The sequence below is a fragment of the Salvelinus namaycush genome, chromosome 14 (genome assembly GCF_016432855.1).
Source record: "Salvelinus namaycush isolate Seneca chromosome 14, SaNama_1.0, whole genome shotgun sequence".
NCBI lineage: Eukaryota > Metazoa > Chordata > Actinopteri > Salmoniformes > Salmonidae > Salvelinus > Salvelinus namaycush.
In genome coordinates, this window is record NC_052320.1 from 35,553,348 (window position 1) to 35,624,223 (window position 70,876).

At 44.2% G+C, this 70,876-nt stretch overlaps 4 protein-coding genes across 7 annotated transcripts in view; all 4 read left to right on the forward strand.

Moving 5' to 3' along the window:
• The first annotated feature begins 13,389 nt into the window (after positions 1 to 13,389).
• xpc (xeroderma pigmentosum, complementation group C) lies at positions 13,390 to 24,930 on the forward strand. The gene is made up of 14 exons (XM_039008495.1): positions 13,390 to 13,657; positions 19,226 to 19,495; positions 19,643 to 19,733; positions 19,905 to 19,989; positions 20,169 to 20,326; positions 20,522 to 20,642; positions 20,909 to 20,998; positions 21,087 to 21,887; positions 21,966 to 22,126; positions 22,399 to 22,480; positions 22,634 to 22,765; positions 22,963 to 23,132; positions 23,248 to 23,341; positions 23,595 to 24,930. Exons 1-14 carry the CDS (start codon positions 13,555 to 13,557, stop codon positions 23,925 to 23,927), a joined length of 2,691 nt encoding a protein of 896 aa, XP_038864423.1. The 5' UTR covers positions 13,390 to 13,554; the 3' UTR covers positions 23,928 to 24,930.
• A 4,473-nt stretch (positions 24,931 to 29,403) lies between these two features.
• arih2 (ariadne homolog 2 (Drosophila)) lies at positions 29,404 to 39,188 on the forward strand. 2 transcript variants are annotated; one of them, XM_039008497.1, is made up of 15 exons: positions 29,404 to 29,509; positions 30,678 to 31,113; positions 31,488 to 31,555; positions 31,662 to 31,734; positions 31,924 to 32,065; positions 32,345 to 32,466; positions 33,298 to 33,407; positions 33,554 to 33,671; positions 33,782 to 33,832; positions 33,946 to 34,006; positions 34,174 to 34,325; positions 36,443 to 36,586; positions 36,833 to 36,901; positions 38,355 to 38,471; positions 38,689 to 39,188. In XM_039008497.1, exons 2-15 carry the CDS (start codon positions 30,859 to 30,861, stop codon positions 38,758 to 38,760), a joined length of 1,554 nt encoding a protein of 517 aa, XP_038864425.1. In that variant the 5' UTR covers positions 29,404 to 29,509; positions 30,678 to 30,858; the 3' UTR covers positions 38,761 to 39,188. The 2 variants fall into 2 exon arrangements, with proteins under 2 accessions (XP_038864425.1, XP_038864426.1); XM_039008498.1 differs by having other exon boundaries at positions 33,985 to 34,006.
• Positions 39,189 to 40,865: 1,677 nt separating this feature from the next.
• impdh2 (IMP (inosine 5'-monophosphate) dehydrogenase 2) lies at positions 40,866 to 52,501 on the forward strand. 3 transcript variants are annotated; one of them, XM_039008501.1, is made up of 15 exons: positions 40,866 to 40,971; positions 42,732 to 42,780; positions 42,928 to 43,010; positions 43,082 to 43,183; positions 43,801 to 43,875; positions 44,367 to 44,573; positions 44,728 to 44,815; positions 44,941 to 45,140; positions 45,608 to 45,698; positions 46,000 to 46,095; positions 50,405 to 50,548; positions 51,085 to 51,229; positions 51,531 to 51,674; positions 51,787 to 51,870; positions 52,182 to 52,500. In XM_039008501.1, the coding sequence occupies exons 4-15, from the start codon at positions 43,115 to 43,117 to the stop codon at positions 52,201 to 52,203; spliced, it is 1,365 nt and encodes a 454-aa protein (XP_038864429.1). In that variant the 5' UTR covers positions 40,866 to 40,971; positions 42,732 to 42,780; positions 42,928 to 43,010; positions 43,082 to 43,114; the 3' UTR covers positions 52,204 to 52,500. The 3 variants fall into 3 exon arrangements, with proteins under 3 accessions (XP_038864429.1, XP_038864427.1, XP_038864428.1); XM_039008499.1 differs by lacking the exon at positions 42,928 to 43,010 and having other exon boundaries at positions 40,866 to 41,307; positions 52,182 to 52,501; XM_039008500.1 differs by lacking the exon at positions 42,928 to 43,010.
• A 12,526-nt stretch (positions 52,502 to 65,027) lies between these two features.
• Positions 65,028 to 70,876, forward strand: part of dalrd3 (DALR anticodon binding domain containing 3) — a 17,271-nt gene continuing 11,422 nt past the window's right edge. Inside the window, exons 1-5 of the mRNA XM_039008502.1 lie at positions 65,028 to 65,407; positions 66,532 to 66,836; positions 67,029 to 67,336; positions 67,966 to 68,024; positions 68,291 to 68,392. Coding sequence (XP_038864430.1) covers positions 65,177 to 65,407; positions 66,532 to 66,836; positions 67,029 to 67,336; positions 67,966 to 68,024; positions 68,291 to 68,392 — 1,005 coding nt within the window. The 5' untranslated portion in view covers positions 65,028 to 65,176. The remainder of the gene's footprint in view (positions 65,408 to 66,531; positions 66,837 to 67,028; positions 67,337 to 67,965; positions 68,025 to 68,290; positions 68,393 to 70,876) is intronic.

A 70,876-nucleotide genomic window follows, 5' to 3' on the forward strand; every position in this document is an offset into this window, starting at 1 on the left:
CACTCACCTGCTCTGTCTACCCTACCTGCACTCACTTGCTCTGTTTACCCTACCTGCACTCACCTGCTCTGTTACCCTACCTGCACTCACCTGCTCTGTTACCCTACCTGCACTCACTTGCTCTGTTACCCTACCTGCACTCACTTGCTCTGTTTACCCTACCTGCACTCACTTTCTCTGTTTACCCTACCTGCACTCACTTGCTCTGTTACCCTACCTGCACTCACTTGCTCTGTTTACCCTACCTGCACTCACTTTCTCTGTTTACCCTACCTGCACTCACTTGCTCTGTTACCCTACCTGCACTCACCTGCTCTGTTTACCCTACTTGCACTCACCTGCTCTGTTACCCTACCTGCACTCACCTGCTCTGTTTACCCTACCTGCACTCACCTGCTCTTTTACCCTACTTGCACTCACCTGCTCTGTCTACCCTACCTGCACTCACCTGCTCTGTTTACCCTACCTGCACTCACCTGCTCTTTTACCCTACCTGCACTCACCTGCTCTGTTTATCCTACCTGCACTCACCTGCTCTGTTACCCTACCTACACTCACTTGCTCTGTTTACCCTACCTGCACTCACCTGCTCTGTCTACCCTACCTGCACTCACCTGCTCTGTCTACCCTACCTTCACTCACCTGCTCTGTCTACCATACCTGCACTCACCTGCTCTGTCTACCCTATCTGCACTCACCTGCTTTGTCTACCCTACCTGCACTCACCTGCTCTGTTACCCTACCTGCACTCACCTGCTCTGTTTTACCCTACCTGCACTCACCTGCTCTGTCTACCCTACCTGCACTCACCTGCTCTGTCTACCATACCTGCACTCACCTGCTCTGTCTACCCTACCTGCACTCACCTGCTTTGTCTACCCTACCTGCACTCACCTGCTCTGTTTTACCCTACCTGCACTCACCTGCTCTGTTACCCTACCTGCACTCACTTGCTCTGTTTACCCTACCTGCACTCACCTGCTCTGTCTACTCTACCTGCACTCACCTGCTCTGTTTACCCTACTTGCACTCACCTGCTCTGTTACCCTACCTGCACTCACCTGCTCTGTTTACCCTACCTGCACTCACCTGCTCTGTTTACCCTACCTGCACTCACTTGCTCTGTTACCCTACCTGCACTCACTTGCTCTGTTTACCCTGCCTGCACTCACCTGCTCTGTTACCCTACCTGCACTCACTTGCTCTGTTACCCTACCTGCACTCACTTGCTCTGTTTACCCTACCTGCACTCACCTGCTCTGTCTACCCTACCTGCACTCACTTGCTCTGTTTACCCTACCTGCACTCACTTGCTCTGTTTACTCTACCTGCACTCACTTGCTCTGTTTACCCTACCTGCACTCACCTGCTCTGTCTACCCTACCTGCACTCACTTGCTCTGTTTACCCTACCTGCACTCACTTGCTCTGTTACCCTACCTACACTCACTTGCTCTGTTTACCCTACCTGCACTCACCTGCTCTGTCTACCCTACCTGCACTCACCTGCTCTGTCTACCCTACCTTCACTCACCTGCTCTGTCTACCATACCTGCACTCACCTGCTCTGTCTACCCTATCTGCACTCACCTGCTCTGTCTACCCTATCTGCACTCACCTGCTTTGTCTACCCTACCTGCACTCACCTGCTCTGTTACCCTACCTGCACTCACCTGCTCTGTTTTACCCTACCTGCACTCACCTGCTCTGTCTACCCTACCTGCACTCACCTGCTCTGTCTACCATACCTGCACTCACCTGCTCTGTCTACCCTACCTGCACTCACCTGCTTTGTCTACCCTACCTGCACTCACCTGCTCTGTTTTACCCTACCTGCACTCACCTGCTCTGTTACCCTACCTGCACTCACTTGCTCTGTTTACCCTACCTGCACTCACCTGCTCTGTCTACTCTACCTGCACTCACCTGCTCTGTTTACCCTACTTGCACTCACCTGCTCTGTTACCCTACCTGCACTCACCTGCTCTGTTTACCCTACCTGCACTCACCTGCTCTGTTTACCCTACCTGCACTCACTTGCTCTGTTACCCTACCTGCACTCACTTGCTCTGTTTACCCTGCCTGCACTCACCTGCTCTGTTACCCTACCTGCACTCACTTGCTCTGTTACCCTACCTGCACTCACTTGCTCTGTTTACCCTACCTGCACTCACCTGCTCTGTCTACCCTACCTGCACTCACTTGCTCTGTTTACCCTACCTGCACTCACTTGCTCTGTTTACTCTACCTGCACTCACTTGCTCTGTTTACCCTACCTGCACTCACCTGCTCTGTCTACCCTACCTGCACTCACTTGCTCTGTTTACCCTACCTGCACTCACTTGCTCTGTTACCCTACCTGCACTCACTTGCTCTGTTTACCCTACCTGCACTCACCTGCTCTGTCTACCATACCTGCACTCACCTGCTCTGTTTGCCCTACTTGCACTCACCTGTGCTGTCTAGACTACCTCATTAACTACTGTTGTTGTCACGATCTCTTGCATAATTCAGCAAGTGTGACAACAGCATGATGCCCTCGGATTAGAAATCAACACGCTTGGCTCTAGATTATGCCTATCTAAACATACTTTACATTGTTTGCAAGATCAGACACAATATCATGATTATCACAGTGTTCATTCTCGGAAGTTGCTTTCATTTCTGCGCGTCTAATTTGTAAACATTTCCACTGTATTCAATTGTTGCTTTTTTTAATTCCACAAAAAAAACACCCACCAAAATAAAGTTATTTCTTCTCTTTCGTTGTGATGTAAGTGTCGATGGAGTGGTAAGGCAAAAGTAGCCGACTGTAGATTTAAGTTGACGAGTAAAGTCAGGGGTGGTACATGTGCACAGACAGCAAATCGGACATCTTCTGCTCTTTCTAGGAAACGCAACAGCGGCAGGCATGGAATGAAGTGTATGCTATCGAAATTCCACTTCTCCCACGCGAAGCTGAACATGTCCAAATAATGAATATCCTGATGATAATGAAATTAGATACCAGCACAAGCTCTTTGTAACATTTACAGTGCCTTCAGACAATATTCATACCCCTTGACTTATTTCACATTTTGTTGTGTTGCAGCCTGAATTCAACATAGATTAAATATACTGTATGCTTTGTCTCACCCATCTACACACAATACCCCATAATGACAAAGTGAGGACATGTTTTTAGACATGTTTGCAAATTTCTTGAAAATGAAATACAGAAATATCTCATTTACATAAGTATTTACACCCCCGAGTCACTACTTTGGAGAAGCACCTTTGGCAGAGATAACAGCTGTGAGTCTTTCTGGGTAAATCTCTAAGAGCTTTCCTCACCTGGATTGTGCAACATTTGCCCATTATTCTTTTACAAAATTCTTCAAGCTCTGTCATATTGGTTGTTGATCATTGCTAGACAGCCATTTTCAGGTCTTTCCAAAGATGTTCAAGTAAATGTAGGTCAAAACTGTAACTAGGCCACTCAGGAACATTCACTGTCTTCTTGGTAAGCAACTCCAGTGTAGATTTGGCCTTGTGTTATAGGTTATTTTCCTGTGGAAAGGTGAATTCATCTCCCAGTTTCTGGTGGAAAGCAAACTGAACCAGGTTTTCCACTAGGATTTTGCCTGTGCTTAGCTCCATTCCATTTCTTTTTTATCCTGAATAACTCCTCAGTCCTTAACGATTACAAGCATACCCATAACATGATGCAACCACCACTATGCTTGAAAATATGGAGAGTGGTACTCAGTGATGTGTTGTGTTGGATTTGCACCAAACATAACATACCATAACACTTTTGTATTCAGGACAAAAACAGTGAATTGCTTTGCCACATCTTTTGCAGTATTACTTTAGTGCCTTGTTGCATACAGGATGCATGTTTTGGAATATTTTGAATCTGTACAGGCTTTCTTCTTTTCCCTCTGTCGATTAGGTTAATATTGTGGAGTAACTACAATGTTGTTGATCCATCCTCAGTTTTCTCCTACCAACACTGTAACTGTTTAAAAGTCACCATTTGCCTCATGTTGAAATCCCTGAACTGTTTCCTTCCTCTCTAGCAACTGAGTTAGGCAGTACGCCTGTATCTTTGTCGTGACTGTGTGTATTAATACACCATCCAATGTGTAATTAATAACTGCACCATGCTGAAAGAGATATTCAATGTCTGCAAAAAAATGTTTGCCATCTACCAGTAGGTGCCCTTCTTTGCGAGGGACTGAAAAACCTACCAGGTCTTTGCGGTTGAATCTGTGTTTGAAATTTACTGCTCGACTGAATACTTATGTAAATAAGGTATGTCTGTATTTTATTTCTGTAAACCTTGTTTTCGCTTTGTCATTATGGGGGTTTGTGTGTAGATTGATGAGATTTTTATCCATTTGAGAAAAAGGCTGTAATGTAACAAAATGTGGAAAAAGTCAAAGGGTCTGAATACTTTCCGAATGCACTGTATATTAGTGTTTTATTTTTTTCATTAATTAAAAAAATATATATTTAAAAACATTCTTCCACTTTGACATTACAGGGTAGTGTGTGTGGATCGTTGACAAAGAAGGACAATTAAATCAATTTTAATCACACTTTGTAACACAGCAAAAAGTCAAGGGGTGTGAATACCTTCTGAAGGCACTGTAATTGTATGTCTGGGGTTCAGCGATTCAAAAATCTGGTTAAACACTATTATTGCACACAGAGTGAAGCCATGCAACTTATTATGTGACTTGTTAGGCACATTTTTACTCCTGAACTCATTTAGGCTTGCCATAACAAAGGGTTTCATACTTATTGACTCAAGACATTTCAGCTTTTTATTCTTTAATTAATTTATTTTAAAAAACAACATAATTCCACTTTGACATTATGGAATATTGTGTGTAGGCCAGTGACAAACAAATCTAAATTGTATCCATTATAAATTCAGGCTGTAACTTTAAAAAAGGTGGAAAAAGTCAAGGGGTGTGAATTCTTTCTGAAGGCACTGTAAAATACTTGTTTTTTATTTTCTTGATGTTTTTCTCAAAATATAACCAGGTAGTGAGTGCATAGGCTACTGCAATGAGAACATATAGGTGTTTTTGCAGCCTAATGGATATGCTCTGTTTGCCGTTACTTCATGCCCTTGTACTCATGATCATTTGTGATTGTGCAACATGGAATTGTAACAGATGTGATTAAATGGAGTCCACAAAGATTCTTACTGTACGGTCATTAATTGCATGTAAGTATCTCTATAGCCTGCATTGTATTTCTTTCATTCTTAACCTTCATGTTGCTTTTGTCAGTAACCATGTAAAGAACAGAATTTGATTCAATTACATGAAGGACGAACACTAACTGTACAGAAAAGTATTAGACTATACATGTACAGTACCAGTCAAAAGTTTGGACACACCTACTCATTCAAGGATTTTTCTTTATTTGTACTATTTTCTACATTGTAGAATAATAGTGAAGACATCAAAACTACAAAATAACACATATGGAATCATGCAGTAACCAGAAAAGTGTTAAACAATTCAAAATAGATTTTAGATTTTAGATTCTTCAAAGTAGCCACCCTTTGCCTTGATGACAGCTTTGCACACTCTTGGCATTCTCTCAACCAACTTCACCTGGAATGCTTTTCCAAACATCTTGAAGGAGTTCCCGCATATGCTGAGCACTTGTTGGCTGCTTTTCCTTCACTCTACTGTCCAACTCATCCCAAACCATCTCAATTGGGTTGAGGTCGGGTGATTGTGGAGACCAGGTCATCTGATGCAGCACACCATCACTCTCCTTCTTGGTCAAATAGCCCTTACACAGCCTGGAGGTGTTTTGGGTCATTGTCCTGTTGAAAAACAAATGATAGTCCCACAAAGCACAAACCAGATGGGATGGCATATCGCTGCAGAATGCTGTGGTAGCCATACTGGTTAAGTGTGCCTTGGAGCAAGAGTATGAAAGAGTTGTCGCAGGAGTAAAATGAAAGCATCAATCCAGCGAGATTTAAGTGACAAGTGGATTTTGCACCCCTCAAACACAGGAAATATTTGGCTGAAAAAGACAGATCCTCAGGTGGGCAGGGCATGGCGTTGCTACCTAGAGAGCCAGGAGTTCAGGTGTGAGACTGGGGGAGCAGGTGGCAACTTCCAGTACAGGATGAATGGGCTATTGCCCTCTTCAGGAAAGAACATCACATTCCTTCTCTCGCTGACTCAGGCAAGCAATTCTGCAAACTGCTATAGATGGGCACACTACCAATGCTTTACAGAGCCTTTGATTCCCATGCCATGTCTATGAGGGCAGAATTATAATACAGCCTTTTGATGGAGTCTGATCAGCTCCCATGAATAACAATTACTGACAGACTGTTTGGAATACCCACGTTGGTCTTGTTTTATCACAACCACTTCAGACGAAATGCTCGTGGCTCTTCCTAGAGTCATGTATCGATTTAGGAGTATCGATGTATTTTTTTTTTACATTATCGCAGGATGTCTATACTGTCTCAGACCTCAACATGTGCAAAGGCACAACATGAAGCCTCGGCAGTAGGTGACATCATTTGACATTTGCCCAAAATGGCCACGGTGAGCCAATGCACGGAGAAGAAGCCTGTGGCTGCATGGCTGCTGTGTTTCGGGCTTGCTTCCTGAGAGTGTCCCCCCTTCCTCTGCCCTGCGTGATGTGGGCACAGATGAAGGAGAAGTGTTGCTCCGAGAAACAGGGGAGCAGGGAGACACACAGGAATGCAGCTCCAGTGGAGCCTCAAGGAGAGGAGGAGGGGGGGCAATTAATTTTGGGCTTCTTTTTTTCCCCACTTTCTCCTTCAGTCTCAGGCTACAGTTCTGTTGTTAAGACAACCAGAAGGAATGGCTGGCAACTGGTTGGTTTGTAACGCCTGTCTGTCCTCAAAAAGGGCTAGAGTAACAGGACACCACCACACATTCAAACACACAAACAAACAGGGGTACATTACACACACACACACACACCCCTCATCATGGACACGCCGGTGCTCTGCAGCCTCTGACATTCAAAAGCTAACTGTTTCTGTCAATCTCACTACTTTATCATGCCTAGAATGAAAGTGCTTTTTGGGGGTATTTGAATGAGTGAAAATAGCTATTCAGCTGCTATGACCCTTTATTAACACGCGTAGGGCTTCACAAAGCCCCTCGAATGGAGGCGGTCTTGTGCTCAGGTATGATGTCCCCTTTCATTCTCCGTGCTCGCCACCCATTGGCTCCCCGGCGCTGGTGGGCTTTTGTTCTCCCCCTCCCAACTCTCCCTCTCTCTGTCTGAGCGAGTGAATGGAAATACGCACAGATGTGTGGCGCTGTTCAAACTTCGCCTGCGTCGTCGCGCAACTGCCCAGTTAGACTGTATGTGTTGTCCTCTAACTGGGACGGTGGTTGAAAGATGCGATAGCCTATCCACCTGCTGATGCAACTCTAGCCGGGGTCTATTGCAGTGGTTCACCGGTGACCAGTCCAAGGGTAGTAGGCGTTCTCCAGGCGCAGACTGCGGCGGGGAAAGCAGCGGTTCTTTTCAGGATGGGAAACTCGGATCTCCAGCGTACTGGCATGGATGATGCAGCTCAGTGAGCCCATATTCCCTTCACTGCCGTATCTAATCTCAAATGCGGTCTAACAATTCCAGTGGCTGAAGGACTTTTTTTAGATGAAGGTTAGGGTATGAGGTCTGCCGTTTATCACTATATTTCACCTGTTTTCAACTGCTCGTCATGGCTATGGAAATCTCTGCCGGTAGGCTATGACTAATTTGTTCAGGATTAATTTTATAATTCTATTTAGCCTACCATTTAGGCATATTTACACACACGTTGAGTTATAAAAGCTGAACTGATGTGTGATGTTGCTGATCTTGAAAATAAATACATTTTGTCGTTTGTTTCGTAAATAATTCTGAGCATGTGTATGGGATTCAATGACCATAGTCGATATTTGTTTTATTTAAAGACCAATATCATGATGATTCCACTTTGATTTCATAATCCTCATAAGACCCTAATTGTTGATCTGATTCAATGGTGAATGAATGCCATTGCATTTTCTCTTGAGAAAGTGAGCTGGGGGTAACGGGGACACAAGAGGCACTCACAGACAGCGAGTTTAAACATTTCACTTGCAAACGGCAAGACATCTCCGAGAACGCGACGACGGAGGACAGGACAACAGGTGCCTCTGCTCACCTCGGCGGACACAGAACTGGCATTACGCAGCGGGGTCACAGTGAGAGTAGACGCCGTTTCCTCTTACCTGCTGTGAAAATGGGAAGGGTTAGTCATGTTTGTGCTGTTGATGAAAATATTGAAAATGGTGGTAAAGCAAGGAGTGGGGGAAAACTCTGAGCCCGCTCTGAGGTGGATCCATCCACACCTGTACCTTTCCTTACCCCTAGGGGCAACGCTGCACCATACTTGCTATAGTAGTGTAGTTATGACACCACTCCAGTATGAGTGTAAATAGTTCATGTAGTCTATGTGTAAGTTATGAGTATGGGTAGCTTATAGTCTGCTCGGAGTGCCCACTGCACTGTATGGCTTTTTATTCCTATCTGACTGCGTTGAGGGTTCATATAGGGATGGAAGCCATGCAGTGCGCTGGGCTCATATCACGCTGGACCACAGAAGAGGACCACGGAGACAATCCCCCACTGTTCATCCCCCCTCTCCCCATGATCCTAGTGATCTGTCTCCTACTGCAGCGAGACTGTCTGGAGCTTGTGGCTCTCTTATCAGTTCACAGACAGCTCCCTGAAGCGTTATAATACATCGAGGCTCCAGCACCACCCAGATGTATGTCCACAACAAGATACCTACCTACCTGTTACCTTTCCCCATGCCGTCAATGTTTCTATATCCCCCCTACGCAGCTTGTTCTGGTCTAATCTCGCATGTTGATTTTGAAAGATCATTTGGGTTTGGGCATGGTACAACCACAACAATTTGAGTCACTGATACTTTTTGTAAATAAATTACATTTTTTTAAAGACTAGACTAAAACATGTCATAGTGTGAGATAGAGAGAGAGGGTGAAATGGGGAGAGGGTGGTGCATATAGTTGTATATAACAAGTGTCAAGAGTGATACCCCTTCATATGCCCTCACACACACACACACACACACACACATATATATATATATATACGTTCTGTACCATCACTCATTCATATATCTTTATGTACATATTCTTCATCCCTTTACACTTGTGTGTATAAGGTAGCTGTTGTGAAATTGTTAGGTTAGATTACTCGTAGGTTATTACTGCACGGTCGGAACTAGAAGCACAAGCATTTCGCTACACTCGCATTAACATCTGCTAACCATGTGTATGTGACAAATAAAATTTGATTTGATATATGCTGGGAGTCAACCAGTTTATCTGGCCTTTGGATGTTCCTGTTGCAGACCATAGAACAAAAAAAACCTTCCTGCCACATTGTACAATACTGCCACCCTGAGTAAAGCACAGTGCACTGCATTTTACACTCAGTTTTTCTCATCAGCGTTCCTTAAATAACCACTACATATAACAATGGAGTGCACTAGGGGGCCGATTCAGATTTAGGAAATGTACACCTTTCCTACGCATTTTAGGAAATATACGCCTTTTTTACACACTCCTTTCCTATCCAATTCTCAGTAGTTGGTATTCAGACTTAACTTATGGAGGCACATACAGTTGAAGTCGGAAGTTTACATACACCTTAGCCAAATACATTTAAACTCAGTTTTTCAAAATTCTTGACATTCAATCCTAGTAAAAACTCCCTGTTTTAGGTCAGTTAAGATCACCACTTTATTTTAAGAATGTGAAATGTCAGAATAATAGTAGAGAGAATAAGTTATTTCAGCTTTAATTTCTTTCATCACATTCCCAGTGAGTCAGAAGTTTACATACACTCAATTAGTATTTGGTAGCATTGCCTTTAAATTGTTTAACTTGTGTCAAACGTTTCGGGTAGCCTTCCACAAGCTTCCCACAATAAGTTGGGTGAATGCTGGCCCATTCCTCCTGAAAGAGCTGGTGTAACTGAGTCAGGTTTGTAGGGCTCCTTGCTCGCACGTGCTTTTTCAGTTCTGCCCACAAATTTTCTATGGGATTGAAGTCAGGGCTTTGTGATGGCCACTCCAATACCTTGACTTTGTTATCCTTAAGCCATTTTGCCACAACTTTGGAAGTATGCGTGGGGTCATTGTCCATTTGGAAGACCCATTTGCGACCAATCTTTAAATTCCTGATGTCTTGAGATGTTGCTTCAATATATCCACATAATTTCCCTCCCACATGATGCCATCTATTTTGTGAAGTGCACCAGTCCCTCTTGCAGCAAAGCACCCCCACACCATGATGCTGCCACCCCCTTGCTTCACGGTTGGGATGGTGTTCTTCGGCTTGCAAGCCCCCCTTTTTCCTCCAAACATAACGATGGTCATTATGGCAAAAAAGTTATATCTTTGTTTCATCAGACCAGAGGACATTTCTCCAAAAAGTATGATCTTTGTCCCCATGTGCAGTTGCAAACCGTAGTCTGGCTTTTTTATGGCGGTTTTGGAGCAGTGGCTTCTTCCTTGCTGAGCGGCCTTTCAGGTTATGTCCATATAGGACTCGTTTTACTGTGGATAAAGATACTTTTGTACCTGTTTCCTCCAGCATCTTCACAAGGTCCTTTGCTGTTGTTCTGGGATTGATTTGCACTTTTCACACCAAAGTACGTTCATCTCTAGGAGACAGAACGCGTCTCCTTCCTGAGAGGTATGACGGCTGCGTGGTCCCATGGTGTTTGACTTGCGTACTATTGTTCGTACAGATGAACGTGCTACCTTCAGGATGAACCAGACTTGTGGAGGTCTACAATTTTTTTCTGAGGTCATGGCTGATATCTTTTGATTTTCCCATGATGTCAACCAAAGAGGCACTGAGTTTGAAGGTAGCCCTTGAAATACATCCACAGGTACACCTCCAATTGACCCAAACTATGTCAATTAGACTATCAGAAGCTTCTAAAGCCATGACATAATTTTCTGGAATTTTCCAAGCTGTTTGAAGGCACAGTCAACTTGACGTATGTAAACTTCTGACCCTCTGGAAATATGATACAGTGAATTATAGGTGAAATAATCTGTCTGTAAACAATTGTTGGAAAAAGTAGATGTCCTAACCGAATTTCCAAAACTATAGTTTGTTAACAAGAAATTTGTGGAGTGGTTGAAAAACGAGTTTTAATGACTCCAACCTAAGTGTATGTAAACTTCCGACTTCAACTGTAACACGATTTGCGTGCGTGGCTCAGTTGCGTGCACTAAATAAATGTAATCAGAGAGGAAGAGGCAAAGCGAGAAGGATAACTGGGCCCAAAATCTGTCTTCTCCAGCAGGTGGCGTTTTATAAATATATTTTTTTACTCACCACGTCTTTTTTTCAATAATCATGTTTCCATCCACAGTTTTCATGAAAGTAAAGTCGTACCATATAAACAAAAATCACGACAGGAAGTTTCTGTACACCTTGTTGTCAGGAACAAGTTAGTTTGGTGGGAACACCACTAGAGGGAAAATGCCATATTTTCTTTATGTAGATTTAAGGATATTTGCATGAATTGGATGGAAACCTAGCTAGTGTAGAGAATTTGGTCAACAAGAAACGCAATGGCTTTTTTGCTACTCGAGGCTTATTTGATCGAATATAAGTTTTATAATGCTTAGGTTGTTAACTGATTATAAGTAGGACACGTGACATCTCGCCATCTTTGAGGGGAAAAAAACACTTTATATCGGAGAATGGTCCCACCTGATCTTGCCTCCTCCTAGCTGCCTTATTCTCATTGTTAAAGCGTCCACTTGAATATATGGTCTATATAATGGATAATCTGTGATTTAATTCAACCCCAGAAAACACACTCCCTGGATGGCCTACCAATTTGATCAGGGCGTTTTTGTTCAATTTGTTTTAATGTTCATTTATCTAAAGCAATCCCTTTAAATACGGTGTACCTTTAATTTGAGTTTGATCGGCGCAAGACTTGAATGTAGACTATGGAGAACGCGTTCAGAGTCTAGAAAGACACCCATGAAAATACAGTATGCATATTTGTCTCTGTTTCAGTACCCATGGGTTCTGGGGTAGATTTAAAAACACTGACTTTACACATTTATGTTTAGGGAATAATCATGAATCCTACTTCAAGGAAAAATATGGCCTTTAAGCACAAACTAAAAAAAGGTGGTTTAATTGATTCTCAAAGTTGACACGTCCAGTTCATCAATGGTAACATTGGAAGTAGTAGTGAAGCCTACAATACAACTTTAATATGGAGAATAGTATACAATAGTATGATATAATAAATATACCCTAATTGCAGTTATTCAATTTGGCTTGCTTCTCCAAATTGAATCCCTATAAGTTATAAGGCCATACAGGCACAGCATTTCATACTTCACTGTGGGAAAGGGCAGGCCCGTGCACAAACCTTTCAGGGGACAGCTGCGCAAAATGATCAAATATCTTGAAATTCACAATACTTTTGTCATTTAGCAGACACTCTTATCCAGAGCAACTTACAGTAGTGAGTGCATACATTATCATACTGGTCCCCCATATGAATTGAACCCACAACCCTGGCATTGCAAGCGCCATGCTTGACCAATTGAGCTACACGGACCTTCTGTAACCATACCAAATGTAATATATACTAATTTGAGTGTCCTGGATTTACATTTACTATGTTACGTCTGGTCTATGAGACCCGGCTGCCACTCGCTTGACCTTATTCATGGTTTCCTCAGTTTAAAGGTGGTGGAAATATTAAGGAATTAGTTCAAGGTCAGAATACATTATACCTGTAGCCACAACTCAATTTCTTTAATCACCATCTCAAACGTATACCTTGCTGGCATACTTAAGTTTTTTAATTTAACTTTTATTTAGTCAGTTAAGATCAAATTGTTATTTATAATTACGGCCTACCCCAGCCCAATTGTCGACGCTGGGCCAATTGTGCACCGCCCTATGGGACTCCCAATCACGGCCGGATGTGCTACAGCCTGGATTCGAACCAGGGACTGTAGTGACTCCTCTTGCACTGAGATGCAGTACCGTTGCCCCACTCGGGAGCTCAAATTAAAGGTCGGAATAAGCAGAAAGGTGCATAAAAAAGGGAAAAAGTTCCAGGGAATAAAGCGCCTTACTCAGGACTGAATTTCCCCCTCGGTGAACGGGAAAATAATAGGTCTACCTACACACATCTGGAACTTTTGTAGCCTGCAGGCCATCCCTGTTGCTCTCTCGAGAGCGCCAACGATTGGGGAGTACTGATGGCGGGTACAGCGCGGAAGTGGATGCGGATGTGACGTTTTCGGACACCACTTCATAACACTCTATCACCGCAGGATGTATTATGAAAGGCTCCGTAAAGTTGTGTTGAATAACCACGGTTTCTCCGCCAAATTACACAACACCACGTGTGCATGGTAAACTCAGTCATTCACGATTCTGTCTGTAACACTATTTAAAAAGTACACAATTACATTTGGAACGAAGCGAGCATGGCCAAGCGTAAAGAGTCTGCAGACACAGCAGTGAAGACGGACACAAAGAAACTGAAGAAGGTTGCAAAAGGCAAAGCTGGAGGACTAAGAGCCAAAAAAGGTAATCTAGCCAACTAGTTACAACACCCAACTAACACCCAGCACTGAGCAAATACTTATAGGAAACACCCGTTGAAGATGTTCTACCTTGCCATTTATCTAATTTAGGCTACATTGTGACAACATTACATTATCAACGTTTATATACAGGATTTTTTATTTTTTTAATGAATTTTTTATACGCTATATACACTGCTCAAAAAAATAAAGGGAACACTTAAACAACACAATGTAACTCCAAGTCAATCACACTTCTGTGAAATCAAACTGTCCACTTAGGAAGCAACACTGATTGACAATAAATTTCACATGCTGTTGTGCAAATGGAATAGACAAAAGGTGGAAATTATAGGCAATTAGCAAGACACCCCCAAAAAAGGAGTGATTCTGCAGGTGGTGACCACAGACCACTTCTCAGTTCCTATGCTTCCTGGCTGATGTTTTGGTCACTTTTGAATGCTGGCGGTGCTCTCACTCTAGTGGTAGCATGAGACGGAGTCTACAACCCACACAAGTGGCTCAGGTAGTGCAGTTCATCCAGGATGGCACATCAATGCGAGCTGTGGCAAAAAGGTTTGCTGTGTCTGTCAGCGTAGTGTCCAGAGCATGGAGGCGCTACCAGGAGACAGGCCAGTACATCAGGAGACGTGGAGGCGGCCGTAGGAGGGCAACAACCCAGCAGCAGGACCGCTACCTCCGCCTTTGTGCAAGGAGGTGCACTGCCAGAGCCCTGCAAAATGACCTCCAGCAGGCCACAAATGTGCATGTCTGCTCAAACGGTCAGAAACAGACTCCATGAGGGTGGTATGAGGGCCCGACGTCCACAGGTGGGGGTTGTGCTTACAGCCCAACACCGTGCAGGACGTTTGGCATTTGCCAAAGAACACCAAGATTGGCAAATTCGCCACTGGCGCCCTGTGCTCTTCACAGATGAAAGCAGGTTCACACTGAGCACGTGACAGACGTGACAGAGTCTGGAGACGCCGTGGAGAACGTTCTGCTGCCTGCAACATCCTCCAGCATGACCGGTTTGGCGATGGGTCAGTCATGGTGTGGGGTGGCATTTCTTTGTGGGGCCGCACAGCCCTCCATGTGCTCGCCAGAGGTAGCCTGACTGCCATTAGGTACCGAGATGAGATCCTCAGACCCCTTGTGAGACCATATGCTGACACATGCACATTTGTGGCCTGCTGGAGGTCATTTTGCAGGGCTCTGGCAGTGCACCTCCTTGCACAAAGGCGGAGGTAGCGGTCCTGCTGCTGGGTTGTTGCCCTCCTACGGCCGCCTCCACGTCTCCTGATGTACTGGCCTGTCTCCTGGTAGCGCCTCCATGCTCTGGACACTACGCTGACAGACACAGCAAACCTTTTTGCCACAGCTCGCATTGATGTGCCATCCTGGATGAGCTGCACTACCTGAGCCACTTGTGTGGGTTGTAGACTCCGTCTCATGCTACCACTAGAGTGAGAGCACCGCCAGCATTCAAAAGTGACCAAAACATCAGCCAGGAAGCATAGGAACTGAGAAGTGGTCTGTGGTCACCACCTGCAGAATCACTCCTTTTTTGGGGGTGTCTTGCTAATTGCCTATAATTTCCACCTTTTGTCTATTCCATTTGCACAACAGCATGTGAAATTTATTGTCAATCAGTGTTGCTTCCTAAGTGGACAGTTTGATTTCACAGAAGTGTGATTGACTTGGAGTTACATTGTGTTGTTTAAGTGTTCCCTTTATTTTTTTGAGCAGTGTATAATAGGGGGTACAACAATACCGATTATACAAAGTTAAGACATACACGTCACTGTTTTAAAACGCTTTCTTATTCGAAGAATGTACTATAGAATGATCATGTACTTCTCGATATCCTTCTAAATAAACAAGAGCGTTTTTTTATTAGTACATTTACATTTCTGAATATTAAATTTTGCCATTAGCACAATTAACTGTTACATTTTAAGAGGTAAAATTGTTTTTATTGATCCTTAATAATACATGGATAATTCTGAAGGAGACCTCTGGCCTTATTAACAATTAGGAATTTGTGCGCTGATAACCCAAACTTTTTGCAACAGATATTATTGACAAATGTTTTAAGTAAGTTGTGATATAAGGAATATATACAACATCCCTTTGAAAAAAATCACACAGACCTATTATTGTTCTGAGCGAGCAAAGGTTACAGTTGGCACAACTCTTTGCCTTGTCATCCAATTAGTCTTGCCTCCAAATGTTAACCCTGCAAGTTATAAGACCATACAGGCACAGCATTTCATAATTCATATCTCTAAATTCATAACATTTGGAATGCCTCTGTAGTGAAAATTTGCTATTTTTCCAAGGAAGGGTATCTCAAGAAGGTGAGGTCTGGTTACACCTCTAAACAGCATGAGAGTCCCAGATGAATAGCGTGAGACTATGGCGAACTGTAGGTGTAACGAGGGATATGGTAAAGAGAGAACAATTATTCATAATTGAATAACAACCGTTCTGCGTTACGATGTTGCAGCTCATATCATAACTTCTGCTTCAAATTTGTCACTGATGCGTTTCAATGGGCCAGCATCTGTCAGATTCGTGTTTATTACAGATTGTGTGCAGGTGCATCGTCTTGCATGGTTACCATTGTGGATCAACTGTCTTGTCTGCATATAAAAACGTGTTTACAACTGATCTGAGTTGATTGTGTGTTTTGATTTTCTGCCAAATTAAACTCTGCAATGGTTATTTCTTTAAGACTACATAATGTTTCATCTGTAGAAGCTACAAAGCACCTACAGATGTCAAATGAGGCTATAAAGCTTGCTCTGTAATATGAGTAGTATTTTATTTATATATATATATATGTTTTATCAGCAAAAAAGAAACGTCCCTTTTTCAGGACCCTGTCTTTCAAAGATAATTTGTAAAAATCCAAATAACTTCACAGATCTTCATTGTAAAAGGGTTTAAACACCGTTTCCCATGCTTGTTCAATGAACCATAAACTATTAATGAACATGCACCTGTGGAACGGTCATTAAGACACTAACAGCTTACAGACGGTAGGCAGTTAAGGTCACAGTTATGAAAACTTAGGACACTAAAGAGGCCTTTGCTCATCTGCGTGAACGTGTCTTAGGCATGCTGCAAGGAAGCATGAGGACTGCAGATGTGGCCAGGGCAATAAATTGCAATGTCCGTACTGTGAGACGCCTAAGACAGCGCTACAGGGAGACAGGACGGACAGCTGATTGTCCTCGCAGTGGCAGACCACATGTAACACCTGCACAGGATCGGTACATCCGAACATCACACCTGCGGGACAGGTACAGGATGGCAACAACTGCCCGAGTTACACCAGGAACGCACAATCCCTCCATCAGTGCTCAGACTTTCCGCAATAGGCTGAGAGAGGCTGGACTGAGGACTTGTAGGCCTGTTGAAAAGGCAGGTCCTCAACAGACATCACCGGCAACAACATCGCCTATGGGCACAAACCCACCGTCACTGGACCAGACAGGACTGGCAAAAAGTGCTCTTCACTGACGAGTCGCGGTTTTGTCTCACCAGGGGTGATGGTCGGATTCGTGTTATCGTCGAAGGAATGAGCGTTACACCAAGGCCTGTACTCTGGAGCGGGATCGTTTTGGAGGTGGAGGGTCTGTCATGATCTGAGGCGGTGTGTCACAGCATTATCGGACTGAGCTTGTTGTCATTGCAGGCAATCTCAACGCTGTGCGTTACAGGGAAGACCTTCTCCTCCCTCATGTGGTACCCTTCATGCATGCTCATCCTGACATTACCCTCCATCATGACAATGCCACCAGCTATACTGCTCATTCTGTGAGTGATTTCCTGCAAGACAGGAATGTCAGTGTTCTGCCATGGCCAGCGAAAAGCCTGGATCTCAATCCCATTGAGCACGTCTGGGACATGTTGGATCGGAGGGTGAGGGCTAGGGCCATTCCCCCCCAGAAATGTCCGGGAACTTGCAAGTGCCTTGGTGGAAGAGTGGGGTAACATCTCACAGCAAGAACTGGCAAATCTGGTGCAGTCCATGAGGAGGAGATGCACTGCAGTACTTAATGCAGCTGGTGGCCACACCAGATACTGACTGTTACTTTTGATTTTGAGTTTGACCCCCCCCCTTTGTTCAGGGACACATTATTACATTTCTGTAAGTCACATGTCTGTGGAACTTGTTCAGTTTATGTCTCAGTTGTTGAATCTTGTTATGTTCATACAAATATTTACACATGTTAAGTTTGCTGAAAATATATGCAGTTGACAGTGAGAGGACGTTTCTTTTTTTGCTGAGTTTATTTATAAACATGAATATAAAAATAATTGATTTGGCAAATTTTTCTCTAATGTAACCAATCACAGCCCTCCTTTTACTTGTATCATTGCACATCCTGCAAATCTCCAGCAGAAGGCAACCATTTTGAATCCATTTTCACATTCACTCTGGTAATGCTTACAAATTGGATCATAACCCTAAAAGTAGCAGAGATCAAGTGGTGGAAAAAGTACACAATTGTCATACTTGAGGGAAACTATAGATACATTTTTAATAGAAAATGACTCAAGTAAAAGTGAAAGTCACCCTTTAAAATACTACTTGAGTAAAAGTATTTAGGTTTTAAATATACTTAAGAATAAAAAGTCAAAGTATAAATCATTTAAAATTCCTTATATTAAGCAAACCAAAAGGCGCTATTTTCTTGTTTTTTTAAAGACATACTTTACAAACGAAGCATTTGTGTTTAGTGAGTCTGCCAGGTCAGAGGCAGTAGGGAGGACCAGGGATGTTCTCTTGATAAGTGCGTGAATTGGACCAGTTTCCTGTCCTTCTAAGCATTCAAAATGTAACGAGTACATTTGGGTGTCAGGGAAAATGTATGGAGTAAAAAGTACATTATTTTCTTTAGAAATTTAGTGGGGTAAAAGTTGTCAAACTTAGTAAAAGTGTAAAGTACAGATACCAAGAAAAACACTTAAGTAGTACTTTAAAGTATTTTCACTTAAATAATTTACACCACTGCAGAGATCCCACCCAACTTTGATATGCCCATAGAGTATATAATGTTCAACAATATATAGAAAAATTTGCCAAAATAGATTTTATACATTTCCAATATTCATGTTTATATTTTTCTATATTAGAAAAATTTGGCAAATTTGTTTTTTTATATTTCCAATATTCATGCTTATATTTTTCTATATTCATAAATTAATTTAAAAAAAATGTGTTTTTGAAATCAAAATACTTATATTACAGAGCAAGCAGTAAAGCTTCATATGACACCAATGTTTGCTACGTAGTACCTAAAGATGAAACACTATGGAGTCTTAAGGCCAAAATGTCATAAATATGCTCAATTATGCTTTTAGATACAAATGTCAAATATATGTCAACAGTCCTTCCTCCGAAGCACTATTTTATGGATTACATTTCGTGAAAATCCCCCAAATCGTGGTCTTTTTTTGGTCTGGGTTTCGTGAGGAGTCACTCATCAGTGTATTATTCAAAGTCTTTCTCTCACTTTCATAATCTTATCATGACCCATCTTTCTTTCTACCCTATCAGAGAATGGAGAGGAAACGGAGAAGGTTCCGAGAAAAGCCAAGCACAAATCCCATCTCTCTAAACCTATAGTAGGGGACACAACCGAAAACCACACCAGCAAATACTTCCAGGACAAGACTCCAGTGAAGGAGGAGCCTGCTGATATGAGTCCTGAGAGTGATATCATCCCTCCTTTTATCAGAGCCAGAAAAGACACAGTAAAGCCTGTGAAAAAAGAAGAAGAAGAAGATGAGGACAGCGAGGAGGATGAAGACTGGGAGGAAGTGGAAGGTGATAAAGGAATGAACGCTAGTTTTGATTGTATTGTACAATGTTTGTAGACTATATCTGTGTAGATGTTCTGTTTTGTATGCCTATGATGGCTCTGGTCCTTGCTCTGTGTGTGTCACTATGTGATATTGCTTTCTGAGCCCTTAGGTCCAGTGGAACCAGAAGAGCCAGCCCTGCCCTCACAGCCCGTGGAGATAGAGATTGAGACCCCAGACATCACCCACAAAAGGCAGAAAAGGTGAGAGATAGTGGCAAGATGGCATGTGGTCTGTGTCTTTGTGTGTACTCCTTTGGAAAAGCAAGTGCTGCATCCTAGATGACACAGTCAGACTGTAGGAGAATTAGCTCGTTTTAGTCCAAGATGGAAATATGAACCATCCATCAATTTACCATGACAACCTGACTCCAGGGAGAAGAGGAAGGCGGAGTTTGAGACCTATTTGCGACGCATGATGAACCGCTTCAACAAAGATGTGGTGGAGGACACACACAAGGTGAGCACACACACACACGTGTACCATAAGGACCTCCACATGGCTTAGCTCACAGACTGTCATGATACTGCTGATGGGGGAATCACAGAATGGCTGTGGTCCATTTTTTTCGCCCTAACACGTTCTCTTCTCATTCGAACCCTTCTTACGATACCGATGTATAAACATCTCTCCCATAGGTCCACCTCATGTGTCTTTTAGCCAACGGGATGTTCCGGAACCGGTTGTGTAGTACACCGGACCTGCTGGCCATCAGCCTGTCTCTGCTGCCCACCCACTTTGCCATGGTGGCCAAGGAACGCATTGACACCAACTACGTCTCTGGCCTGCTCAAGTGGTGAGGAGGGCCTTCGATTTGTATTTGTGTGCGTGTGACTTTAACTGTGTGAATCTTTTCTTCTTCTGCTTATTCCTTGTAGCATGCTGAACTATGTTTACCCTTCTTGACACCTGACTATTTCAATCATCCCTGGCTATGTTGTTAAGTTTACGTCGTGTTCTTTGTAATTGATCCGGGTTGATTTTTGTCCAGGTTTGGGGCGACGTTCACGCTTAACCCGGAGCTTCCCTGTGAGGAGAGGCCCGACCCACAGGGCCTGCTGGAGAGGAGGCTGGGCAGCCTCACCGCTAGAGACCACCAGGAAATGACACATGTTTGTTCATGTTCCTCTGTTGCACAAAAAAAATAATTTGCAAATGGATTATGTTTTTGAGAGACGGCCACATTTTCCATAAAGTTTTAAATTAACGGTTAAAAAGTTCGGGCTCTTATGGTATGACATGTTCTCTCTAGAGAGAAATTGGGCCTAACTCAGTTTGCCTTGATGGTACTTAACCGAAGCCTGTTTTAAATCAAGTGTTTCCGTTGTCTTACCTGCATGACGTAACCTTGACCTCTGTCCCCTGTGTTTTCCTCCAGCTGTTCCTATTGATGCTGAGGTCGTTACAGCTCTTCTGTCGACTGGTGCTCTCTCTGCAGCCCCTGTCACTGAAGCCCCCGTCAGCCAAGGTCCAGCATTGGCTTTGCGTGTACACACTTTAAGGTGAAGTTCACAGGCTCTGTGTGTGTCCTTACCTGGTCCAACTCTCTTTTTCAGAGCAAGGCCAAGAACTCAGGCAGTCCGCCTAGGAAGAGTCCATCGCAGAAGAAACCTCCAAAAGAGAGCCCCTCAGAGCCCAAGGTATCCCCAGGGTCCAAGAGACCGGCAGGGGGGAAGGCCGAGAGAGGAGGGAAGAAGGCAAAAAAGAAAGAGGCAGGGGAGACGGGAAAGGCTGTGTCGGTGGGACAGAAACCCAAGAACTCCAAGCGCCGCAGCATAGCCTCGAAGGTGAGCTACAAAGAGGAGAGCAGTGAAGGGGAGGGGCCAAGTGATGGGGAGGAGTTCCAGCTGACCAATGAGGAAGACAGTGAGGACTCTGAGGGAGGAGTCAGAGCCAAGAAAGTAAAAGGAGGTAAGAGCAAGGGCAAGAGTACAGCTCCACAGAAAACAAGTAGTGGAGGCAAGAAGAAAGTGAAGAGTGAAGAGGAGGATGACGATTGGGAGGGAAACGAAGAGGAGGGGGAGGAAGAGCAGGGGATGAAGCGGGGCAAGAGGAAGGAGGGGAAGGGTGCAGACGAGTGGCTGGAGGTGTACCTGGAGAAGACTGGGTGCTGGGTCTGTGTGGAAGTGCTGCAGGGCGTGGGGCAGCCTCAACTGTGCTCCAAGCAGGCCACCCATCCCATGACCTACGTGGTAGCCGTGGACGGGGACGGTCACCTGAAGGATCTGGGCAGCAAGTACGACCCCACCTGGATGACCTCCACCAGAAAGCGCCGGGTGGACGAGGAGTGGTGGGAGGTGACGCTAGAGCCATTCCTCGGCCCTGAATCCGAGAGGGACGTCCAGGAGGATAAAGAGGTGAGAATGAGATGCAAATTCGCACGCCTTCATTTGTACAGCTTCTCATTTACACACTCCCCTCTCTCTGTGCTCTAGCTCCAGTTGAAGTTGCTGGACAAGCCATTGCCCACGTCGATAGCAGAGTTCAAAAACCACCCGCTGTACGCCCTGAAGAGACATCTACTGAAATATGAAGCTCTCTACCCCTCCACAGCGGCCATCCTCGGGTACTGCAGGGGAGAGCCTGTCTATTCCAGGTAAGCAGCACACATAACCGGGATATTACACATTTGAGATTTTTCATAACTGATTTTGAATGCAAAGAAGCAGAATGATACTGTTTAATAGTATCATTTTGTTTCGAAGTAGAGTTCATGGAAATGTTGCTCTTTTTTGGGGGCGGGTCATGGAAATGCGTTACTATGGTATGCACACTCATTGTTTGGTGTCCAAAACAAATGTATCTTCTTTGATTGTGAAAAGCCATGGGAAATACAGTAATACTTATTTGCATCTGGGGTCTCCACAGGGACTGTATTCACACGCTACACTCCCGAGACACCTGGCTGAAGGAGGCGCGCACCGTCCGTCTAGGAGAGGAGCCCTGCAAGGTGAGCAGGGTCGTGTTCTTTAGGGCACACCGTAGCAAAACTCACTTAGACACACTTTCTCTCACACTCACTCTCTCTCTCTCACAGACAAGCTCTCTCTCTCTCACACACACTCTCTCCCATACACCTTCTCTCAACTTCTCTCTCTCTCAGATGGTGAGAGGGTTTTCCAATCGCTCTCGGAAAGTCAGGATGGCGTCAGAGCAGAAGGACAAAGATGACCTGGCTCTGTTTGGTGAATGGCAGACAGAGGAGTACCAGCCCCCAGTAGCTGTGGATGGCAGGGTATGATTACTTTCTAATGTGTGTGTGTGTGTGTGTGTGTGTGTGTGTGTGTGTGTGTGTGTGTGTGTGTGTGTGTGTGTGTGTGTGTGTGTGTGTGTGTGTGTGTGTGTGTGTGTGTGTGTGTGCGCGCACGCGCATGCACATGTATGTTGCATTTTTATAAACAATTGAGTTAAGTATATGTTTGTTTTCTCCAGGTGCCTCGTAACGACTTCGGCAACGTTTACCTGTTCAAGCCCTGCATGCAGCCAGTTGGCTGTGTCCACCTGCGTCTGCCTAACCTCCAGAGAGTGGCTAAGAAGCTGGACATGGACTGTGCCGCTGCTGTCACTGGCTTTGACTTTCACGGTGGCTACTCTCATGCTGTGTAGGTTTTCCGTTGTTTGCGCGTGTGTGTGTGTGCGCCGATGTATGGTTGTGTAATTGTTTGTGATATGTGTGCTGGTTGTTACGTAGTTTGTTTCTGTGTGTTTCTTTTCTAGAACGGACGGCTACATTGTGTGTGAGGAGCATGAGGAGATCCTGAGAGCAGCCTGGGTGGAAGACCAAGAGATCCAGAGACAAAAGGAGAAAGAGGGGAGTTGTGGTGTGTCTGAATGTGTTTGTGAAAAGCCTCTGTTTTGCCACTTCGCTCAAAGCACATCTTTTTTCAACTGCCACTGTGTATTGTACAGTTGTATTGAATTTAATAAATACGTATTTCCTGCAATTAATCATGTCTTTATGGAGAAGGTTTGTTTTTAACTACGGTGTATTACAGGCATTATCTTGTTTGTTAGGTTAGTGCTTCTCATATTTTGTTCACATATGTCTTGTGTGTGTTTTCCAGAAGCGGGAAAAGAGGGCAGTGGCTAACTGGACTCTGCTGGTGAAGAGCCTGCTGATCAGGGAGAGACTACAGCGTCGCTATGGGAAGAAAGGCCCAACCCCCGGAGGAGGCCTGGACCAACTGAAGAGCCAGGATAGGGAAGGGGTAGAGGGTCTATCGTCTGAAGAGGAAGGGGAAGGTGGGCCGAACACGGCTTCTGCCGCACTGGCACAGGCCTGGCCCCAGAACAGACAGGGGGAGCAGGACAGTGGCACGGGGGGATCCTCCAAAACTACATCCAAACGGCAGAAAAGGGGCCAGGAAAAGCACCTTTTCCCCTTTGAGAAAGTATGAGATCATCCAATCCAACTTTCTCTGGCGCCCATCCAGTCGTGTTCTTCATGTCACCAGAACAGATCAGAAGTAGGTCAGGCCGACAGGCATCTGTTCCTGGTTCCTGCTGTGCTACAGTAGATGTAGGTCATTGTAATCCATGTGGACCAAAACAACAAAGCAGCCTGGTGTTGGTGTGGCACACGGGCATGCCTGAAGTGTCCCCACTCGCGCCAGCGAATAGCCCGCTTTTCGCGTGGCGCCCGACTGGTAAGACGCTTGAGAATTGCTGTTACGTGTGCTAGCAAGGCAGAGGTCCTGGGTTTGAGCCTCTGTGTAAACCCTGACTCGGGAGGAAGTGGTACTCTCTAAGCTAGCAGCGTGACCACCTTTACACTGGCACAGACTCTAACCTGCACCGCTGCAGTTGTTTCACACTCTCATATCTCTTATCGCTCCTGTCTCTCTAAACACACTCATATCTCTGCGTGTGTGCGTGTGTGTGTCTGCGTGTACGTGCATGCATGCGTGCGTGCATGCTTGGGAGCTCAGTTGTCTGTCTCTACTGTGTATTAATAGACTGTTTTTAAATCCAAAGTATTTTTCTAAGAATTGTTATAAAAATGTATCCGAATTGTTGTTATATTACAGCGTTGATGTGATGTTAAAAGAATGGAAATAAATAGCAGATATTTTGGGACTCATTAGTTTGATCCAAATACTAGTGTTGACTGAGGCATTTGTATCATCCTCAAGCTGCCCAAACTACAAACTCAGACATTCACAACAAGATCAGTTTTATCATCACAATGTCTCATAGTATGTTTTATCCTTGAGGCAATGGAGCCCATCACTGATTGTCAGAGACAAGGAGGGAGTTATTTTACGCTGGCTTGGGTTGAACCGGGCAATGGGAGGGAGGAGAGCTCTTCTCAAATCGCACGGTAATCTGCACCGCTCGGTCATGTTGTCAGCATGGTGCATTGTCTAGAAACATCTCTTTTTCCATCAAATAAATGTTTGAAATGTCAAACTCGTTTTCATTTTCATTTGTTCTATGAGATAATATCACAACGAACCTTTATTGTGCGTTATTACATAAATGCTTCAAAATTCACAAAATGTGACAGCTGAAGAAGACTACCACAGACCTTATTTTCGGCGTTTATTCTAAACAAAAACTCCATTCGTTTCCCATAGACTTTGTTCAACGAACCATGGCGGAGTTGGCACCTACAAAAGATGTCATTGCTATTGCTTTCTATTACTACATCTGCTTAATTACTTCACTTTTGTTTTGAGCCGACTTTGCCGTCGGACAGAGTGGGGCTATTGGCTCACGCCCGGTTCCAAATCGAATGCAGTCAACTTTCACCCGGTGCAAATCACGCCTACACGGGAGCCCGGGCGAGATTAATTGAACCCCCTCAAGGATTACTGCAGGTCAGGGATTCCCAACACGAGCCAAGTTCCAGTGTCTGTGACGCCCGCCGTTTGCTGCAACGCACACCCAGAGGAGAGCGTGGTGAAACGAGCCACAATGTCCTGATGAGTTTTGATGCGGTCTTTACCCAACAAAGTCAAGTTAGGATATGTCAGTTATCTGTGCGATCTTTTGTCCTGAACCCATTAGGGTGCTTTAGGTGCCAAGCTTATGGTCATGTTGCAGCAGTATGTAGGAGGGAGATTCCTAGATGTGAGAAGTGTGCAGGAGGACATGAGATAAAGGAATGTGTAGTGTAGGTGGAAAAAGTGGTGCTTGAGATCAGAACTGTCCGGTGAGAGAAAGGCAGGTTGCCAGCATCAGAGTAGGACAGAGGGTGTAGTATGCTGAGGCAGGGAAGAGAGTAGTAGAGGAAGATGGGTCCAGGGGGAGGGATCCTAAGAAGAACCCTGTGAGTGGGATGAGGCCAATAAAGAGTGATAAGAATAACGTGCTTCAATAAGGTTGGCTTCTTAGCCTACTGCAGAAAGTGAACGTAAATCACTGAAAATAGATGTGGTGGCAGCTGCAGAGAAATACTTGGGTGTACAAAATTTTACTGCAGAAGAGTTAGGTGTGTTTGAATGATAGTGTCCCGTCCTCCCAGGCTGTCGGTCTTGTGTAAGAACAGATAGGTGGGGTGCGTCACCTGAGTGGGTTGAATTTCCTGTCCGGGTTGGCGCCCCCCTCGGGTATGTGTCGTGGGGGAGAACTCCGTGGGCTATACTCGGTCTCAGGGTAGTAAGTTGGTGGTTGAAGATATCTCTAGTGGTGTGGGGGCTGTGCTTTGGCAAAATGGGTGGGGTTATATCCTGCCTGGTTGGGCCTGTCTGGGGGTATAGTTGGACGGGGCCACAGTGTCTCCCGACCCCTCCTGTCTCAGCCTCTAGTAATTATGCTGCAATAGTATATGTGTCGGGGGGCTAGGGTCAGTCTGTTGTATCTGGAGTATTTCTCCTGTCTTATCCGGTGTCCTGTGTGAATTTTAAGTATGCTCCCTCTAATTCTCTTTCTCTCTTTGTCTTCTCTTGGAGGACCTGAACCCTAGGACCATGCCTCATGCCCCTGGCCTGATGACTCCTTGCTGTCCCCAGTCCACCTGGTCGTGCTGCTGCTCCAGTTTGAACTGTTCTGCCTGTGGCTATGGAACCCTGACCTGTTCACCGGACGTGCTACCTTGTCCCAGACCTGCTGTTTTCGACTCTCTCTCTATACCGCACCTGCTGTCTCTAACTCTGAATGGTTGGCTATGAAAAGCCAACTGATATTTACTCCTGAGGTGCTGACCTGTTGTACCCTCTACAACCACTGTAATTATTATTATCTGACCCTGCTGGTCATCTATGAAAGTTTGAACATCTTGGCCATGTTCTCTTATTATCTCCACCCGGCACAGCCAGAAGAGGACTGTCCACCCCTCAGGTTCCTCTAGGTTTTTTCCTAGGTTCCTGCCTTTCTAGGGAGTTTTTCCTAGCCACCGTGCTTCTACATCTGCATTGCTTGCTGTTTGGGGTTTTAGGCTGGGTTTCTGTATAGCACTGTGTGACATCGGCTGATGTAAAAAGGGCTTTATAAATACATTTGATTGATAGGGCCAAGTAGTCGAATAGTGGTGAGGTTTTAATGGGTGTGGGGTTAGATGGTAGGGCAATTTTTTTCTTCCCCATTCCCGCGTCCTTTTCCCTTCCCTTTTGTGTCACAAAGTGTAATGAATTCATCCTCCACAACAGTAGGCGGTAAACACAGGGTGATCAGCTTCCATCTCCAGGCAATCAGACGGTTAAATAGCCATAACCTTAGAGGCTGCTGCCCTATATACATAGTCATGGAATCACTGGTCACTTTAATAATGGAACACTAGTCATTTTAATAATGTTTACATACTGTACTGCTTTACTCATTTCATATGTATATACTGTATTTTAGTCATTGCCACTTTGACTTTGCTCATCCTAATATTTATATACAGTACCAGTCAAAAGTTTGGACACCTACTTATTCCAGGGTTTTTGTTTATTTTGACTATTTTCTACATTGTAGAATAATAGTGAAGACATCAAAACTATGAAATAACACATGGAATCATGTAGTAGCCAAAAAAGTGTTACAAAAACCTAATTATATTTTATATTTGAGATTCTTCAAAGTAGCCACCCTTTGCCTTCATAACAGCTTTGCACACGCGTGGCATTCTCTCAACCAGCTTCACCTGGAATGCTTTTCCAACAGTCTTGAAGGAGTTCCCATATGCTGAGCACTTGTTGGCTGCTTTTCCTTCACTCTGCGGTCCAACTCATCCCAAACCATCTCAATTGAGTTGAGGTCGGGTAATTGTGGAGGCCAGGTCATGTGACGCAGCTCTCCTTCTTGTTCAAATAGCCCTTACACAGCCTGGAGGTGTGTTGGGAAATTGTTTTGTTGAAAAACAAATGATAGTTCCACAAAGCGCAAACCAGATGGAATGGCAAATCATATTTCTCTTTGCTTATTTGAGCTGTTCTTGCCATAATATGGACTTGGTCTTTTATGAAATAGGGCTATCTTCTGTATACCAACCATACATTGTCACAACACAACTGATTGGCTCAAATGCATTCAGAAGGAAAGAAATTCCACTAATTAATTTTAACAAGGCACACCTGTTAATTGAAATGCATTCCAGGTGACTACCTCATGAAGCTGGTTGAGAGAATGCCAAGAGTGTGCAAAGCTGTCATCAAGGCAAAGGGTGGCTACTTTGAAGAATCTGAAATATAAAACATATTTTGATTTGTTTAACACTTTTTTTGGTTCCTACATGATTCCATGTGTGTTATTTCATAATTTTGATGTCTTCACTCTTATTCTACAATGTAGAAAATAGTAAAAATAAAGAAAAATCCTTGAATGAGTAGGTGTTTCACAACTTTTGACTGGTACTGTATTTCTTAATTCCATTTTACTTTAGATGTGTCTGTATTGTTGTGAATTGTTAGATACTACTGCACTTTGGAGCTAGGAACACAAGCATTTCACTACACCCGCAATAACATTGCTAAATATGTGTATGTGACCAAAAGAAGAGAAATAGGCAGAATATGGAGGCCGTAACCGGCCTCACACTCCAGTACAGTAGGTGGCGGTGTATGCAACTTTCAGTTGGTTGCAATCCGGCAATACAAATTGTAAGAAGAAGAACACGATCCAAGGACAGACAGTCACTGAGCCATAGCCAAGAATGCACCCTCGGGATTACACATGCATCAGAGCTATAAATATATTCCCAGCCACTCAGAGAAAATAGTCACGGGAGAGTGTTGTTGATTTCTTCCATAAATTCTTTAAACCCGACTGATCTTATGTCATTGTTTAACACTTGTAGGCTATGTATTTTTCCATTTCATTACTTTTGTTAATGTACTGTTGATGCAGTGTCTGGCCAGAGCCAGTTCTTAAAACCTCGATTCATTGTGTCTCTGGATTCCTACTAATTGTTAGAAGAATTTCTTGGTATTAGAGATGGGCAAATAATTAAAATGTAGATTATTTGTAAATTCCCTAGACACTTCTATTACACTGGGCAGATTCGATTATGCTAAAACGCGGGGCACCGGTCTATGGCCCGTGATGTGAACGGGCAAAAGTGGTGAGGGAGGAGCGCCTATCTCAAATGAACAGTAATCTGCGGCGCTCGGTCATGTTGTCAACCAGGCAGCATGGTGTATTGTCCAGAAACGTATATTTTCCATAAAAGATATGCTTGAATTTTCATTGGGAAGGTAGATAAAGCGTTTTTTGCATGTGAAAATACAGAATCCTACTCATTACACAGTAGGTTATGAACGGGGCACATGGCTCATGCGCCCGGTTCCAAAACGAATGCGATCAACTTTCACCCGGTGTAAAACATGTCTAACCCGGTGCCCGAGCCTGATTAATCGACTCCCCTTGGTTTGGGTCCCCGCCTTGAATAATATAACTGTCCAATGGGTGTCATCAATGGAGACACGGAAGTGACGCAATTTTTAAATATTAATTTACTTTCTGTCTTCCACTTAACTGGCGAGTTTTTCAGAATTGGTCCTGGTACTTAAAACCACTTTTGGCTTCATTTGCAAGGCGACACAACTCGGCCTGGAAGGTAAGTAAAGACTTCAGTACTTGGTGGGAAGGGTTATTCCAACGATACGGTAAGTTAGTTTGTTAACGATCCACAGACGGCCTTGTTTACATGCCAATCCCCGTTTTAGCGTGTGTGAGATGCGGCGGCTAGGGGGCTCAGTGACTCGTTATCAGTTGTGGTGAATTCCGGGGTGGAACAATGGCACCGCTGTTTTTCTACGTTGCCAATGTCTAGGATAGCTTATTTTATTGATTATTAAAATAATTATTTGGATGACTGCTATTGTGTGTTAACCTCTACTTTATTGCTAGCTATGTTGTTAACTAACGTTAGCTCGCCGAACGTTAGCGCTGGGAAATTGGCTTGGGAAACCCAGCTACCCAGCTGCCTATTTATAGCATGGAGGGAATGCAAACAAGCGTCTAGCACTGGGAGCCAGGTCGATATTGCAAGTCACATATCAAACCCCTGGCTGCCTACTGCGGTGATCCATGGCTTTATGTTCAATATTCATGCCACAAAGTCCATCACAAACCGTAGAACAGGAGCAGACATCCGAACTAGACCGACAATCGCCACACCGCCCACTATGTGGAGATATTTTTTTGGGGGGAATGCAAGAAGTCACTATAGGTGGCTGAATATTCACGTTTTTCTTATTAGGACTAGATAGTATGTCACGCGGCTGCTCCTATGCCTACTGTCCTACCGCCTTGTCAGTAGGGGAAAACATCGTCATGTAATCCTTTAAACCGCTGCATTAAGCCGCTTCCCGTGCTTTGTATCCCACACGTGTTATCATATTGTTTATCATATGTACAACTAGAAGAAAGGAAAGTCCCAGGGGTAATAGGAGATATTTGTGCTTTCCCGGTCTTTCTGAACGCTTGGTTGGACAAGTTTTGTTGTGATCTCTGATCAGTGAATCGCACAAGTGGCTGGGTATTGGAGACTCTTCTGTCTTGTGCAGAGAGAGACCTTGACTTTATGGAGCACTGTAGTTCCATTGACCTGAGTTCAGACGAATGAACATCACACCATGTCCCTGACCCGTTCTTCTTTATCATACAACTTGTCCATATAAATATCCTCAGACGCACCATTGTCAAGTTTGTTTTCCTTGCGCTGAACCATTTTATTTTCCCCCCCCTCCCGCTTATCCTCAAGTTCTTTTGTCTCCTTTCAGAGCATCCACCTCGACGGTTCCTCATGAAAGACGGGGAGTGTAACTTCTTCTGCTTCTTCCGCTGCTGCTGAGAGGTGTTGGGCTAGTTTGTGGAGCAGTTTTCTCTGGGAGCTGTAGTTCCCCAGGTGGTTCCGACAGCCAGAGAGCCAGTCCCAGAGAGTGAGGGCGTCTCTGCCGGTGAATGTCTGTGGACATGAACAGCCAGGCCTACGACAGCAATGAGGATGACCTCGGGGTCAACTCTGAGGATGATGACGGGGGTGACGACGACGACCAGGGGGACATAGCCGACTACTATGACGGCGTGGCAGGAGACATGGAGCAGCAGGGGGCCGACTCGTTCGACCCAGAGGAGTACCAGTTCACCTGCCTCACCTACAGGGAGAGCCAGAAGGTGCTCTGCGACGAGGTCAACAGTATCGCCGCCATCCTGAAGGTGTGTGTTGGGCTAGTCTTAGGGGTAATTGAGGTGGTTAATGGTAAAATCTACATCTAGGGTCAATTACCATACCCTAAATCTTAACCGTAACTAGTAGGGGTGTGAAAATATCTGCGTTGGGTTAGGGGCCACGCATTCATTCTCATGGGAGGCTGTGTTAACCTAAATTGAATGGGGAACCGTAATATCAGACCATATCTGTGGCACGGTCATATAGTTATGAGGTGCCTATCGTTCCAGTCTCAGTAGTTATCAGTTTAAAGAAGTAATCAATGAAAGTACTTAAGGAGAAGGGTCTGCTGCTTCCTCCTGAGAACAGCTGTATTCATAAGCTTGATCCTCCTCATGCGCTCTGTCCTCTCTTTGGACAGGTTTTACCTGCTGTAGCCAAACTGGTCCTTGTGCACTTTCACTGGCAAGTGTCACAAATACTGGACAGGTAAACTCTAGTTCACTCGTATTTTCATACACTATGCAAATATTCTGATAAATAGGTTCGAATATGATTTCTGGTGCCCTGGTTTTGCCTTTTTTTTTTTTTTTAGATACAAGTCAAGCTCATCTCAGTTGCTGTCTGATGCCCAGGTCCAGCCCAGCAGCACCTGCAGATCAGTTCCTGTAAGTACTAAGAGTACTCTCTTTCTATGGAGTGTTTGTAATGTATTTGGGTGAAGTTCAAAGTGGTGTCTGGAAAGGTACATGGACTCTATGTTCTAGTTGTGTAGGTGGACTGAATGGTCACTGACCAGATTTTGCCCTTGGGCCACCATTTGACTATCATGTGTGTTGATTTCTTTCGGTCCCCAGGCGCCTCAGTCCCTCCAGTGTGGGGTGTGTCTGCAGCTGGTTCGGAGGGACACCTTGCTCGCGCTGCCGTGTCAGCACTCCTTCTGCAAAGGATGCTGGGAGCAGCATTGCACTGTACTCGTCAAAGATGGGGTGGGAGTGGGTAAGCAGTGCTGCTAGGGCTGATGCGACCTGTCAGTGTGTTCAGAAGTCAGCAGCTTGTTTCTTTGTAGATAGTGACATGATAGGCTTTGAAGATGAACCCCGGTGAGAGAATTGATAGCCTTGCAATCATATTCCGATGTCTGTGTACCTTGGATATTTTCATATTAAATTTGTCTCGTATTTGAAATCCATGTGTTTCTCCAGGATTTTTTTTTTTGTGCTCAGGATGTATGCATGAGATTAAAATATTTTAAATGGCCTGTCTTTCTGTGTGCAGGTATCTCCTGTATGGCTCAGGACTGTTCCCTCCAAATGCCAGAAGACTTTGTCCTCCCACTGCTGCCTGGTGAGGAGCTGAAGGACAAATATAGACGCTACCTCTTCAGGGACTATGTGGAGGTACGAGTCTCAGCCTGTCCTTCTGGTGGTCTGTCTGGCTGCTTGTCGGCGCTCTTTCTATTGGTCTGTCCCTCTTTGCCTTTCTGTTTCTCCCTGCTGCTTTTGTTCTTGAACAGCAAATGGTGAAAAATTGCACTGCCAGCATACTGTTAATAAAAGGAAACTATCGTCCTCTTAATTTCGGTCTTTCAGCCAGTGTGTGCTTATTTGTCAGGACCTGTCTAGCTATTGAAGGTCTCTGTAGCTGTCGGTAAGGCCCGGTCTCTTGGCTGGTTTACAGTGGGTCTAACTACATATCTGTAGACAGTGACGTCATGAAAAAATATAAACGCAAAGTTTGCATGATATCAGCAGCCTGGATGGTCCAAATGGCATACCTGCTCTATTTTAATATCAATCAACCCATCTGTTAAAATATTGTTTTTAGGAGATGTCAGTCCAGCAAGCCAGGCAACCAAAATGAGCTACCGAGCGGTATTTTGGTTTGCTAGCTTGTTAACATTTTGACTGTAGCTGACTTTTGCTCATTAAAGTGAACGCGTTACAAAATCATTATGTACAAGGCAATGGGGTGATAAAAATAGCCTGTTTACATTTGTGAATGTGACAATTAAAGCAGTGCATTCTTTGAGAGAAATGTAGAACTCCTAGAAGCTGTCGAAGGTGAGCCTTTTTCAAGTCTCTGCGACAAGGAAACCGACAGGCGCATCAGCGGTCTTCTGAGTCCGACTGAGCATAAATTAAGTTTAGTTCTGACCCAGGACACTTGACGCATTTGAATGGTCCACAGACATGTCGATAGACGGGACTAAACAATCCTCCTCTCTTCAGAGCCACTTCCAGTTGCAGCTGTGTCCAGGGGCAGACTGCCCCATCGTCATCCAAGTGCAGGAGCCACGGGCCCGCAGAGTACAGTGCAGCCGCTGCAATGAGGTCTTCTGGTAAAGACAGGCGCCAGCATATACAACTCTTACACACAGATCAGTACACAAGTTGTTAGATTCATGTGTATCATGTCAGATAAACATACGGTCATATCACTTGACTCCCTGCGGATGCCCTTAACTATTTCTCTCTACTGTCTCAGTTTCAAATGCCGGGCCATGTACCACGCCCCAACAGACTGCCCGACTGTCCGAAGGTGGCTGACCAAATGTGCAGACGATTCCGAGACGGCCAACTACATCAGTGCGCACACTAAAGATGTGAGACGTGCCACACACTATGAAATTAGGTGTGGTTTTCCAATATTCTCCTTTACTTTTGTCTGTAATGTCAAATGGCTTTTTAATATATTTTTCTTTTTTCCCCCCAGTGTCCCAAGTGCAATATCTGCATTGAGAAGAATGGAGGCTGCAATCACATGGTAAGTGTTAATGGAATCGGCGTCATCTGAGTTGTGCCGACGATCAGCACATTGTTGTTTGTTAGTTTTCTTTAAATCTCTGGAGCTTTTCTGTGTGTCTACTTTCACTACAGGTTCTTTTTAAGTCTGACATTGCGTTCCCTCTGTTTCAGCTATGCTCCAAGTGCAAACACGGTGTGTAGCTCAGTTATGTTTTCTTACAGCTTAACACCAAATGCGCCTTTTTACCCATCAATTTCCCCCCCAATGTTCTGCTGATTTAACGGGCTCAAGCCGTATGCAACCCATTTGACATTGAGCTCGCCTTGTTTTTCCCGTTAATGTCATCTGTATGTGTGTAGACTTCTGCTGGATGTGTCTGGGGGACTGGAAGACCCATGGCAGTGAGTACTATGAGTGCAGTCGCTATAAGGAGAACCCAGACATCGTCAACCAGAGCCAGCAGGCACAGGCCAGAGAGGCCCTCAAGAAATACCTCTTCTACTTTGAGAGGGTGAGATGAATATGAAACACTAACACGCTTCCATCACTGACGGGTACATGAAACTTCTGCTCGCACTTTGAGTATTGTATGGAAATCAGTGAACCTTTCTGAAGTAAGCTGTGCGTCACGTGACTAGGTGACATGAAAAACATCCATCAAACACCTACAGTGGGGAGAACAAGTATTTGATACACTGCTGATTTTGCAGGTTTTCCTACTTACAAAGCATGTAGAGGTCTGTAATTTTTATCATAGGTACACTTCAACTGTGAGACGGAATCTAAAACAAATCCAGAAAATCACATTGTATGATTTTTAAGTATTTGATACATCAGAAAAGCAGAACTTAATATTTGGTACAGAAACCTTTGTTTGCAATTACAGAGATCATACGTTTCCTGTAGTTCTTGACCAGGTTTGCACACACTGCAGCAGGGCTTTTGGCCCACTCCTCCATACAGACCTTCTCCAGATCCTTCAGGTTTCGGGGCTGTCGCTGGGCAATATGGACTTTCAGCTCCCTCCAAAGATTTTCTATTGGGTTCAGGTCTGGAGACTGGCTAGGCCACTCCAGGACCTTGAGATGCTTCTTACGGAGCCACTCCTTAGTTGCCCTGGCTGTGTGTTTCGGGTCGTTGTAATGCTGGAAGACCCAGCCACGACCCATCTTCAATGCTCTTACTGAAGGAAGGAGGTTGTTGGCCAAGATCTCGCGATACATGGCCCCATCCATCCTCCTCTCAATACGGTGCAGGTGTCCCCTTTGCAGAAAAGCATCCCCAAAGAATGATGTTTCCACCTCCATGCTTCACTTTTGGGATGGTGTTCTTGGGGTTGTACTCATCCTTCATCCAAACACGGCAAGTGGAGTTTAGACCAAAAAGCTCTATTTTTGTCTCATCAGACCACATGACCTTCTCCCATTCCTCCTTTGGATCATCCAGATAGTCATTGGCAAACTTCAGACGGGCCTGGACATGCACTGGCTTGAGCAGGGGTACCTTGCGTGCGCTGCAGGATTTTAATCCATGACGGCGTAGTGTTACTAATGGTTTTCTTTGAGAGTGTGGTTCCAGCTCTCTATAGGTCATTGACCAGGTCCTGCCGTGTAGTTCTGGGCTGATCCCTCACCTTCCTCATGATCATTGATACCCCACGAGGTGAGATCTTGCATGGAGCCCCAGACCGAGGGTGATTGACCGTCATCTTGAACTTCTTCAATTTTCTAATAATTGCGCCAACAGTTGTTGCCTTCTCACCAAGCTGCTTGCCTATTGTCCTGTAGCCCATCCCAGCCTTGTGCAGGTCTACAATTTTATCCCTGATGTCCTTACACAGCTCTCTGGCCTTGGCCATTGTGGAGAGGTTGGAGTCTGTTTTGAGTGTGTGGACAGGTGTCTTTAATACAGTTAACGAGTTCAAACAGGTGCAGTTAATACAGGTAATGAGTGGAGAACAGGAGGGCTTAAAGAAAAACTAACAGGTCTGTGAGAGCTGGAATTCTTACTGGTTGGTAGGTGATCAAATACTTATGTCATGCAATAAAATGCAAATTAATTACTTAAAAATCATACAATGTGATTTTCTGGATTTGTTTTAGATTCCGTCTCACAGTTGAAGTGTACCTGATAAAAATTACAGACCTCTACATGCTTTGTAAGTAGGAAACACTGCCGATTTTGCAGGTTATCATACTTGTTCTCCCCACTGTATGCGTTGCCAGAGTAACGGTGTCAATCAGGTGGTTTGTCTACCTCTGAGCATTACACAGCTTTCAGCACACGTGATGTCAACCAGCGCCATACATTAAAAAATAAATGGACAATCATTATATTAATACATGCGGTGTACTTTCAAGGATAGTACACATGTTCCTCAGTCACGCATACTTCCACAGAAGTAGGCTGCATGTTATCTCTGGTACTTCTAGGTACTTTTAGATTATGGCAACTGTCTCACATGGGTGTCAAATACCGCTCATGTTCAACAACTCTTGAGTGTTCGAAGCCAAGACACCATGTCAAATGAACACTGAGATCTTTGTCAGAATCACCCAGAAGTGTGTTTCTTGAATGTGTCTGTTCTGACTCTTTCTCCAGTCGTGACTGTGTTTGTGTGTTCTTCAGTGGGAGAACCACAATAAGAGTCTCCAGCTGGAGGCTCAGACGTACCAGCGGATCCAGGAGAAGATCCAAGAGCGGGTGATGAACAACCTTGGCACCTGGATAGACTGGCAGTACATGCAGAACGCTGCTAAGCTCTTGGCCAAGGTACTATGGTCACACGCAAAAGGAGCAAACGCACACATTAACACAAGCATCTATAGGGCTTTTCACACAACTCTATTGTTACTGAGAGGTGCCAAACCAAGTGTGTAAATCTAATCCGGCACAGTTTGGTTCCGCTCGGCATAATGGTGTGAAAGGGTCATCTGTGTAGTTATTCGACCCACTGCACTACACTGCTCCTTGAACCAATAGCAAGTCGTGCTGATCTCTAATCTGCCTGTCCCACAGTGTCGCTACACTCTGCAGTATACTTACCCCTACGCCTACTACATGGAGTCTGGTCCGCGTAAAAAACTGGTGAGTGTCTCTGTCTAGTATAAGCTACCACGTTCTGTCAGTGGTGGGGGGGGAAAAAGGACCCAACTGTCTTGGGTAAAAGTAAAGATGCCTGAATAAATGACTCGTGTGAAAGCCACCCAGGACAAAATACTACTTTGGTAAAGTTAACACTATTTTGGTTTTAAATATACTTAAGGATTGAAAGTAAATGTAATTGCTACGATATATACTTCAGTATCAAAAGTAAACATCTTTTCAAATTCCTTGTATTAAGCAAACCAGATGGCACCATTGTCGTCTTTATGGAAAGCCAGGGGTACACCAACACTCAGACATTAACAAATGAAGCATGTGTGTTTAGTGAGTCTGCCAGATCGGAGGCAGTAGGGATGACCAGGGATGTTCTCTTGATAAGCGTGTCAATTGGACTGTTTTCCTGTCCTGCTAAGCATTCAAAATGTAATTAGTGCTTTTGGGTGTCGGGGGAAAATGTATTGAGTAAAAAGTACAAGTATTTTTAATCACTAAACAAAATAATAAGTATTTTTATTTAAGTACTTTACACTACTGCATTCCATTAATATACACTGAACAAAAATATAAACGCAACATGTAAAGTGTTTTATGAGCTGAAATAAAAGATCCCAGATTGTCCATACGCACAAAGCTTATTTCTCATTTTGTGCACAAATTAGTTTGAATCCTTGTAAGTGAGCATTTCTCCTTTACCAACATACTCATCCACCTGACCGGTGTGGCATATCAAGAAGTTGATTCAATGGCATGATCATTACACAGGTCTTGTGCTGGGGACAAAAGGCCACTCTAAAACATGCAGATGTTTTGAGGAGTGTACAATTTGCATGCTGACTGCAGGAATGCCCACCAGAGCTGTTGCCAGAATTGAATGGTAATTTCTCTACCATAAGCTGCCCCAATGTCATTTATGAGAATTTGACAGTACGTCCAACCGGCCTCGCAACCGCAGACAACGTGTATGGTGTTGTGGGTGAGCGGTTTGCTTATGTCGACGTTGTGATGAGTGCCCCATGATGGCAGTGGGGTTATGGCATGGGCAGGCATAAGCTACTGAGAACAAACAGATGCATATCTGTATTCCCAGTCATGTGAAATCCATAGATTGGGGCCTAATGAATGTATTATAGTTGACAGATTTTCTCAGCCATGGCTCTGCACACCCAGTTAAATTTGTAACAAATAAGTTTTCAGTCTTTTATACAGGGTGACATTTTCCATGAGCAACGCGTGAAGTTGCAAAGCACATTTATGCTGCTAATAAGATATTTGCAAGGGGGTTATTGAGTGAACGATTCTGTGATGCTTGCAGTCCGCAAAGATGCCATTGAATCAAATTGATGAGAACCATTCATTTGCGGGGAGGGTGTTGCTAATTTAAACAAGCTGTCTATAATGAACAAGTAGCCTAATAAATGCATTTTGTCCTATTCAGTTTGAATACCAGCAGGCCCAGCTGGAAGCGGAGATTGAGAACCTGTCCTGGAAGGTGGAGCGAGCAGACAGCTACGAGAGCGTGAGCGAGGGGGAGCTGAATGCTAATGACAGAGGGGTAAGGAACAGGGGGAAGATGTGAATGAAAAGGGGAGTGTATATGGATATTTTAAAGTTTCCAGATTAAGACTTCCATTGGCTAAGAACACAGGGGAGTTGCCGGTTAATGGCACGCCTTGGGAAATCAGAAGGACCCCCGAAATATGTACGTCCCTAGGCACTGTATTAGTTTTAGACTCTGAAGAATTGAACTTCTTCCACTCGCTCTCTTTCAGGATCTGGAGAATCAGATGCACATTGCTGAGCAGAGGAGACGCACGCTGCTGAAGGATTTCCACGACACCTGAAGTCTCCAGACGACTGCAAAGCACCAGCAGCTCCCTAACTCATTCGCCCCCTCCCTCCTTCACTTTCCATCCCTTTGTCTACGGCTCCTCACACTCATCCCTCCCTCGTTAAGCGCTCTCTTTGTCTGCTACAGGGTCCCAGAATGGCGTGACTGTATCCCCCCCTCATTTAGATGTCAAGAACGCCACATTCAAACACACTACACATGAAATGAGAGAGCAAACACACAACGTGAACACAAACATGCTTTAACACTCCGCCCAAAAAAAGAACCCTTAATTCTCCCACATGATCCCACCATCCCTCTACCTGTTTTTTTCTTTTTCTTCTCACATTGTTCACCTTTTTTCTGCAAATTGATAGTTCGTAAAAAAAAAAAAACATTAAAAAGAAATAAATGCTGTAATTTTCAACAGTTGTACATTAATACAGATAGTTACTGAGTTTGTAAACCAGATGTCATTTTCTTTTGTGTTCATTATCACACATGAACGACAATGCCCGTGAGAGCAGAAAGGAACTGGCACCCATGCTAGGTTCACCGGCTATGTGGTTGTCAATGGGTTGACCCAGATCTTCCAGTCAGACCTTTTATCAGTTCACCTTCATGCTCAATCAGTATACACACTAAACTTTAGGACTTTCATGCTGCTCAGATACAGGTCAGACTTCGTTAGCCAGGCAGCCCAATTCTGGTATCCCCCCCCCACACTAATTGGTCTTTTGACCACATCCGAGCTTATCTTATTGGCCAAAGATCATTTAGTTTAAAAAAATAAATAAAATGGGGCTGCCTGTCTAAATGCAGCCATACTGAACACTTCAGGCATGTTACTGTTGTGACAACCTCTGGCCTTTCAACACACAGTAAGGCCTTCACAATGCATTATTTTGACACCGCCTCTAAACAAGAGCTGCAGTGTAGTCGTTGCTTATTCAGGTCAGTCTGCTAGGCCCAAATATAGGCAGCATGGTGTGCCAAGCTATATTAATAACAGCTGTAATGCTGTCGCTCCTTTTATGTGTGCCACTTTACTAGTGGGCGGTCCAAAGACTTAAATAGGGGATGACAGAAATCAACACCTGCAAGATTTTTCCAGCATAGGGAAGAGTTAGTACCTGTCCCGGAAATGACGCGTGACTTTATGGCAGCAGCATATCACCTTGCATCCCACTGCTGGTTTACCTTGGAAGCAGAGTTGGTCCCTGGATGGGAGACCAGAAGCTGCTGGAAGTGGTGTTGGAGATCCAGTAGGAGGCACTCTCCTCTGGTTAAGTAAAAAATCCCAAGGCAGTGATTGGGGACATTGCCTTGTGTTGGGTGCTGTCTTTCTGATGAAATGTTAAATGGGTGTCCTGACTGGTCACTAAAGATCCCATGCCACTTATCCTAAGAGTATGGGTGTTAACTCTGGTGTCCTGGCTAAATTCCCATTCTGGCCTTCAAACCGTCATGGCCTCAATCATCCCAAACTTCCAACTGGGTCATTAATCTCCCCTGTCATTTTTCTCCCCGGTCATTGCTGAAAATGAGTGTTCTCAGTCAACTTACCTGTTAAAATAAAGGTTGTCACTCCACCCACCTGCTGGTTTGAATCAGCAATAGCCACAAAGGACTTTCAAGACGATCAGAAACGAATAGGCCACAACAGCCTCAACCACTCTCATAAGATAGGATAACAACACAGGTTCATCTAACTGGCCAGCAGCATAAACCACAGATCACGTTCTTCACTGTAAAACCTACAAACATCAAAACTGGTCGGACCTGACCAACTTACGGGCCCAAAAGGGTAGCGCTAACCTTACTCAAATATGAACATGGAATGAGCCATGGCAAAATGTGTAGAATAGCAGGAATTTTGCTTATAAACTGCAAGTTGCATGCAGCTCTCAGGAACTTGATTTGCTCACGAAAATAAATACACATTATAGGGGGTCCTAACCCAAGGGCTCATAATATTTTGGGGTCCCTGACATTAAAAAGTTTGAAAATCCTTGAACCAGAGCGCAGAATCTAGAACATCTCCATAGTATCCATCCCACTCCAGCGCGGTAGATGGCGGTAATGCACCTAATATTGGTTTCACACCGCCATAAAACCCCGAAGAAGAAAAAGGTTGTCAGACGAAAACGTGTGGGACCAGAGGTATCTCCAGACAGGACAGGAGCTTGATAACGTTGAAGGCCGAAGATTAGAGGGCAGTTCGGTAAATGTTCTACAGTCGTGAATGCATTACATGTCATTTTTATAACCAGGAAAGGGTCTTCTTGACAAGAGACAGAGCGCACGGTCGCACCACGCCACAGCTGACTGACAGATCGCCGATCGTAACTGACGTTCGGAGTGGAGCGAAGAAACGAAGAAAGTTATCGGTCTCTTGGGCGGTTGTCTGTTTAACACCAACGTGACTAATAAAACACTAACGTTGATACATAAATTGTATAATGGCGGACTACCTGATCAGTGGACAGACTGGTTACGTGCCCGATGATGGACTCAGCGGGCAGCAACTCTTCAACTGCGGGGACGGCCTTACCTACAAGTAATTATTGACGTTTGGCAGTCACATGGCTGCTTGTTGAAATCCATCGCAATTCGCTTGAGTTAACTTGGATAACCTTTGTAGCTAGCTACTAACCAGAGCCGTATATTTCGTCGTTGACACATTAGCTACACTAATATTTGTGCAAGCAGGGGCACTGGGTGCTTTGAGTCATTGCATTAAATGCAATTATTTCTACATGGCCATGAGTCTACCGACTCAGGTTTCCCGGCTCAACTCAGGCTTTCAAATGACAGCGAGTTAAGTAACAATTTTATTTTGGGGATTGACTCAAATCGACCAAAAATAATATCTGAAAGAAGTATATGAATATGAGGTTCTGGATAGGCCTGGCTATCTTCAGCTATGCAAGCCTGTGATTTGAACGTTCCTCTATCACCCAGAGGGTGTATTCATGAATAATAAGCCTACTTTCAGTGTCTGTTATGAAACATACACACACGACAATAACTCGTGTTTGCAGTCGGTAGACTAGTTTTCCAGCAGTTGAATTAGGAATACCAGGCATGACATTCCTTGTGACGATGTAGCTAATTATGACATCCCGAAGGCACCTCCATGTCAAGATATTATAGAATATTACTGTATTGGCATGACCAATAAGTAGTTGTTAGGCAGAAGTATAGTCTATTTGCCACAGTACCTCATCCAAGGAGAGTTTATACACGTCTTTGGCCTCATCTCTTGTCTACTCTTCAGTGAAGTTACCATCACATCTCATTCTGCGCATTCCATGCTTAATATAGGCCAAGTAGTCTCCTCCTAGAAACATGGGCCTACTTAATACTGGTATACTTCAAAGTGAAGGCGCTTGTGCAACCGGCTGTTTCAAAATCTCAACCAGTTAGTACCAGACAGACGGTGTGCTTGGAAACATATGATTGTAATAATATGCCATTTAGCAGACTATTTTATCCAAAGTGACTTAGTCATACTTGCATCACTTCTCGGGACCTCCAGGAACGTGTTGACAGTCAGCGCTAACGTGTAACAACACAGGACACGGTTTGCCAGCTCGTCAAATGCATCAGATATCAGTTAGTCCCACGTCAAGTTCCGGATAGCTCAATTTGCTCAGATGATCAAACGCTGAACTTTTGCAGTCCCACTCAAGTGCTGTCGAAAGATATTGTAGAATTTGATATGCCCACTGTCAGTGAATTTTTTTAATAATAATAATAATAATAAAATAAAAAAATAACAATTGGAAAGAAAATTACTTTATTAACCAGCTGAAGAAGGAAATTCACATTTGGCCGCCCCACGTGTGATATTGTAACACCTTACTGTACATTCTGAGACACAAATGTGTGAAATTGCATATGTGTGTGAGAATCATTGTTAGATTGTATGCAGCATGTGAAGCCTGTCCCTTCTCTCTCTCTCTCTTTTCTCTCTCACAGTGACTTCCTGATTCTCCCAGGGTACATTGACTTCACATCGGAACAGGTGGTGAGTGGAACCATTAGGGCTTCTGACCCTCCATGACCTGGTGTCATATTCATTAGTGCACGCCATAGCAAAACATTTTGCAATGTTTCTTATTGGATAAGTTCAGGTCGTCCCTTTTCAGTCCGTTTTCTTCCGTTTGTTGCCTAGTGAATACGACCGAAGATTCCATTTAAGATTACAAGGAAGACCTTCCCATTGTAATCTTGATTGGCAACCGAGCGCCGTGAAAGGTGTGTTTGTTTCTACGACAGGTGTTCGTTACAAGTAGTAACTTGTAGTAACTGGTTTGTGTCCTCTGCAGGATTTGACTTCAGCCCTGACGAAGCAGATCACCATGAAAACACCTTTTGTATCCTCCCCCATGGACACCGTCACAGAGTCAGCGCTGGCCATTGCCATGGCAGTAAGTCTGCTGTAAACATACACACTTTAGCATGGTGACATAATGGAAGGTTTTAGTTCAAAGTCGACTCGGCAAAACACGAAGTGAATAGCAGTGTTAGGCTAACTGTCGTTAAAAAAAAAAAAAAACGATGATCGATAAACGCGACGACAATCTTCTTCGCAGTTGTTGGCACAGTTACCAAGGAAGCAACAAGGAATACAAAAAAACGTATTTGCTGTCTCAGACCGATCACATGATGACATGAGATCACAAAGCAACAAACCCCCCCCCCCCCACCACCCTATAAAACAGCTGATAGCAGAAACATCAACAGCTATTGGAAAACAACCAGTACCTTCTCCCAGGGTATGTTGAAGTGACTACAACAGCTGCAATTATGTGTCACTTAAAATAGTAACCTAAGATGGTTGTTTTGTAAAGCCCCCCCCCCCCTCCCCCTCCCCCCAGAGGCAAACATTGCAGTGGAAACATCACATAGTCTTCACTGCAAAACAAATGCCAAGAATTCACTTGAAACTAGTTGTTCTGCATAAATCCTTACATTCTATCTCTCACAAACACACACACACACACACAAACTGGCAAGTAAACATGTTCTTCTAATCGTCTTACAGCTCACAGGGGGAATAGGCTTCATCCACCACAACTGCACTCCAGAGTTCCAGGCCAACGAGGTCCGCAAGGTCAAGGTGATGACCCCTACTACACGTTCTCTCTCTTTCACTCTTCGTCTCCCTTCATATTTCTCTTCTTTTGTTTTGTTACATGTGTATTTTTGTGTGTGCATGTCTCTGCTACTCATGTTATTGTCTGCTGTCTTTTGGTTTGGTCGTCCTGCCAACCTAGTTGGAACTGTTTCACTGTAGTGTTCCCGCTAGAACAGGAAGCAATCATTTTCTCTCTTCTCCTATTTCATTTTTCATCTATCGCTCATGCGCTCTGGTGTGCTTTTTAAATACCCTGTAGATTTGCTGAGCCTAATAGATACCCTTACCCTCTCTCCTCTCTCCCCATGTCCCTCTTTCCCCTCCCCCACTTGTTCTTCCGCCTGCTACCCAATTCCTTTCTCTCGACTCCCTTCACTCTCTGCCCTCCACTCCCCCCCCATCCCTCAATCCCTGCTCCCTGTTTTCCCCCTCTTCTCCTGCCTCCTTCCTTTCCTGCCCTCTCTTTCTCCCAGCGGTACGAGCAGGGTTTTATCACAGACCCGGTGGTGATGAGTCCTACAGACCGCGTGGCAGACGTGTTCCAGGCCAAGGCACGCCACGGCTTCTGCGGCATCCCCATCACAGACAGCGGCCACATGGGCGGGCACCTCGTTGGCATCATCTCCTCGCGGGACATTGACTTCCTGAAGGAGGAGGAGCACATCCTGCCACTCAACGAGGTAGGTGTGGCTCAACGCGTATCACGGTGTTTACCCAGTTGGTATTTGTACATCCTGTATAATTGTGTTTAGTTGACTTCCCTGCCACTCTCTAACTTGCGTCCGAAGGTACATGCTAATCTTCTTTTGTTTTCTCCTTCCTTCACCACTACAGGTGATGACAAAGCTTGAGGACCTTGTCGTAGCTCCAGCTGGAGTGACACTGAAAGAGGCCAATGAGATCCTGCAGAGGAGTAAGAAAGGTGAGGAGGCGGGACCTGGGGAGAAGGTTCACCGTTAAAAAAATTAACGAGACTGTCATATAGCCTACGTCAACATGCCCCGTGTGTCCGAGAGGCCCCGTTCTAAATGCCATGTCTCTGTGTAGGTAAGCTGCCCATAGTGAACAAGGAGGGCTGCCTGGTGTCCATCATCGCCAGGACAGACCTGAAGAAGAACAGGGACTTCCCCCTGGCCTCTAAAGACTCACGCAAACAGCTGCTGTGTGGGGCAGCCATCGGGACGCACAACGACGACAAGTACAGACTGGACCTGCTGGTGCAGAGCGGCGTAGATGTGGTCGTACTAGTGGGTTCCTGGTTCTTCTACCGCGTCTACTTGTTATTCTCTTCATGGATACTTTCTCCATCTTTTTCTTCAGTCTGTTCTTTAAAGGGGCAGTCTGCGGTTCAAACAATAACAAAGCGGACAACCCTGCCACTATTTTGGTAAAAAGCGGAGGGATGGCGTTGGAGAAATTTAACCTTTCTCAAGACAGAGCTATGGATACAAGGACTGACCATACATGATATCCAAATTATAATTTTAACCATGTTTTGTGGCTAGACAGTGTTTGTTTACAATTGCAATGTTTACAAACAAAGGAGTACGATCATTAAGTACGACCAATGATGTGTATGGGTTACGATAGTTGAATAAGTTATATTATTCAAGAATCAATATGTGTGTGTGTGTGTGTATATATAATTAATTAAGACTAAAGATCGCTGTAGCAATCACAGATTGCCCCTTTAATGTTGCTCTCGTTCATTCAGGACTCCTCTCAAGGGAACTCGATCTTCCAAATCAACATGATTAAGTACATCAAAGAGAAATACCCACAGCTTCAGGTCATTGGAGGCAATGGTGAGTGTTACACACAAATATATATATATATATATATATATATATATATATATATATATATATATATATATATATATATATTTACAGACACAGACACAGACACAGACACAGACACAGACACAGACACAGACACAGACACAGACACAGACACAGACACAGACACAGACACAGACACAGACACAGACACAGACACAGAAAGAGCGAGCAAGAAATGCTGCGTTCTCAGAACTGCCCTCATTTCATGATTGCACTGCACCTGCCTGTGACATTGTTGCTCTTTGTCTCCCTCTGTCTGTCTCAGTGGTAACTGCAGCCCAGGCCAAGAACCTGATCGACGCCGGGGTGGACGGCCTGCGAGTGGGCATGGGCAGTGGCTCCATCTGCATCACACAGGAAGGTGAGTCCGACCAATGGCAGACTGCCTAGCTCCCGCTCACCCGCAGCAGCTGTAACCCAATCGGGAGCCTCCAATCTGGCCACCTTTCCGCTAACGACTGAAATCGCCCTTCCGCCAACTGTAGAATTCTGTACAAAGGGTCCCATCCATAACAGGGTTCATTCTAGGTTCTTTCCTTCTCCCTCACTGGCTGTAGAGAATGCTGAAGGGTTTTGCAGAATCAATTTGTGCTGCCATATTACATTCTAATACAGGCAATTTAACTGAATAAGACCACCTGCTGAAGGACTGGAGTGTGGATCATCCTCAAACTTCAGCCAAACCGTTTCAGATCAAAACTCTGAAAACTGACAATAACAATGGACTTTCTCACGGGGGCAGGTCCTTTAGAAATCACGCGCAACTCCCCCATCAATTGTCAGTCTTACCCTCTATTTTCTGTTTCTCTTTCACCTCATCCTCCCCTCTCTCAATCATGCTATTCTATCTCTATCTTTCATGATCTGTTTTTTTGGTTTCTTATTTTCGATCCATCTCTTCCTTTATCATCTCCTTGTCTCTGTATCCGTTTTTTTTAAATAATTTTTTTCCCTCTCTTACCCACCACCTCCATTTCATGTTTCGTTGTGTGGACCTCTGCTCTATTGGTTTCACACGGCCTGTGATGTCTGTCTCTCTAGCGCCTCTCAGTGTTGCTCCTGGTATAAATCTCCACAGCCCCAAAACCCCAACTACTGTAACGGGATACTGCAGTAAGTCCCTCCCACCAGGCCCCCCTACCCTGCGCAGGGCATTTTCTCTCTAATTGGCTCCACTACCACACTGTGCCCGCCTACCCCCCCGTCACAGCCTGTCTGCATTGGTTGGTTAACGGCTCTGCATCAGTAGAAGTAGTAGCTAAGCTGGCCTTGGGGTTTTGGATGCTTGTCCTTTTGTCCTTGACTAATCTGTCAGCGTGACATCACACCGCCCCTTGTCTCGACATGTGCGACATCCTCGTCATTTTAAAACTTACAGTACATTTTAAATCAAATAGAATTTTATTTGTCACATGGTTCGTAAACAACAGGTGCAGACTAACAGTGAAAGGCTTACTTGCGGGCCCTTCCCAACAACGCAGAGAAAGAAAATAGAGAAATAATTTTTAAGTTTAACACGTAATAATAATAAATATACAATGAGTAACAATATATACACGGCTATATACACGGGGTACCAGTACTGAGTCAATGTGCAGGTGTATGAGGTAATTGATGTAGATATGCACATATAGTGTAACTAGGAATAAAGTGACCGATTTAATAAACAGTAGCGGCAGCATATTTGAGTAGTCACCGTTACTGCAAAAAGGATCAATGTAGATGGTCCGGGTAACTATTTAACTAACTGTTTAGGGGGTAGAAGGTGGATGCATATGAGGAAGTGTATTTTAGTAGTGCGATTGACAGTTTGACGACATGGTGTCTGTCAGTTAGGCCGTTCACCTTCCCTCTGAAACAAGCTGAACCTGAACAGATTTCAATGTCTTTAGCAATACCAGTTACTACAGGTTGTTACTACATTTTCAGCATCATTCAATTTCCTGTTAAAGGTCTTTCTCTGTTGAGAATCATTAACCTGTGTGTGTGTGTGTGTGTCCCATGGATTGGATTTAACCACATCTTCCCTGTCAGCTGGACATCAACATATGGTCATGTTTTCATATAAGAGTGAGGAGGGAGCCCTTAGCTCCAGATTAGACTGGCTGTTGTAACGCGTTAAGGAATCTACGTACAGTATGTCATTGCTTCTTACACCCCATTCACATGTAACAGTCATTGACTTAACAACACTGTAACTTATACTGTAAACCCGACCTGTAACTTAGGATTTACTATCTGTTTGTTCATAACAGTATTGTTCCTTTTGAGAGGGGTATAAGATGCATGTCTTCAAATGCTTTCTGGTAGTGCTGCTTTGCAATTTAATCAATTCGTATTTATGGTAATTATTTACTCAATTTCATTCCAGTCCCAGTTAGCTCATGGATATGCATATCAATCACAAAAAAAAAAGGTGAGCGCGAAGCTAAAATAATGTTTTCCACTTTCTCAACTTCCTCCTTTTGATGTTGGCTTCAGACATATAGTAATTAACTCATTTTAGAGTAAGAGTTCGTCAAAACGTTCTCGGCCGAACTGACGGCTGGTAACAGGATTCATTGAAACGTGGGCTCCCGACTGCATATCAGTGCTAGAGGCGTCACTATAGTACCTGGTTCGAATCCCGGCTGTATCACATCCGGCCGTGATTGGGAGTCCCATAGGGCGGCGCATAATTGGCCCAGCGTCGTCCGGGTTTGGCCGGAGTAGGCCGTCATTGTAAATAAGAATTAGTTATTAACTGACTTGCCTAGTTAAATAAAGGTTAAATGTAAAAAATACATCAAATGTTTAACTGTCACACAAAACGTTGTGGAAAAGAGGCCAATCTGCTAATTCTCATATTTAGTGTTGAGGGGAAAAAGCCTGCATAATAATCAATCAATCTAGTGTATTTATAAAGCCCTTTTTACACCAGCCGATGTCACACAGTGCTATACAGAAACCCAGCCTAAAACCCCAAACAGCAAGCAATGCAGATGTAGAAGCACGGTGGCTAGGAAAAACTCCCTAGAAAGGCAGGAACCTAGGAAAAAACCTAGAGGAACCTGAGGGGTGGACAGTCCTCTTCTGGCTGTGCCAGGTGGAGATTATAACAGTACATGGCCAAGATGTTCAAACGTTCATAGTTAACCAGCAGGGTCAAATAATAATAATAATCACAGTGGTTGTAGAGGGTGCAACAGGTCAGCACCTCAGGAGTAAATGTCAGTTGGCTTTTCATAGCCAACTATTCAGAGTTAGAGACAGAGAGTTAGAGACAGAGAGTTAGAGACAGAGAGTTAGAGACAGAGAGTTAGAGACAGAGAGTTAGAGACAGAGAGTTAGAGACAGAGAGACCAGTGTTCCATAGCCGCAGGCAGAACAGTTGAAACTGGAGCAGCAGCAGGTGGACTGGGGACAGCAAGGAGTCATCAGGCCAGATAGTCCTGGGGCATGGTCCTAGGGCTCAGGTCCTCCGAGAGAAGAGAGAGTTAGAGGGAGCATACTTAAATTCACACAGGACACTGGATAAGACAGGAGAAATACTCCAGATATAACAGACTGACCCTAGCCCCCCGACACAAACTATTGCAGCATAAATACTGGAGGCTGAGACAGGAGGGGTCAGGAGACACTGTGGCCCCGTCCGACGATACCGGACAAGGCCAAACAGGCAGGATATAACCCCACCCACTTTGCCAAAGCACAGCCCCCACACCACTAGAGAGATATCTTCAACCACCAACTTACTACCCTGAGACAAGGCCGAGTATAGCCCACAAAGTTCTCCCCCACGGCACGAACCCCTCCTAGGGACGGCATGGAAGAGCACCAGTAAGCCAGTGACTCAGCCCCTGTAATAGGGTTAGAGGCAGAGAATGCCAGTGGAGGGAGGGGAACCGGCCAGGCAGAGACAGCAAGGGCGGTTCGTCGCTCCGGTGCCTTTCCGTTCACCTTCACACCCCTGGGCCAGACTACACTCAATCAGAGGACCTACTGAAGAGATGCTTCCTGAAGAGATGCTTCCTGAAGAGATGCTTGTGCTTCCTGAATTCAAAACATATAAACTCAAACCCTTTCTAAGGCTTCCTCGGTTTCAGTTGTTTTTCTTTTCATTTTATGAATGTTATTTTCCCAAATAAACATCACGTTTCTCTAATGTAGCCTAATATTGTGTGTGTGTTTGGTGTACTACTTGTTGAATCATGTTTTGTGAATGGGAAATCCTATCTTACTAAATGCCAAAAGGTCCTGTCCCGTCAGCTTGCTGTGTAATCAGTTTCATAATGATTACGTTTATCAGGGAAAAACAGACGATAAAATCCAAATCATTATGAGGTGATCCACTCAAGCAAGCCAAAACCATGTTTAATACACAGCAAATCAATGAAAATATGAATTAATATTCAAATAATACTGATATGATTAATTCACTTGATAAACCAGGAAATTACAACATAAAATGGCAGGCGAGGACAGACTGTCTGCTGTGTGAGGATGCCTAATGTCTAGTCTGTCTCTGATGGGGGGGCTACATATGAAGGGTTGGCTGGATATGCCACACCATGACGTGTCAGCCTCAATTGAACCAAGTGACACAAAGTAGGCCTCAAGCAGTCATGAGCATTGTCACTACGTGTGTGTGTTCTTTGTTCACGCCTGTCCTCCTTCCCTTGTTGTCTCAGTGTTGGCGTGTGGGCGTCCCCAGGCCACCGCCGTGTACAAGGTGTCTGAGTACGCCCGTCGATTCGGGGTGCCAGTCATCGCCGATGGGGGCATCCAGACCGTGGGGCACATTGCCAAAGCCCTGGCACTTGGGGCATCTACAGGTGTGTCTCAGGCTCAATTCAAATACACATACACACACCAACTCTCATTAGTCAATAATATAGCATTAGCCATTACACATAGCATTAGCCATTATGGCAGATAGCCAAGTGGTTGCTGGATCAAATCCCAGAGCTGACAAGGTAAAAATCTGTCGTTCTGCCCCTGAGCAAGGCAGTTAACCCACTGTTCCCCGGGCGCCGAAGACGTGGATGTCGATTAAGGCAGCCTCCCGCACCTCTCTGATTGAGGGGTTGGGTTAAATGCGGAAGACACATTTCAGTTGAATGCTTTCAGTTGTACAACTGACTAGATATCCCCCTTTCCCTTACACATAGCATTAGCCACAATTAGCATTAGCCGTTACACATAGCATTAGCCACAATTAGCATTAGCCGTTACACATAGCATTAACCATTACTTTTAGCACTTACAGGCTCACATTTAGAGACTGATATAATAATGTACTAACACACACAACTCCATCTCAAAGCATGAAAGGTACATTCTCTCATCTCTCCTCCCCTTGTCTCTCCAGTGATGATGGGCTCTCTCCTGGCTGCCACCAGCGAGGCTCCAGGTGAATACTTCTTCTCTGACGGCATCAGGCTGAAGAAATACAGAGGCATGGGCTCATTGGATGCCATGGACAAGAACCTGGGCTCCCAGAGCAGATACTTCAGGTACGGAGTCATAGTTATACTAATGCACTAGTAATACAAATCTTTATTTTCCCTAAGATTGTATTCATTAGGCACCAAACGAAATAAAACAGACAAACAGGGAGGCACTACCTGAACTTGTCCAATAAGAAGCGCTTGTTGCGTCCCTTTGCAACATGTTTCGCTACGGTGTGCGCTAATCAATTGCTACGACCAAGGGGCAACTAGCTCTGCAGCAGGCAGTCACTCAAAAGACAAATAACACATAGCTGACCCGTCCTCTTTCTCTCTCTCTCTACCCATTTCCTCCGTCTTTCTGCAGTGAGTGTGACAAGATCAAGGTGGCTCAGGGTGTGTCGGGGGCAGTCCAGGACAAGGGCTCTATCCATAAGTTTATTCCCTACCTGCTGGCTGGGATCCAACACTCCTGTCAAGACATCGGATCCAAGAGCCTCACCCAGCTCAGGTACACGTACACACACACGTCTGAATGTTTGTCAAAGTGCACCTACTTTGATACCGGCACGTGTGTGTGAGCTCGGGGGCTCCGTGTAACACTATTTGTCTTCCCCGTGCAGAGCCATGATGTATTCTGGGGATCTGAAGTTTGAGAGGAGGACGACATCGGCCCAGATGGAGGGAGGAGTCCACAGCCTGCACAGGTACTTACTGATGTGATCTAACTAGGCAGTGTTGACGAGCCTACGGTGCTGTCACAGAAGCTAACATTGCAATATATTCTTTGCTTGGTGAGGGGATTTTCTTAACATCTCAGTTTCACATACCACCTGCAAGCTCCTAGATTTAAAATGGTTCCCCTTTCCAAACAAATCTCACTTCAACCTGTTTATAGGTCTTTCCGATCTCAGCATGATTCAACATGTTGGTAATTCGTTACCAGGTCATTAATCTGTTAAACCTGCTCTTTTTTTCTCCCTGTCTTTTTCTCCCTGACTGTCTTTTCTCCCTGCAGTTATGAGAAGTGCCTGTTCTAAAGACGAGAACAACAGTAGTGGGCTGCAGACTTGTGTTCCTCAAGCGTACGCACATGAAAGCACACCCAACTACTTGACAACCCCCCTCACACACACACTAACACAAATGTCAATTATGCCTAAACCATCAGTCTTCCCCATCTGTTGTTCCCTATCTATGCTGAGGGAGAGCAGAGCATGTCTGTCTTGTCTATCCGTCAGTATTGTGATGGAGTGTTTTGGTGTTGTCAGATGCCTTCCATGTCCTACTGACGTGAATAAAGGTGAATAAGTCAAATAAAATGTTTTTTTTCCACGTTTTTTTGTTATTGTGGTCATTTGAATGGTCATGTATCATGTGTAGAGATACAGACCTGGTTTGAAATATATGGGTATTTGTAATTAAAAAAATAAATAACAATTCTGTGTCTTTTAGTATTTTCAAATAATATGTCAGAAATGAAATTCTTCAATTTTGATAATGTTCTATAAATATCCTACTATTTGAAACTATTTTCCAAATACATTATTTAAAGTACTTGTAGAACCAAACAGACCTGGGTTCAAATGCATGGGAGTATTTCAGTATTTCTATTTATAAATGCACTTCTGTGTATATTTGAATCCATGCCAATACCTTCCAAGTGTATTTAAACATTCCAATATCAACTACATGTATTTTCAAAGAAAAATACATACAAATAATTACTTTGAAATGTCTTTGAACTCGGGTCTAATGGGAAATGCCATCTAAGTTGTATGGAGTAAGGTGAGAGTTGGGGATGGAAAACCAATTAATTTAACAGATATGTAGTGTAAATAAATAGTGTTGTATTTCATTCTGTGATTTAGAGTTTATAACCTACCTGTCTGATAGACACACAGAACCATGATCCTCTTTTGGAGAGGACAATGAGGTCTCTGGGGGGGGGGGGGATCAGGTATACCTCCAAATCCACCGGACTTTCCAGGCCACGCACCAGTGGACACACACCTGCCCCACACATGCACACCTGTCCCACCGATCAGACAGACTGGTGTCTTCAATTAGCAACTCCATAAGGCTGAAGAAGGGATTCATCCAACTTACTTTAACCTTGACTACTGTAACAGCTATTTGTATTGTATCGGTTGAAAAAGTAATATAGTTTACAGTACCAGTCAAAAGTTTGGACACAGCTACTCATTCCAGGGTTTTTCTTTATTACTACTATTTTCTACATTGTAGAATAATAGTGAAGACATCAAAGCTATGAAATAACACATGGAATCATGTAGTAACCAAAAAAGTGTTAAACAAATCAAAATATATTTTATATTTGAGATTCTTCAAAGTAGCCACCCTTTGCCTTGATGAAAGCTTTGCACACTATTGGCATTCTCTCAACCAGCTTCATGAGGTAGTCATCTGGAATGTATTTCAATTAACAGGTGGCCTTGTTAAAAGTTCATTTGTGGAATTTCTTTCCTTCTTAATGCGTATACAGAAGACAGCCCTATTTGGTAAAATACCAAGTCCATATTATGGCAAGAACAGCTCAAATAAGCAAAAGGAAACGACAGTCCATCATTACTTTAAGACATGAAGGTCAGTCAATATGGAACATATCAAGAACTTTGAAAGTTTCTTCAAGTGCAGTCGCAAAAACTATCAAGCGCTATGATGAAAATGGTTCTCATGAGGACCGCCACAGGAAAGGAAGACCCAGAGTTACCTCTGCTGCAGAGAATAAGCTCCTCCATGAAGCATGGAGGAGGAGGTGTGATGGTGTGGGGTTGCTTTGCTGGTGACAGTGTGATTTATTTCGAATTCAAGGCACACTTAACCAGTATGGCTACCACAGCATTCTGCAGCGATATGCAATCCCATCTGGTTTGCACTTTGTTTTTCAACAGGACAATGACCCAACACACCTCCAGGCTGTGTAAATGCTATTTGAACAAGAAGGATAGTGATGGAGTGCTGCATCAGATGACCTGGCCTCCACAATCACCCGACCTCAACCCAATTGAGATGTTTTGGGATGAGTTGGACCTGCAGAGTGAAGGAAAAGCAGCCAACAATTGCTCAGCATATGTGGGAACTCCTTCGAGACTGTTGGAAAAGCATTCCAGGAGAAGCTGGTTGAGAGGATGCCAAGAGTGGGCAAAGCTGTGATCAAGGCACATGGCGGCTACTTTGAATAATCAAAAATATATTTTGATTAGTTTAACCCTTTTTTGGTTACTACATGATTCCATATGTGGGCATATGGGCTGTATCACTGCCTGGTACGGCAACTGCTCCCCCCATAACCGTAAGGCTCTCCAGAGGGTAGTGAGGTCTGCACAACACATCACCGGGGGCAAACTACCTGTCCTCCAGGACACATACACCACCCGATGTCACAGGAAGGCCAAAAAGATCATCAAGGACAACAACCACCCGGGCCACTGCCTGTTCACCCCACTATCATCCAGAAGGCGAGGTCAGTACAGGTGCATCAAAGCAGGGACAGAGAGACTGAAAAACAGCTTCTATCTCAAGGCCATCAGACTGTTAAACAGCCATCCCTAACATTGAGTGGCTGCTGCCAACATACTGACTGAACTCCAGCCACTGGAAAAATGTATGTAATAAATGTATCACTAGCCACTTTAAACAATGCCACTTCATATAATGTTTACATACCCTACATTACTCATCTCATATGTATATACTGTACTCTATACCATCTACTGCATCTTGCCATCTTGATGTAATGTATCACTAGCCACTTCATATAATGTTTACATACCCTACATTACTCATCTCATATGTATATACTGTACTCTATACCATCTACTGCATCTTGCCATCTTGATGTAATGTATCACTAGCCACTTTAAACAATGCCACTTTTAAATGTTTACATATCCTACATTACTCATCTCATATGTATATACTGTACTCTATACCATCTACTGCATCTTGCCATCTTGATGTAATGTATCACTAGCCACTTTATATAATGTTTACATACCCTACATTACTCATCTCATATGTATATACTGTACTCTATACAATCCACTGCATCTTGCCTATGCCGTTCTATACCATCACTCATTCATATATTTTTTCATGTACATATTCTTATTCATTCCTTTACACTTGTGTATGTATAAGGTAATTGTTGTGAAATTGTTAGGTTAGATTACTCGTTGGATATTACTGCATTGTCGGAACTAGAAGCACAAGCATTTCGCTACACTCGCATTAACATCTGCTAACCATGTGTATGTGACAAATACGATTTGATTTGATTTGATTTCTGGTGTTATTTCATAGTTTTGATGTCTTCACTATTATTATAGAATGTAGAAAATAGTAAAAATAAAGAAAAACACTTGAATGAGTAGGTGTGTCCAAACTTTTGACTGGTACTGTATATCAACTGTAAAAATCAGTTGAAAGTGGCAGAAGGTAGTGGTACAGTAGAAAAGCAATCAGAGATTGTAAGTGTTGTGACAGCAAAAGGGGGAGGGACGGAGCGAAGGAGGAGTTATGGTCAGTTGTTCTGCAGAAGTGAAAGTGAAATCGAGTCTTTGTGTATTTAGGAGGAAGTGAAGACTCATAAATAGAGGAGTGCAGACAGCAGGGTGACAGCCGAGTTGGAGCAAGCTGATGGCAACCTGAGCAAAGCATATACGGTAACTTTCTTTTCAGAAAAGGGGGACTCGTCATGTCATTTTATGGGGGGGCTGTACTTTGTTTCCATTCATTTAACCATCTGTTTTTGTCCTCATTCACCTCATTCAACCCTTTCTCACTATATATGTAGCTTACCTTCAAAATACCCCTCTCGGGAGTTCTCTTGTTTTGAGTTACTGTTTTTCTGTTCCTTTCTGTTTGCGTTCTCTTCTTCTAATGATCAGATAAACACTAGCTTTCCCCTCAAACCTGAGGAGTAGGTGACTTCAATTAATAAGTGAAAGTATGCTTCTGATGATTCATTAATAGGTTTTCTGCCCTCTCTTTTTCTCTCTCTCTCCCCCTCTCGCTCTCTCTCTCTCTCCCTCTGTCTCTCTCTCACTCTCTGTCTGTCCCTTTTAACTATTCTCTGGGTGTCTTCCAGTAAATTTGTAGCAGAGCCTATGTGAGATTTAAAGTAAAATGACGGAAGAAATAAAGTTCCACAGCCAACCTATCTTTTCCTTATATCTCCCATAAACCTTTGCTTTTATAACTCTCTTCATCTGCTCCTCCTTCAATGGACTGTGACCTCCTGTGTCGTCTCTCTCTCTCTATATATATATATATTTATAGCTCTCTCTTCCTCTATCTCTTTCTCTTCCTCTATCTCTCTCTTCCTCTATCTCTGGCTCTTTATCTCTCTCTCTCTCTCTCTCTCTCCAGACATAGTTTTTTCAAGATGTGAATGGAACAGGATAGACCAATTTCTTTTCTCCACCCCAAGAAATTGTGAAATGGGAACGGGATCCTCAAATAGTGACGTTGGCGGGTAGGATGGTAACGGAACCCATAATGCAGCTGTGTCTATGAACAGCACCTGGATGTGGGTTCCGTCTCCATCCCGTTTTGCAATATCCAACAATCTGACTGTTTCTAGTGCTGTCAGAGGGAGAACAATACTTCATGGTGTACTTGACTCAGTGAGTGTCTTTCAGCGTGGTGTGGCTTAAGTTGACACTTCAAGAACTAACAGGTGATGTTCTTCAATGACACGTTTTCTCCCGGATTGCCAAACACACTATAAGGCACCGGGAATTTCGTGTCAGCAAAGAATGGCACCAGCTTCTATCTAGGACTTGAGCAGCTTGGTGCTATTTATTTTTGATAATGTTGTATATACAGTGTAGTTTGTAAATTGATTCATCGTCAGAGAGTGTTTCTGCATTGTCGCCCTGTTCTTGTGTCCTAAATTCAAAATGGATTTTATTAACAGTATCAACTTTTTACATTGTCTGGGAACACTGCTAAATAAAATGTCCATGGATATGTTTGTGCCGTCAGTTTACATTACACGGACCGTTTACATTGCGGTTAGTTTACATTTGCAGTTACCGAATCAAATCTTATTGGTCACATGCCCCGAATATAACATTTGTAGACTTGTAGACTACAGTGAAATGCTTAATTACGAGCCCATTCCCAAACAGTGCAGAGTTAAAAAGTAATACAAATACTCCCCCCCCCCCCAAAAATAAGGAAATAGTAACACAATAAAAACAATAACGAGGCTTTATACAGGGAGTACCAGTACCCAGTCAATGTGCAGGGGTAGAAGGTAATTAAGGTAATACAGTATGTACATGTAGGTAGGGGTAACAGTGACTAGGCAAACAGGATATATATTAAACAGAGTAGCAGCAGCGTATGTAAAGTGTGTCTATGTGTGAGTGTTATGTGTTGCGTCAATATGCATGTGTGTGTGTGTGTTGGAGTGTGAGTGTAGTATATGTGAGTGTGTGGGTAGGGTCTAGTGAGTGTGCATGGAGCCAGTACAAGGGAGTCAGTGCCAAACAATTAAGATATATAAATAATAAAGGGCGTCAATGTAAATAGTCCGGGTAAGCATTTGATGAACTGTCCAGCAGTCTTATGGCTTGGGTGTAGAAGCTGTTCAGGAGCCTTTTGGACCTAGACTTGGTGCTCCGGTACCGCTTTCCGTGCAGTAGCAGAAAGAACAGTCTATGACTTTGGTGGCTGGTGTCTTTGGCAATTTCTCTGGCCTCCCTCGGTCACTGCATGCTATAGAGGTCCTGGATGGCAAGGAGTTCGGCCCCGGTGATTTTGTATTTGTATTTATTAAGGATCCCCATTAGCTGAGCAGCTACTCTTCCTGGGGTCCAGCAACATTAAGGCAGTTATATACAATTTAAAATATTACATGACATTTCATTTCATAACCCTTTACCCAATACATTTAGTGTGGTCCCTCAGGCCAATACTGCACTATCACATATTTACAATAAAACATCCACGTGTGTGTAGAGTGCATGTCTTTTCATGTGTATGTGTGTTTGTGCCTGTGTGTGTCTCTCCTCACAGTCCTTGCTGTTCCATAAGGTGTATTTTTATCTGTTTTTTAAATTTGATTCTACTCCTTGCTTCAGTTACTTGATGTGGAATAGAGTTCCATGTAGTCATGGCTCTATGCAGTACCGTGCGCCTCCCATAGTCTGTTCTGGACTTGGGGACTGTGAAGAGACCTCTTGTGGCATGTCTTGTGGGGGTATGAATGGGTGTCTGAGCTGGTGTGCTAGTAGTTTAAACAGAAGTCAATCGCTCCTCCACTTTAAGCAATGAGAGATTTACCTGCATATTATTAATGTTAGCTCACCGTGTACATTTAAGGGCCAGCCGTGCTGCCCTGTTCTGAGCCAATTGCCACACCTGTCACACCTGAACAGTAGTCCAGGTGCGACAAAACTTTTTTAGTAAAGTTATTAGTAAAGATTGAAAAAAGTAAGGGGCCTGTACTGGGTCGTACGCACTACCCTCTGTAGCCTCTGTTGCGCCTTGAGTTCGAATGCTGAGCAGTTGACATATCAAGCGGTGATGTAGCCAGTCAAGATGCTCTCAATGGTGCAGCTGTATAACTTTTTGAGGATCTGAGGGCCCATGCCGAATCTTTTCAGCCTCCTGAGGGGGAAGAGGCGTTGTTCGTGCCCTCTTCACGACTGAGCTGGTGTGTTTAGACCATGATACATGTATGTCGTTAGTGACGCGGACACCGAGGAACTTGAAGGTCTAGACCCGCATAGCAGGCATAGTCAACTTCTAATTCTACTTAGTTCGACTACGCTGAGACTTCGTGAACATCTGTAGGCTACTGCTCAAATTAGCCTGACTGTAGGCCTGTTGGCCAATGAGCCTGAACCAGCCCTGTGTTCCTAGTCCGGCAACCTTCATATATACAGTCATTTTCTGGCACCCACCATGAGAACAGAATGATTTATTATGACCAGTTGAGTTTCTATACCAAAAAGGCTTTCTATGGCATAGTGAGAATTCATTCAGATAGAGCTCTGAAAGAGATCATGACATTATTGAAAAAGTAGGAAAGGCATTTAATAAACTGTCATGGCAATGTTGTTATACCATCTACCAAGTTCACCACTTACTTCCAAAACACTGGACCTAGCACCTTTTCAACATGAGAACAATGTTTTGTCATTGACTACACTTAGATGCAACAACTAGAACTTCTAGCACCTATATATTGAGGGAAGAGTTAATTGAGAGCTGCACATGTTTTATTTTATGTATAATTTTATGTCCTGCTTTGTATGTACTACCAACATGAGTTTCCAATGGTATCTAAGGCTTAGAAAGAGAGCTATGTTCCTCCCAGACCAAGGCATTCAGCTCCATGTGCCTTTTGGTCACTGGACGGGGCTCCAAGAAAACGGTTCGAGCCAACACGACTCCTGGTTTTCACAAGAGCATCACTCTCTGCGTGAACGTCTTGCACGATACCAGGGTAAACGTCCTGATCATACTCCGCGGTGTGGAGGGTCACCTGCTTGTGAGAATCACCAAAGTGAACTGCCTGGATTTCACTGGTGTATTTACACAGGTAAAGGAAGATGGCGCCGGAAGAAATGGCAGCCGTTTTACAGGCGCCTAACCAATTCTGCTATTATGTGTTTGTTTTTGTACATATTGTTTCTGCCACCGTATCTTACGGCAAAAAAAGAGCTTCTGGATATCAGGACAGCGATCACTCACCTTGGATTAGACTAAGATTTTTTCTTCAACAATCAGGATTCACAGGATGTACTTCAGATACACGACAAGGCCAACATCCTCGTCATTGGCAGGAGAAAGAGACGCAGGTATAGAGGACACTCCGCTGACGGCGAGTGGGAAATCTGCCTAAACCATCAATATTACTTGCCAACGTACAATCATTGGACAATAAATTAGACGAGGTACAATCACGAATATCCTACCAACGGGACATCAAAAACTGTAATATCTTATGTTTCACCGAATCTTGGCTGAATGACGTCATGAATAACATTCAGCTGGCGGGATATACGCTGCACTGTTTGCTTATAGATAGAGCAGCACACTCCAGTAAGACTGGGGGGGGGGGGTGCATGTGTATATATGTAAACAACAGCTGGTGCACAAAATAGAGTATAGAGTAGAGAAATAGAGTAGAGTATCTCATGATAAGCTGTAGACTACACTATTTGCCAAGAGAGTTTTCATCTATATTTTTTGTAGCTATTTATTTACCACCACAGATGGATGATGGCACTAAGACCGCACTCAGTCAGCTGTATAAGGAAATAAGCAATAAGCACACACAGAGATGCATACAAAGCTCTCCCTCACCGCCCATTTGGCAAATCTGACCATAATTCCATCCTCCTGATTCCTGCTTACAAGAAAAAACTAAAGCAGGAAGCACCAGTGACTCGATCAATAAAGAAGTGGTCAGATGACGCAGATGCTAAGCTACAGGACTGTTTTGATAGCACAGACTGGAATATGTTCCGGAAGTCCTCCGATGGCATTGAGGAGTACACCACATCAGTCACTGGCTTCATCAATAAGTGCATCGATGACGTCGTCCCCACAGTGTCTGTACATACATACCCCAACCAGAAACCATGGATTACAGGCAACATCCGCACTGAGCTAAAGGGTAAAGCTTCAAGGAGAGGGACTCTAATCTGGACGCTTATAAGAAATCCCGCTACTCCCTCAGACGAACCATCAAACAGGCAAAGCGCCAATACAGGACTAAGATTTAATTGTACTACATCGGCTCCGACGCTCGTCAGATGTGGCAGGGCCTGCAAACAATTACAGACTACAAAGGGAAGAACAGCCGCGAGCTGCCCAGTTACATGAGCCTACCAGATGAGCTAAATCACTTCTATGCTCGCTTTGAGGCAAGCAATACTGAGGCATGCATGAGAGCATCAGCTGTTCTGGACGACTGTGGGATCACTCTCTCCGTAGCCGATGTGTGTAAGACCTTTAAACAGGTCAACATTCACAAGGCCGCTGGGCCAGACGGATTACAAGGACGGGTGCTCTGGGCATGTGCTGACCAACTGGCAGGTGTCTTCACTGACATTTTAAACATGTCTCTGATTGAGTCTGTACTACCAACATGTTTCAAGCAGACCACCATAGTCCCTGTGCCCAAGAATACTAAGGTAACCTGCCTAAATGAATACAGACCCGTAGCACTCACGTCCGTAGCCATGAAGTGCTTTGAAAGGCTGGTCATGGTTCACATTAACACCATTATTCCAGAAACCCTAGACTCACTCCAATTTGCATACCGCTCAAACAGATCCACAGATGATGCAATCTCTATTGCACTCCACACTGCCCTTTCCCATCTGGACAAAATGCTATTCATTGACTATATCTCAGCGTTCAACACCATAGTGCCCTCAAAGCTCATCAATAAGCTAAGGACCCTGGGACTACACACCTCCCTCTGCAACTGGATCCTGGACTTCCTGACGGGCCGCCCCCAGGTGGTAAGGGTAGGTAACAACACATCTGCCACGCTGATCCTCAACACTCAGGGGTGCGTGCTCAGTCCCGTCCTGTACTCCCTGTTCACCCACGACTGCATGGCCAGGCACAACTCCAACACCATCATTAAGTTTGCAGACGACACAACAGTGTCGCCTGATCACTGACAACAATGAGACAGCGGATAGGGAGGAGGTCAGAGACCTGGCCGGGTGGTGCCAGAATAACAACCTATCCCTCAACATAATGAAGACAAAGGAGATGATTGTGGACTACAGGAAAAGGAGGACCGAGCACGCCCCCATTCTCATCGACGGGGCTGCAGTGGAGCAGGTTGAGAGCTTCAAGTTCCTTGGTGTCCACATCACCAACAAACTAGAATAGTCCAAACACACCAAGACAGTCGTGAAGAGGGCACGACAAAGCCTATTCCCCTTCAGGAAACTGAAAAGATTTAGCATGGGTCCCCAGATCCTTAAAAGGTTCTACAGCTGCAACATCGAGAGCATCCTGACTGGTTGCATCACTGCCTGGTACGGCAACTGCTCAGCCTCCGACCGCAAGGTTCTACAGAGGGTAGTGCGTACGGCCCAGTACATCACTGGGGCCTAGCTGCCTGCCATCCAGGACCTCAATACCAGGCGTGTCAGAGGAAGGCCCTAAAAATTGTCAAAGATTCCAGCTACCCCAGTCATAGACTGTTCTCGCTGCTACCGCATGGCAAGCGGTACCAGAGCGCCAAGTCTAGGACCAAAAGGCTTCTCAACAGCTTTTACCCCCAAGCCAGACTCCTGAACAGCTAATCAAATGGCTACCCGGACTATGCATTGTGTCCCACCACTTTACTTACTTATGTGTCTTTACTTATCTATTGTTTACCTAATACCTATTTTTTACTTAAAAACTGCACTGTTGGTTAAGGGCTTGTAAGTAAGCATTTCACTGTAAGGTCTACACCTGTTGTATTCGGCGCACGTGACAAATAACTTTGATTTGAGGTAGTTCTCTGCAAAGTCAATATGCACAATGATATCCTCTTTCCCCAGATTCTCTTTTAATTATTTCAGTTTGGAGTATTGGTGTAGAATGTTGTACACGTGTTTCACATACTTCTCTTTCAATCCTTTGGAGAGGTCCTCCAGTACAATCTGCAGTGTGCCACCTACCTTTTATTTTACTGTCAAATGTACAGTGAACTTCTCCATGTTTCCCTCTTTGTTTTTCTTCTCTCTCTCCAGCTTTGTTTTTCCACTCAAACCACCATGTCTGCATCAAAGTCAGATGTTTTAAGCTCTTTTGCTTGGCAAAGGAAGCACTCTCTGTACATGCACTCTTTCTTCAGGTTCTCACAGCACAAAGACTCAATAAGGTTCTCAATGTTGCTGCAGCTGATCACTTTGTGATGCTGTAGTTTGTCCACCATGTACTGGAGGTTGGCGTGGGTTTTGCAGAGGCATGTGTCCCTATCCTGGACTGCTGGCTTGACAACCCAAAAAGGACACATTTTGCAGAATTCATAGTAGGAAATGTGAATCTCTGAATATTCCCTCTCAAACTTCTGATAAAGGTTCTGAATTGTGCCATTCAAGAAGCACTTCTGCTTTTCCTTCTTGTTCCTCGTTATTTTGTCATTTTTCCATGTTGTTGCTCTTCTGTTGTCATCACGTTCATAGAATCTAGGGGTTTTCTCTTCTGTGGCTATGCTAATTCCGTTACACTGATTTTTCCTGGAGTATTGAAGACTTGATGGCCTGTTTTCATTTGTCCTCATTGCTTTTGGTGAAAATCTACATTTTCTGTTTGCGGCATTGACCAGGCCATACTTTCTCAGAATGTTGCCACTGAGCATTTTTGAAGCCACTTGTTTGTCCTTGGCACTGGTAAATGTGTTGATACTTTTGCTTTACCTCTGCAATGATGGCATATTGACACAATAAAATCCTTCTCAAGTTCTTTGGAGTTTCCTTCATTTGCTGTTAAGGCTTTGTGGAATCTTGTCTCACCAGTTTCTTCATCAGTCGATCATACCTTTTTTTGCATTTCTCAGCTTTCCGCAAACATGATCAAGTTTGACATTTGCCATGTAAAGATCTTTGTATGTTTTTGAGCGACTTCTTCCAACATTTTTCCTTCCAGCAAGTATTCGACTACTCATTTATGTTGCAGACAATGAGGAAGGGGTATCAGGGCTTGCATCAGTGTCAGGTAAATTAGGGGCAGGTATGTTGGCCTCATGTTCTGGCTGCAAGTCATCTGGTGACTGAGGTGATGTGTTGCCTGATAGGTAGGTCTCCATTGCAACTGTTCTCTTTAAAGTCTGTCTTCTTTTCCGTTGGTTGCATTTCCATTGCCTTCTCTTGTTTCTTTGTTCTGCTTTGTAAGCTCAGAGATAGATTTCACTTCTCCCTTCTCTTTTTATTTCCAGTATTTCTCCCTGTCTTTTTGCAGATATTCCTGGTATCGTATAGGATAATTTTTTATTTTGCTTCTATATGTCTGTAATTTCTAAAATATATTTAAGTATCAAAAGTAAAGTATAAATATTTTCAAATTCCTTATATTAAGCAAACCAGATGGCACCATTTTCTAGTTTTTTAAATGTACGGTTAGCCAGGGTTACGCTCCAACACTCAGACATAATTTACAAACAAAGCTTGTGTTTAGTGAGTCCTCTTGATCAGAGGCAGAAGAGATGACCAGCCATGTGATACACTGTCACAATATGTTTCCATGGTAACTAAATTAACATTCTCTTGAAAAAACTTTATTAATGAGGAATTTGTCCTCAGTTGTGGAAATGACACCACTACCTAAAGGCAGGTATATTTTGTTTAAAAACAATATAAAGAGTATACTCACAATACATATTGATATAGATTTAATTTAATCTTTCTCTAGTAGATAACATTAATAATTAATTACACATTATATAATGTTTTCTCATAGAAAAATATAGTAGAAGCGCAAAAGTCTGGGTCAGGGTCAAGGGCAAAACAGTGAACTTGAGGTATAAAATGCATCTGATAAGTAGCTGAAATACTTGATAGAGAGGTGTGAAAAAAAGTATGGGGTGATTGTAGTGTGAACTTAACAAATAAAGAATAACAATTATAATAATTTAAATTAAATAAATCACTGCGAGGACATAGAAGTGCCCGTAGTTGCAGAATCACCATTAAATGACCAACATTGTTGATGAAAGTTAATTTACTATGAATTTCATAGACTGTGCTAAACAGCCAACATTGCCACACACAATATGGCGCCGTAAAACTCGCGCTTTTGCCCTGCTTCACAAGGAAACGGGACTCAGGGAAACAACATTTGCACTCTACAGTTCCGCATTGTGGTTATCATGCAGTCATTCACAGCCAATACGAGATCGATCGACTAGAGCCGAGGAACACATTTTTGTCTATTTGAAAAGTTAGCTGTCATAAACACAAATGATTACTATACCGTTTAGCTCAGTTGAAGTGATGATTAGGTTGTGAGTTAGTGATGGAGAACATTGATGAGACACCGTTTCGGATCACCCGTACCGTCCAAGCTCTGGGCTCTGCACTACGGGGAGAGCCTGAAAATGTTCCCGATGCCGGTCTGGGTAGCGGGGACAGAATCTCGAGTGAGCCGGAGAAGCTTTGGTTTAAAGAAAGCAGCTCTAAGAATCTCCAAAACAGGGACTTCTTGTCACCCACTACGGTGCTGAATACGCTTTATGCAGACGGACAGGTCGGTGTGCTAGATAGCTAGCTTCTTAATATTATTATTTAATTCATTTGAACCCTATTATATTTTTCCTTTGAATTGTTTGCAGTTGGGTGCACTGGTTATAACGCATGGGTTGACAGACAGACACACGCACAGTTGACAGCACACGCTTTTCTTTTTGACAGGTTGAAGAGTCTTGAGAGATGTGGAGGCTAATTATTTTACCCCGACCTATCTTCAACATCCACTTTATGATTGTGAACCAAATGGAATTAATACATTTTCATATTTGAGACCGTTGACATTGTCCTCATCGACATAACATTTAAACCCTGCGGCAAAAATTATTAACCCATGACTGGCAAATCTAAAAGGGTCACTCACAGCAAAATGTGGCACCGTGTTTTTACATGGGGTCTATCATCTCGCGAGACGATGTTAGCATGGCATCGCCAAGGCGTTGCGAGGTCACAGACACAAAGTGATAAATCCCGCCTATTTGTACAATTTCTCTTCTTAAAGTGTGATTTTCAACCTAACCTTAACCACACTGCTAATGTTATGCCTAACTTTAAATTAAGATCTAAAAGTACATTTTAGTTTTCATACATTTTTATGATATAGACAATTTTGGCTTTGTGGCTGTGGTAACTAGTGGAAACCCGTTGCTGACGCATGCCAGATCTGGATAGGTATTTTATGTATCAGAAAACCACATCATATGTTATAGCAATCTGTCAGTCGATGATGTGGAACTCAACCATTGGTTGATGCATGGTTTGAGAGGGGATCGTGACCAAAGTAGTTGCATGGTTGCGTTCCCTGCTCAGACGTTGCATGCGTGCCCGACGTCATCGACTGTGCCGTCGGGCACCAGATTGCTATATCATATGATGTGGTTAGCTGATACGTAAATTACCTATCCAGGCATTGTAAGATCTGGCATGTGTCAGCAACGTCTGAGCAGGGGAACACGAACAGACTCATGCAGTAGGCAAATTAGGTCTATCCCACTGAAGGCAGAAGGCTACTACTACTGCAATATTGTTTTTGACTGTGTGATTGATAGTGTATATGTCTTAGAATTTGAGAAGAACTGTCTGCAATCCATGGACAGTATGTAAGTGTGATGTGTTTGTGTCTAGGTTCCCCCAGTAGTGATGGGTAGAGTGCTGTCTCTGAAAGGGTGTGGGGTTCTCCCTGTGGCTGGTGGGGAGGTCATGGGAGAGGGGCTGAGGGTGCGGGTCGACCGGATTGCTGCGTTTCAGAAGGTCCTGAGTGGAGTGTCGGCGTACCTGAAGCCTCCTAGCCAGAGACAGGGGGGTGTGGTGCTCAACTGCCCAGCCCTTCACCCCAAACCCAATTTACCCTCCCCCGACACACTCACGCTGGGGCAACTACGCACCGTGCTGCTGACTGACCACTTAGGGGCGCTACTGAGGAGACAGGGGTGAGTTAGGACATGGCTTGATAATAACTCATCTGGCATTATGTCACTGTCCAGTACATTGTATGTATCCGCGTTGTGTATGTTCATGCAGTATGTGCCGGCTTGGTTAAATATGTGTTATACTGAGTATAGAGGGTTTTGCATTCTCACCATATCATATATCAGTGTTGGTAACTTCCCTGTTTTTCTCAGGTTTACTGTGTCCTGCTGCCCTGTGCTGCCTGAAGATAGCAACATCATCGTCTTCCTCCGAATACTTGGCGTCGATTGGCCGTCAGTGCCGGTCAGCTGGACCAATGACGAGAGAGAGGAGAAGATGTTGGAGGCTTTACAGAATTCCCCATACAAAGAAAGAGAGGAGACAGATGGAGGAAGGAGAGAGAGTGAAGGAAAGAAGATGGAGGGAGAGAAGGAGTGGGGGACGCTCAGGGTGAACTTGAAGAGGGTGTTTCAGGAGGAGCAGCTGCCAGGGTATGACCCCAGCCTTGGTACCTGTACAGGTGAGACATGAAGGATCTTTGACCTAGGTTAGGACCTGGGGATTGGTTGTAAACGTGTTAACCTGAGATTAACACATTCATTGGCAAAGACGGAAGGTTTGGGTCAAATTGGTCTGTAAGGCGTCTAGGTGTAGCAGGTAAGGCGGAGTCAGGCTCAGGACACAGAGATGAGTAATTCACGTAACTTTACTCAAAACAACAAATATTCCAAGAAGGAAAGTAATCAAGCTCACAAAATACAGACCAACTTACAACGAACAAACACACACAAAACCATGGGGGAACCAGAGGGTTAAATAAGGAACATATAATTATGGGGATGGAAACCAGGTGTGTACAATGAAGACAAAACAAATGGAAAATGAAAAGTGGATCGGTGGCGGCTAGAAAACCGGTGGCGTCGACCGCCGAACGCCGCCCGAACAAGGAGAGGGACCAACTTCGGCGGAAGTCGTTGCATGGTCAATACAATGGAATTATCTCATATGGAACTAAGTCTATAATATGACGCCTTTAGATATGAAAATTACTGTAATGTAGCCGAGGTAAATAAAACCTCCATAGCTTAACAGTCCATTATAGATTTGACTTAAGGACTGTCTAACATAATTCATGTGATTTATCCTCAGTGCATAGAGACGGTGTGTCTCATCTGGCCCAACTGGACAGGGCTACTACAGACTGCACAGTGAGTCAAGATTTCTATTCCCCAACGCTTTAAACATCAAGCTTTACCCGTGTACTACTATAGTAATACTATATCTATGGCCGTGGACTACTATAGTAATACTATATCTATAGCCGTGTACTACTATAGTAATACTATATCTATGGCCGTGTACTACTATAGTAATACTATATCTATGGCCGTGTACTACTATAGTAATACTATATCTATGGCCGTGGACTACTATAATGTCTCATGTTAGGTTTTCACATCTCTTATTGACCTAGGTATCCACAGCAACCGCGGTACATGTCACTTCCTGTCAGGATGAGTTCCGTCAGCAGCAGATAGCGATGCTATGGAGAGCCAGCGGTGCAACAGTGACACAGGTTTGTTTGACAGAACGACACATTAACTAACACATAATGGTGATCTGTACTTCACCATCACAGCAGGTTGGTGGCACCTTAATTGTGGAGGACGGGCTCGTGGCAATATCTGGAGGGGAATCAATGGAATGGTATCAAATACATCAAACACATGGTTTCTATGTGTTCGATGCATATCCATTTGTTCCGTTCCAGCCATTTTTATAAGCCGTCCTCCCCTCAGCAGCCTCCACTGTTCACCATACTAACCAATAGAGGTGCACCCAGGGGTGAAAGTAAGCCGATGTGGTCCGGTACAGAGTACCGGCAAAAAAATACTGCCGAAACAGCTTACCGGTAAAATATGAGACTATCACAATAATTAAAACAAAGATGGAAAGAAAACTAGGCTATTTCACAATAATATATCATTACCGCCTGTCAGCCGCATGAGAAATTAGCGAATAGTCTTGAAAATGGGTGGTATGCGCTTTAAAATGCATTGTGGTTGGAGATGAACACAAACATTTTGCCAAGGCAGAGATGACTGGCTGCCGAGACTGAGACCCGCTCGGACAACAGTGGACACATCAAACAATTCAGGCTGTGAATTGTGTCCCAAATGACAATCACAGAATGACATTACACTTTTTGGTGTTTTTAGAGACGTCTCTTTCCATTCGTCAAATGGCGGGTGCACAGCGCACTGTTTTTGATGCTGGAATTATGCCGGACGAATGTGCGCAGCTAGCCTACTTTTTCAAGTGAATTGTTTGACAATCAGATGAAAAGGTAATACATTTTTACAGCTAATTGACTTATCGTTACTGTTACTCCCATGCAAGCACGTGTATGCATAGGATGTCCTGTACTGGGAAGAAATGAAATCTACTTTCTCCACTGGGTGCACCAATACATTTGTCTGACGACTGATCCAAGTACCAAGTGTTTACTCTTGAGGATCAGCCGATGCCTACCAAGTTTCTATCACTCTAAATGTCATGCTCCTGCCTCCAACCCTGGGAAACTATTCTCCACGTTCTCCTCCCTCCTCAATCCTCCACTTCCCTCCCTCTCTGTGGGCGACTTTATCAACCACTTTGAAAAGAAGGTTGGCGACATCCGCTCCTCATTCACTCAGCCTACTGAGCCCACTGGTCCCACTCACACAGAACTACGCTACGCCTTGACCTCTTTCTCCCTTCTCTCTTCCTGCCACTAGTGATGTCCGGCCACCCGACAACCTGCCCGCTTGACCCCATCCCCTCGTCCCTTCTCCAGACCATCTCTGGAGATCTTCTCCCATTTCTCACTTCCTTCATGAACTCATCCCTGACTGTTTCCCCATCTGACTTTAAGATGGCCAGAGTCGCTCCCCTCAAGAAGCCAACACTCGACCCCTCTGACGTCGAAAACAACAGACCGGTATCCCCTCTTTCTTTTCTTCCCAAAACACTTGATTGTTCGGTCTCTGACCAACTCTCTTGTTATCTCTCTCAGAACTTCTTGACCCTTAACTAGTCCTTCTTCAAGGCCGCTCGCTCAACTGAGACCGCTCTCCTCTGTGTCTGCTCTGCCAAAGCTGACTCTCTCTCCTCTGTTCGTATCCTCCTAGATCGATCCGTTGCCTTCGACACCGTGAACCAATAGATCCTCCTTGCCACCCTCTCAGGGTTGGCCGTCTCAGGCTCTGCACACTCCTGGATTGCATCCCACCTGGCAGGTCGCTCTCACCAGGTGGCGTGGAGAGGATCTGTGTCTGCATCATTTGCTCTCACTGCTGGTGTCGCCCAGGTCTCGGTTCTAGGCCCCCTCCTCTTTTCTCTTTACGCCAAGCTCTGTCATCCTCACATGGTCTCTCCTGTCATTGCTATGCAGATGACACTCATATACTCTTCTACCCCCCCCCTTCTAACACCCAGCTGGAGACATGCATCTCTGCGTGCTTGGCAGACATCTCAGCTTGGATGTCGGCCCACCACCTCAAGCTCAACTTCGACAGAACGTGTTTGACAACTCCAAGGTGTTCCCCTTCCAGAGTGCAAAGAACCTTGGCGTGACCCTGGATAAACTCCCTGTCGTTCTCTGCAAACATCAACACAGTGACTCGCTCCTGCAGGTTCATGCTCTACAACATTCGTAGAGTACGACCTTTCCTCACACAGGAAGTGGGGCAGGTCCTAATCCAGGCATTTGACATCTCCCGTCAAGACAACTGCAACTCTCTGTTGGCTGGGCTCCACGCTTGTGCCATCAAAACCAGAGTAAATGAGCGGAGCTGGAGCGGAGCGTGCCCAATTTGACTGGAGCGAGATTCTCAAAGGCTGGAGCATCGGCCTTCTCGCCCTCTCCAATTTTGCTCCAGTAGCGCTCACTTCATGAGCTCAGGGCATGCCCGGTCCAGCATGCATTTGTAGTCTACTTGCGTGCTGCTATAACCCCTTAATGTCATGGAGTTCGCAAAATATTTCCATAAAGAAACTGATAAAACACACAGGTGCAAAG

What these genes read in the sequence shown, in the direction of transcription:
- impdh2 (XM_039008499.1), top strand. Translation starts at nt 41,210, where the DNA reads ATGGCGGACTACCTGATCAGTGGACAGACTGGTTACGTGCCCGATGAT. An exon ending in ACTTCACATCGGAACAGGTG is followed by an intron (nt 42,781 to 43,081) that starts GTGAGTGGAACC and finishes TGTCCTCTGCAG; the next exon opens with GATTTGACTTCAGCCCTGAC. An exon ending in AAGAGCCTCACCCAGCTCAG is followed by an intron (nt 51,675 to 51,786) that starts GTACACGTACAC and finishes TTCCCCGTGCAG; the next exon opens with AGCCATGATGTATTCTGGGG.
- xpc (XM_039008495.1), top strand. Translation starts at nt 13,555, where the DNA reads ATGGCCAAGCGTAAAGAGTCTGCAGACACAGCAGTGAAGACGGACACA. An exon ending in TGAAGCCCCCGTCAGCCAAG is followed by an intron (nt 20,999 to 21,086) that starts GTCCAGCATTGG and finishes TCTCTTTTTCAG; the next exon opens with AGCAAGGCCAAGAACTCAGG. An exon ending in TAGGAGAGGAGCCCTGCAAG is followed by an intron (nt 22,481 to 22,633) that starts GTGAGCAGGGTC and finishes TCTCTCTCTCAG; the next exon opens with ATGGTGAGAGGGTTTTCCAA.
- arih2 (XM_039008497.1), top strand. Translation starts at nt 30,859, where the DNA reads ATGTCTGTGGACATGAACAGCCAGGCCTACGACAGCAATGAGGATGAC. An exon ending in TCAGTGCGCACACTAAAGAT is followed by an intron (nt 33,672 to 33,781) that starts GTGAGACGTGCC and finishes TTTTCCCCCCAG; the next exon opens with TGTCCCAAGTGCAATATCTG. An exon ending in CTGCTAAGCTCTTGGCCAAG is followed by an intron (nt 36,587 to 36,832) that starts GTACTATGGTCA and finishes CCTGTCCCACAG; the next exon opens with TGTCGCTACACTCTGCAGTA.